Raw genomic sequence first — 72,089 nt, forward strand, 5'->3', positions numbered from 1 at the left:
TTGAATGTTGCATTTGTATCTATCAACGAAAGCGTTTGCTATGGACTCCCAGGTGGAGGTCTTTTCTTTCTCGAGAGAAAAGAACCATTGCTGGCAAACGGTCTCGAGAGATAGTGAGAACAGAGAGGGGAACACCTTCTTGTCGATACCCTTAATACTCATTATTGTCTCGAAGGCTCTTAAATGAAAATAAGGGTTATTGGTTGCTTTAAATTTCGGGATGTCGTTGGCATTGAACTTCTGCGGAAGAAGATCTTTGTCCACTAAGACCCCTTGTGAACTAATCCCTTGAAACTTGTAATCGCTAGATAGCTTGCTTAGACTCTCTTGCATGAGGTCCATCTGTTGTTTCACGGGATCATCAATCTTAAGTGTTAGGAGCTTCAATGCCTCAGTCACGGTAACCAGTGGGTTCCTAAGCTCATTGACTTCTTCTTGTATTGCCGTTACTGTCCTAGCTTTCCTCTTACGAGCAATGGGTTTGTCGAAAAGTTGGACTTGTACGAAAAGATTTTCTTTGATTAACCGTCCTTCCTTTCTTGACCACGCGCTGTAATTTAAACCATTTTGCGTTTTAATTACTTGACTCAAATCGATTTGACTTTACAGTTTTAAAGAGGAAAAATAAAAAATTGGTGCATACTTTTTGGAAAAAATAATGCATATATTTTTTAGGAACCAAGTATGGTGTTTAAATTGGAGGATTAATATCCGAATTACCCCCCTAAAAAAAATGACGGAAAAAACGCGCATACAAGACTCTCTTAGACATGGTCAAAGTGTGTATTGGTGTGTGCGTTGAGTGTAAGTGACATGCTTGGACTCTTGTGTAAGACCATGGGACTTAATGTCTAGACTCAATTAATGACTTAACAAAGTATTATTGACAGTAAAATTTAACCAAATTAATTAGTAAATTGGTTAATCAGACATAAGGTGATGACTCGATCGATAATCCGAACTGTCGTCAAAACGACAGGACTGGCGCCTCTCTTTGCAGTGTAGCGCCAGACGACAGAGCTTTCGCCAGGCGCCACACTCCACTGAGTGGCACTACAGTTCAGACTTTGGCGCCATTGCTGGAGCTTCGATCTGAAACTGTTTTCGGTGTTATTAATCAACATGGGTATGCCTAAAGTCGTACTAGGTCGATTCTGGTTAAAATATTAGACTTTATTTTAATCAGGCAAAGTTCTTTTAGTCATTAAGTTATTTAATCTCAGCACAAGTCAACAAACGGTTAAGAAAACATAGTATATGCACAACAAATAATGCACAATTAGTCAAGTAGGCACGATATGATGCAATGAGTTTGCAACCTAACCATGGCTCTAGTTCTCTAAAGTTCGGGATATGGGTTAGTCAAAAGAGGGTCCATGGTTAATTGTCCGGATGCACCGCGCGGAAGCCTAACCGTGAAGGGTTGGCGCGAGTGGATGGGACACTGCGAGTTTTAGGAAAAACTCGCTTCCATGGTTTGGTGAATTCAACAATCTCGGATGTACCCTTTGTTGCTTAGAGCGTTCAATCAGGTAGATGGAGCATGAATTCCCAGAGGGTTATGTCCATGTGTAGAACACATATGGGTTTCGGAAAAATGAGAAAAAATTCAATCAGGAAGTAGGATCGAGCAAACAATACGAAAAACAGGTCGAAATTAGAACGCATATTTCTGGCTCGGTATTGGGGGAGGTTGGCGCCAGCAATCAGAGACTAGCGCCAGTTTTTAACTGTAGCGTCAGACGAAAAAGGCGCTACAGTCAAAATTCTGGCGCTAATTTTCTGTTCACTGACGCTAATTCCAACATGCCTCAGCAGCTTTCTATGCTCGATAAAATTTTCCAATTTCGCGCAGTGTTATTTCGGTCCTAGTTGTGAAAGATATTCCTCAAATTTCCTACGTGTAAAATCCTATGTTTTAACTCATTACGGATGGTCTTTCCAATGAGATCTTTTTTATGCATATGACAATAATGTTAATCAAAATTACGCACATGAAATACTTAAAACGTTTTGAGTCTCATCCACTCATTCTAAATCATTGCCGAAATAAATTCTGGAATTAAAATAGAAATCGTCCCCAGTGGAGTCGCCAAAAACTCTAGGAAATATTTCAAGCATTAATCCCCTAGCTTGAACCCCACTGTGATCATACACTAAAGTACAGTGGCATCCAAAGGGAAAGAAAATAGAGCAAAAGAGTCGCCAACAAGTTTTAGGAACTTGTAAACCGTCCACGAGGTGAAGGTTACACCCCTTAACAATCCAAGAGATCGTCAACTCCAATAGGTCTTGAACCATGTTGACTTGAACGAACAATACAAGAGAGGGGGTGAATTGTATTGTGGGGAAACTAGGGTAATTTTTGCGGAATTTGTAAAGAAACTAAGCGAAAACTTAAAGTGCATAGAGAGATTTTACGTGGAAAACTTCTTGGCCCTAATCAAGAAGAAAAACCACGACCACAAGGGATTTTAAAACTCAACTCTTAATTATAATAGGGCAAACAACCTATTACAATCTAAGACTCTAACTCAAGTTCCTCAACAAACTTGAGTTCCCCTTCAACCGATCCCTCAATCAGTTGAACGCTCAAAACTCTCTCTATCTCCTTGCTTCACTCAAAGCAATAAACACTCTAGAGTTCACTCAAACTCTTACCCCAAATTACAACTCAATGAATTAAACTCTAATATAAATCACAAGGACACTTTTAGACTCAAGTGGAATAAGTAAGAATAAATATGCTAGAATGCTCAAGTGTGTTTTTGCAAACTGAGGAAAGCATTATTTATAGAGTTAGAAATGCATCCACTAAACAGTTAGTTAGTTCCACTAACTCCACGTTCCTCAACTTGAGGAGCACGTAGAAGTGAACTACTTGTGCTGCAAGTGAAAGCAACTAACCCATGATTTTTTCAAACTCCAAAACTGCTTCCTTAATTTTCTCAACCAATTTGACTGATTAAAACCCACGTTAAAATATTTTCTAAAAAAAATCTTTTTCTCAAAAATAAAAACCAAATCAGTTAAAAGATATTTTAGAAAGATATTTAATATTTTCCAAAAGATAATTATTTAAGTAAATAATATCTAATAGAAATATAGGAAAATATAATTAATTAAAATAAGATAACTATTCCACTTGACTCCTACTAATGTCAATATAATTTATACGTACAAGAAGCTAAAAAGATAACCTATTAACTTTTAAACTCCTTGCTTTCTCTAAGGATTCTTCGACTCAAAAGATTCCACACTTTAGTTCCCTCGGGGAACTAATGTTTTGCTTTCTTGATTTTATCTTCTCGCTTAGTCTTTAGTCTTCTTTGTCTTCCATTATGCTCGTTCCTCCTCAGGTACATCATCACATACTTCAGTTTCCTCCTTGAAACCTAAGACTTACAATACTTAAAGACACTTGTTAAAACGTGTAAGTTTGCTTGAGTCATCATCAAAACACATAAGGGTCAACAATATTCCCCCTTTTTGATGAATGACAAACCAAGCAAACTCACATAATATTAGAGAAGTAAAATATAGAAAGGATGCCTAAAAACTATTATCATGCTACTAATAATAATTTATTCATACTAACAAAATTATCATGCTACTCACAATAATTTACTAAACTGACAACAAAACAGAAGACAAGATAATAATAGCATACCATACCAATGCTTGAAACCCGACTTCTACACCTCAGTGAGTTGCTCTTCCTTTTCCCCCTTTTGGCTTTCATCAAAAATATGACAAAATATAGAAACTATGTTTCGATACACAGCACCATTGGATAATGGTTTGAAGTCCTGTGTATATTTTACCAACTATCTCCATCCAAGCAATCATATATTATGCAAAATACCAAAAGCAATCATACACTAAATATCATCAAGACACAAGCAATGTGTCCTCCAATTGTCAAAGCCAAAATTTAAAATACCCTGTTTTAATGTTTATAGACCAACAAGAAAAGCTAAGTGTGTAAACAAGCAAATTAAAATAGTTTAAAAGCAAATCAAAAGTCAAACTCCATTAAAAATAAGGTAAGCTAGGTATTTTGTGAAGGAGAAAGATGTTGTTCAGAGGTGTCTTCCTCGGGGATATCTTCCACCACTAGATCCTCAAGGCGGTCCATCAGTTCCTTCTGTTTGTCAGTAACTTCGAGATGATTTTTCTTCAATTCACTAACCAAATTTGTAGAGACATTAGTGAGATTTTCTAATTGATCTTCCACCTTCTCTAATCGTTGCATAATCATAAGCTGACTTATACTTAAGGACTTTACAGCTTCCTTCAGTTCCTTTAAATCATTGGTGGGACATGAGGAACTGAAAGAAGCAAAGCCCTTAGGAGAAACTGAACTGGGGACTGATTCATTGTTCTCCTTTATTTCCCCCTTAGTTCCTGCTTCCTCAGTTAAGTCAAGAAATACAGGAGATGTAATCACCTTATTCATACTTTTCATAGCAATTCTTACACTCTTTCTCTTATTAATATGTTCTCCCTCTTCTATTTTTAACTCTCCCTCAATTTTTTCATTTTCTTTACTCTTTTGTTCCCCCTCAGATTTTGCTTCTACCTTACTATCTTCCATCTCACTATCCACTCCTACTTTCTTCTTTTGATTTTCTATCATGAACCTTGATTTTCCACCAACAATACAGATGTTCATAGCTTTAAGGGTTGAGGGTTGAAGGTAGTGTTTAGGCTTATATTTGAGAGTTTCATATCCTTCAAATGTGATGCCGAAACTTTCAAATAGGGTAGTAAGGAGATTGGCATATCCCACTTTAAGGTTTTGTGATATAGTATGGTTTAGATGTTGAAGCATAAGAGATGGGAAATTAATGGGTATTTGGTTTTCTAGGAGGTATAAGAGTACGGCATCTCGATGGTTTGCAAGATCTCGATGTTGGGTACGAGGGATGATAGCTTGCCATACAAACACAAATAGGATTTTTTGGACGGGGGTAAAATTTTTGTGGTTTGTTCAACATTTAAGGGGATTTCCACCAATTGATTTTACCATGTCTTTGACAGAAACTCCTTCAAAGTTTCCATCATATTGGGTTCCTGTAAAGTAGTAGTCAAACCCCTTATTTGGAGTACCAAATATAGAACTCAAATACTCTGCATCAAAAGAAATTTCAATATTCTTCACTTTACTACTTGCAACTCCATTATTAAATGACCAATTATCACAAAATTCTTTCAATGCACCATGAACTAAGATATTATCATAGCATACACCAAATAATTTAACCCACTTTTGTGCTTCTAAAATTTCTAAAATTTCAGAGTACTTACATGCATTACACCACTCAAGATTGACACAGAACCCGGGTATAAAACGAGTCGATTTGAGCAAAATTGCGTTTCTAGACATTAACGCCATTCCCGTACATATTTCACCTAGCTCCGACCACTTCGCCTCCTCCACTACCGCTGACTCCGCCTCTTCGATTTTTCTTTTCTTCGAACCCCTTTTCGCCGCTGCCTCCTTTCGGTGTTCTGCAGGCTGTTTTGAGGTGGTTGATTGAGGTGGCTCTATCTCCATTGGTGAATTGTGGATTGATTTGAGTTTTTGGATCGGAGATATTTCCATAGGTGAAATTTGGGTATTAGAAAAAGCTTCAATATTTGTGAATAAGGTAGGAGTTGGTGGGATATTGATTTTGTTTTGTTCCATTGGTATAAGTGTCGGTGGGGGATTTAATACTTTGGCAGTAGAAAAAAAATTTGGAGTTTAGAAGCTTAACTTTTGCTTTCCTTTCAATACTACTTTAATTTATTAATTGAAAGTTCAAAGGGTATTTAACAACAACATAATAGTAAGATAGAATTTTGAAGATCATATTAAGAGTTGTTACTAGTAGCTAATTTTGAGTATAAGATAAAAATCCTCCGTAAGGATAGAATAAAAAATATATCAATTAACTGATTAGAGCTAATTTATATCTATTGATAAAGATCGAATAATTATCCTTTTGACAATTTTTGGAGGAACACAGAACAAAGAAACATAACTTGTATCTGAATCTAAATAATGTACTTCATGCCAAAAAATATATATGCACGTATATGTCATGCTCAAACAGAATATAACCGGGTTTTTTTTTAATTTTTATTTTAAGTGGACATATGTTTAACACATACAATATTTGTGCACGAAACATAGTACTATACAAGCATATATGACTTATTACCTTGGGAGTCAAATTTTGAGCGTTCAACTGAGTTGTATCATTCCGAGCTTCATCCGCAATTTTTCGTGCTTTTCCCTACTCAAAGGCTTAGTCATAATATCAGCAATTTGATTTTCGGTTTCACAAAAATCCAATTTAATCGTGCCTTTTTCAACATTGTCTTTTAAAAAGTGATGTCTAATATGAATATGCTTAACTCTAGAGTGATGAACTAGATCCTTTGAAATACAAATGGCACTTGTATTATCACAATAAATAGGAATGCAATTATACTTCATACCATAGTCTCTCAATTGTTGTTTGATCCAAAGTACTTGAGAACAACATGCAGCAGCAGCTACATATTCTGCTTCGGCAGTAGACAAAGCTCCTAAATTTTGTTTCTTAGAGCCCCAAGAAACTAGACATGGTCCAAGAAACTGGACCATTCCTGAAGTACTTTTTCTGTTCACCAGATCCCCTGCATAGTCAGCATCTGCAAAACCTTTTAAATCGAATGCATCACTTCTAGGATAAAATAATCCTAGATTGTCAGTTCCCTTAAGGTATCTTAGGATTCTTTTGACTGCAGTAAGGTGAGATTCTTTTGGATTTGATTGAAATCTAGCACATAATCCAACACTAAAAGAAATATCAGGTCGGCTTGCAGTTAAATATAAAAGAGATCCTATCGTACCTCTATATCTAGTTTGATCCACACTAGTTCCTTGTGAATCTTCATCCAGTCTAGTACCTGTTCCCATAGGAGTGTGGTTCGGTTTTACCTGATCAAGATTATACTTCTTCAGTAATTCATTGATGTATTTCTGTTGGTGAATCATGATTCCTTTCTCACTTTGTTTTATTTGCAATCCGAGAAAGAAGTTCAGTTCCCCCATCATGCTCATTTCGAACTCTCCACTCATGAGATTTGCGAAGTACTTGCATAGACTTTCGTTAGTTGCTCCAAAAATTATATCATCCACATATATTTGAACAACTAATAAATCAGTTCCTTCAGATTTTAAAAATAAAGTTTTGTCAATTTTTCCTCGTTGAAAATCATTTTTAAGAAGGAACTTAGAGAGCCTTTCATACCAGGCTCTTGGAGCTTGTTTTAGCCCATACAGAGCCTTATCAAGCTTGAAAACATGATTTGGAAATAGGGGGTTTTCAAAACCGGGAGGTTGCTCTACATAAACTTCCTCCTCTAAGAAACCATTTAAAAAAGCACATTTAACATCCATTTGATAAAGTTTGAAACCCATAAAAGAGGCAAAAGTGATTAAAATTTGTATGGCTTCTAACCTTGCAACTCGAGCGAAAGTTTCCTCGTAATTGATTCCTTCTTGTTGATTGTACCCCTTGACAACTAGCCTGGCCTTGTTTCTTACAATTGTTCCATATTCATCCAGCTTGTTCCTAAATACCCACTTGAGTCCGATTACTTTCTTGTTTGGCTTCGGCTCAAGGTTCCATACCTTGTTTCTTTCGAATTCATTAAGTTCATCTTGCATGGCAATAATCCAATCAGCATCTTTCAGAGCCTCTTCATGATTCCTTGGCTCAATTGTGGATAGGAAGGCTTGAAAGGCACAGAAGTTCCTCATTTGCGATCTTGTCTGAGTACCTCTGCCAATATCACTTATTATGAGATCTGTGGGATGAGACCCTTGATATTTGAATGGCTTTGGTTGAAATTCTCTTGCTGGAACTCTTATATGAGGATTTGCTGTTTCAGTAGCTTCAGTGGCTTCAGCATCTTCTATAGTTTCTTCATTTCCACCAGCTAGTTCCTCATTAACCTCCTCGTTCTCATTGTCAGGTATAATAACTTCTCTTTGCTCCTGTATAAAGTTTGTTGCAGTTTTTTTGCCTTGTCTCAGTTCCTCTTCATCCGGATCTTGGTTCCTTGTGAGACTTATTTCAAAATCATTATCTTCACTATTCTGCACATTCATAAACATGTTAGATTCATCAAATATCACATGAATTCTTTCTTCGACACACATAGTATTTTTATTGTAAACTCTGTAAGCCTTGCTATTTGATGCATAGCCAAGGAACACAGCTTCATCACTTCTTTCATCAAATTTACCAATGTTCCTTTTTCCATTATTATGGACAAAGCACCTGCATCCAAAAGCTCGAAAGTGAGAAATATTGGGTTTTCTGCCCTTAAACAGTTCATAAGGAGTTTTATTGAGGATTGGTCTCATCATAACTCTATTGATAATATAGCATGCAGTATTGATAGCTTCAGCCCAGAAGTTCCTTGGAATACCACTTGCAATCAGCATAGTTCTTGCCATATATTCTAGAGTCCTGTTCTTCCTTTCAACAACTCCATTTTGTTGAGGAGTTCTTGGGGCTGAAAAGTTATGATCCATGCCATTCTCTTTGCAGAAGTCGTCAAATCTTGTATTTTCAAACTCAGTTCCATGATCTGATCGAATGTGGATAATTTGATTTCCACTTGTCTTCTGTACTCTCTTGGCAAAGGACACAAATTCATCAAAGGTTTCATCCTTGCTAGACAGAAAAATCACCCAGGTAAATCTAGAAAAATCATCAATAATAACTAGAGCATATTTCTTTCCACTTCTACTTTGAACACGCATGGGGCCACACAAATCCATGTGAATAAGTTTCAATGGCTTTGTGGTGCTGACCATGTTTTTTCTTTTAAAAGAAGACTTGACTTGCTTGCCTCTCACACATGCATCACAGATATGTTGTATGAGGAACTTGACTGAGGGAAGCCCTATAACCAAGTTCCTCGCCCTAAGTTTATCCATGAGTGAGAAGCTTGCATGTCCAAAACGTCTATGCCATAATAAAGGATCATCATTAATGGCACTTAGGCATGTAAGGTTGTTCCTTGGAACAGAATTGAGATCCACAATATATGTGTTCCCTTTTCTAGTTCCTTCAAGAACAACCCTTCCTGTTTTGTCATTAATGATGTTGCATGAATCAGAAGTAAAACTTACAGAGTTTCCTTTATCACAAAATTGTGATATGCTCAGCAGATTGTGCATCAAACCCTTGACCAAAAGTACATTTTCTATTGAATGAGAATTGGACCTTCCTACTTTTCCTTTTGCAATTACTTCACCTTTCTTGTTGTCTCCAAAGGTCACAGTTCCTCCTGGATAGGCCTCTAGTGAAAGAAACTTTGATTTGTCTCCTGTCATATGCTTAGAACAACCACTGTCGAGGTACCATGTGTTGTTCCCCCTCACCGAGACCTGTAAAAGAACTATTGGTTAGTTTTAGGAACCCAGGTTTCCTTGGGTTCCTTTGGTGATGAAATAATATCAGATTTTTTCACCCATATTTGCCTCACATTCTTTTTAACAGCTTCTTCCTTCTTTTTGCAATTTATGTCTAAATGTCCTGTTCTACCACAGAAGGAACAACCCTTACTACTAGGCAGATCAACGTACTTCTTTTTCTTACCTTTATGTTCGATGTGAGAGAAACCTAAACCTTCAGTTCTTTTGCCTTGAGCATTCTCATCAATCCACTTAGGTATGCTAAGCTGATTTGTATCTCTTTCCTTACGGATGCTTAGTTCCTTCTCCAATTTAGCCTTTTCAAATCTTAGTTCCTCAAGATCTCTCTTGAGTTTTTCAAAATCTTTATTAAATTTTGGCGTTGGATTGGAGGAGGAACCAGCAGATTTGAGATTTTCATTAATCAGCTTAAATTCTGTTAATTCAACATTCAACATAATATTTTCATATTTTAATCTTTCAATAATGTCTTTTAACAGACGATTTTTGTCAAAGAGATCGAAAAATCTTCCTTGAACATCAGTACGTTGATTTTCAATCCATGTACTGTGTTCTTTGCAAATTTTTAGAGCCCTTTCACATTCACCTAAGCGAGTACATGCATATTTCCATTCATTCTCAGTTTCTAAGCATATATCAATAAGAGCAACTTTAGAGAGAGACTTTAAATAAGTGGGATTAAGGAATACCTCTGTTGCAAGCTTATCATTTTTGGCTTTGTCATCGGTTTTTGCCATCAAACATAAGTTTGCTATTTCATCTTCTGGTTGTTCCTCTTCATCTTCACTCTCAGAGTCTCCCCAAGCAGCTATCATTGCTTTTCTGATATCGGTTTTGTTGAATGGAGTCTTAATGCCCTTTCTTTGTTCCTTGGCCTTTCCTCTTCCTTTCTCAATATCCCAAAGTGGACACTCTCGAATAAATTGATCTTGAGATCCACATTTGTGACATCCAGAGTCAGCTTTTGAAGTAGAGGTCTTTTTGGTGAAGTTCCTTGTTCGATTGTTTCGGTTGAACATCTTCTTGAACCTTCTCACCAACATGGCAGCTTCTTCTTCATCTACCTCTGAATCCTCTTGTTCTCCAGCTTTGAGAGCCAAACCTTTTCCTCTATTCCCTTCACTGTTGCTAGTTCCCAAGTGTAACTCATGAGTCATGAGGGAACCAGCAAGTTGCTCAATGTTGAATTTTGTGAAGTCTTTAGTTTCCTGTAAAGTCGTCACCTTAGCTCTCCATCTCTCATCTTGAGGAAGGCTTCTCAGTACTTTCCTAACCTGCTCATCAATAGGGATCTTCTTTCCAAGAGAAACTAACTCGTTAATAATATTAGTAAATCTAGTTAACATTTCCTGGATAGTTTCTCTTGACTGCATCTCAAAGCGTTCATATTTAGACATAAGCAAATCAATTTTAGAACGCTTAACTTCATTAGTTCCTTCATGAGTTACTTGAAGCAAATCCCAAATTTCTTTAGCGTTCTTGCAACCCATAACACGATTGTGTTCATGGGGTCCAAGACCACAGTGAAGCAGTTTAATAGCAAGTGCATTAATTTCCATTTTATCAAAGTCTTCCTTATCAAATTCAGACATGGGTTTAGGAACTACCTCATTTTCTGCATTAGTTTTGGTGACTTTGAAATCACCAACCTCAATAACCCTCCAGACCTGGTAGTTCTCAGCTTTGATAAAAATCTCCATCCTGTTCTTCCAATATGTGTAGAATTTTCCATTGAACATTGGTGGTCGTTATGTAGAGTAACCTTCTTCCAGCTTCTCGTGATTGTTCATCTTGGTTCCAAGAACTTAACTCATCAGGGTTTCCTGATTTCTTCGAGGAACCGGCTCTGATACCAATTGTTGACTTGAACGAACAATACAAGAGGGGGGTGAATTGTATTGTGGGGAAACTAGGGTAATTTTTGCGGAATTTGTAAAGAAACTAAGCGAAAACTTAAAGTGCACAGAGAGATTTTACGTGGAAAACTTCTTGGCCCTAATCAAGAAGAAAAACCACGACCACAAGGGATTTTAAAACTCAACTCTTAATTATAATAGGGCAAACAACCTATTACAATCTAAGACTCTAACTCAAGTTCCTCAACAAACTTGAGTTCCCCTTCAACCGATCCCTCAATCAGTTGAACGCTCAAAACTCTCTCTATCTCCTTGCTTCACTCAAAGCAATAAACACTCTAGAGTTCACTCAATCTCTTACCCCAAATTACAACTCAATGAATTAAACTCTAATATAAATCACAAGGACACTTTTAGACTCAAGTGGAATAAGTAAGAATAAATATGCTAGAATGCTCAAGTGTGTTTTTGCAAACTGAGGAAAGCATTATTTATAGAGTTAGAAATGCATCCACTAAACAGTTAGTTAAACTTGAGGAGCACGTAGAAGTGAAATACTTGTGCTACAAGTGAAAGCAACTAACCCATGATTTTTTCAAACTCCAAAACTGCTTCCTTAATTTTCTCAACCAATTTGACTGATTAAAACCCACGTTAAAATATTTTCCAAAAAAAATCTTTTTCCCAAAATAAAAACCAAATCAGTTAAAAGATATTTTAGAAAGATATTTAATATTTTCCAAAAGATAACTATTTAAGTAAATAATATCTAATAGAAATATAGGAAAATATAATTAATTAAAATAAGATAACTATTCCACTTGACTCCTACTAATGTCAATATAATTTATACGTACAAGAAGCTAAAAAGATAACCTATTAACTTTTAAACTCCTTGCTTTCTCTAAGGATTATTCGACTCAAAAGATTCCACACTTTAGTTCCCTCGGGGAACTAATGTTTTGCTTTCTTGATTTTATCTTCTCGCTTAGTCTTTAGTCTTCTTTGTCTTCCAGTATGCTCGTTCCTCCTCAGGTACATCATCACATACTTCAGTTTCCTCCTCGAAACCTAAGACTTACAATACTTAAAGACACTTGTTAAAACGTGTAAGTTTTCTTGAGTCATCATCAAAACACATAAGGTCAACAAACCAAATAGGGTTCAGGGATGAAGGCACAAATCCAACCTAAAAGAGATTGAACCTGCCCTAATAATAGGCCTCTACTTTATTCTGATCGTACTCATATGTGCTTTCTGACTAACATGCAATCAATATGTTTAACCCTAAACCTGTTGTAGACATCCATTTGTGTCTCCCCAAAACCAAACCCAGTGATGAGTGCCTTTCACGTCGAATCATAATCGAATGAAACGAAAGTGTGGAAAGGTCTAGTGTTGCAGAGAGTTTTATTTCTTTTCTTTTCTCTTCTATCTGTTTTTGAAAACTTTATTTTAAGAAAACAGCCAATCCAGTTTGGTTGGTCCATGATATGGGTCCAATAGCAGTATAGTTAGATGGGGCTTGCAAAGACCTTTCCAACGATATATTATAAGCCCAATTCCGATGAATATTGAGGAATTTATGGCCAATTTACTAAACTGGGCCCGGTTTGAGTTTTAAGTACGGCCCAATGATCTAGGGGAGGGCCTAATATGATTTATCATTCCTAATGTAATTAGGAATGGTTTTGGTCTTCTAGAACATTCTAGAAGATTCTTATCATTCTTAATTCAATTAGGATTCTTTAGAGTTTTAATTAGATCAAATAGCATTTTCGACTGAAATTATATTATTTTATCTTCCAGTACGGTAAAATTATCAGATTTTCGAAAACGTGTTAAAAGCCGGTTTGGCGTCCAACCCCAGGCCTTGGCGCCTGGAACCAGGACTGGCGCCAGACGCCAGCCATTGGCGCCTGGCGCTAGCCACTGGTCCTGGCGCCAATGAGCCAGGGCTGGCGCCAAGTTGTTTTTGCGATCTTCAGACTCTGTTTTGATAAATTATCTTTTTTGGCTGATTTTCTCTATAAATATCGTATCAAAAACTCCGTTTTGATGGACGAATTATCATCTATCATTCACCACTTCTTTTATTCTTAAGTTTTAATAAATTCCGTTTTCATTCATCATCTACAATCTTCAATCGTCCACAAATTAGTTTATGAATCATTAATCTTTCATTCATTCTTTCTAAACTTTATTCTTTAACACAAAATTCCTCATTCACAAGATCTTGATACACCTAGCCATATTCGAAGTTGCCTTCGCCCTAGACGTGAAAGGTTTTAATTTCTGAGGGTTTGGTCCCAAATCTCTATTTCAATTATTTAATTTAATTGCTTTGTTTATTACTTTCCTTGAAGTTACTAACGTGTGTATTTTGTAATTAGAAAGAGGTACGAGACATCCAAGTAAGTACTTAATTGATTTTATGATGTAGACATCATGTTTATATTGTTATTAAGATATTCTTAGTATCATGTCTAGGGTGTTTTTAATATTAAGCGTGATTAAAAATATGATGCTTCCTATGTTCTTTCTAACATTTATGATTATGATTGATGATGATTATTTATTATGTTGCTTGATATATATTATATATTGTTATTGCTTGATCACCTTTTATTGCAGGTTAAAGGGAATTGGTTTTTGCCGTCACGCTTAATAAGATATTAATAATCTTGTTAGGTTAATTGTGATTTAAATTCAAGTGATCGCCAATAATAGATTTATTTGTGCATTAAATTCAACCAACATAGATTAAACAGGTTTAGGGTTAATCCTATTGATTGCATGTTAGTCAGAAAGCGCACATGAATACAAGCAGAATAAAGTAGAGGCCTATTATTAGGGCAGGTTCAATCTCTTTTAGGTTGGATTTGTACCTTCATCCCCGAACCCTTATTTGGTTCATGACCTTATGGAGTTGACGATCTCTTGGATCGTTAAGGAGTGTAACCTTCACCTCGTGAACGGTTTACAAGTTCCTTAAAAACTTGTTGGCGACTCTTTTGCTCTATCTTCTTCCCTTTTGGACGCCACCGTACTTTAGTGTATGATCACAGTGGGGTTCAAGCTAGTGGGATTTTTAAAGGCTTGAAATTATTCCCTACACCTATTTATCTATGTTGGTTGAATATTAATGCACAAATAAATCTATTATTGGCGATTACTTGAATTATAATCAAATTAACCCTAAACAAGATTATTAATTATCTTATTAAGCGTGATTACGAGTACCAATTCCCTTTAAACATGCAAAAAAGGTGTGATCAAGCAATAAAAATAAATATCAAGCAACATAATAATAATCATAATAATAATTATCATAATAATAATCATGAATCATAAAAATAATCATAATCATGTTAAAGCATAATATTAATAGCAAGATCCTAGGCATGATACTAACAAGATTAATAACAAACCCTAGCATGTCACTAAACATCAAAGATCAAATATTTAACCCTAACATGATACTAACATGATATTAGAAAAGAAAATAAAAGGCATCATAACAATCATACTCAATATTAAAGTTACCCTAGACATGATACTAGGAATATCATAATAACAACCTAAGCATGATATTTATATCATAATATCAATTAAACCATTAAAGTACTTACTTGGATGCCTCGTACCTCTTTCTAATAACAAAATACACACGTTAGTCACTTCAAGGAAAATAATAAACAAACAATTAAATTAAATAATTGAAAGAAATATTTGGGACCAAACCCTCAGAAATTAAACCTTTCACGTCTAGGGCGAAGACAACTTCGAATATGGCTAGGTGTATCTAAATCTAATGAATGCGGAATTTTTATATTTGAGAGAAGCTAGTTTAGAAAAAGAGAGAGAGTAATCAAGAAAATCTTGATGAGAGTTGGTGAATGAAAACGGAGTTTTTAGGAAGCTATTTATAGAGAAAATCAGCCAAAAAGATAAAACATCAAAACGGAGTTCTGACGCGCAAAACCAGGTTAGCGCCAAACGCTGACATTAGCGTCAGGCGCCAAGCGCAGCGTCAGGCGCTACAGCTGGCATTTGGCGCTGACTAAGAAATCGACGCGTTTTCTTAAAATCAGATAGAAATTGCCGTACAGAAGGATAAAATCGTATTTTCCTCAAAAACGTTCTTTTATTCTGATTAAAACTCTAAAAAGTCAACAAAAGTCAATTTATAAATGCTAATTGAATTAGGAATGAAAAGATCCTTCTAGAAGAATCTAGAAGACTAAAACCATTCCTAATTGCATTAGGAATGATAAATCCATATTAGGCCCTCCTCTAGATCATTGGGCCGCATATAAGGCTCAAACCAGACCCAGTTTAGTAATTTGGCCATAACTTCCTCAATATTCATCGAAATTGGGCTTATAATATATCGTTGGAAAGGTCTTTTCAAGCCCCATCCAACTACACTACTATTGGACACATATCATGGACCAACCAAACTGGATTGACTATTTTCTTAAAATAGGTTTTCAAAAACATAGAGAAGAGAAAAGAAATTAAAACTATCCGCAACACTAAACTTTCCACACTTTCACTTCATTCGATTATGATTCGACGTGAAAGGTACTCATCACTGGGTTTGGTTTTGGGGAGACACAAATGGGTGTCTACAGGGAATGACCTAGTCTGATACCATTTAGGAATATGTTCCTTGCCTCATTCTATTGCATAGTTGTGTTTATTAGGGTTGTACACAGTTTGGTCTGGACCGTAACCAAACCAGACCAAACCATATTTTAGCGGTTTGGTTTGGTTTACGGTTTATAAAATTACGGTTTGGTCTCGATTTTTTTGTAAATATGGTTTATGGTTTGGTTTGGTTTTGCAAAAATTATAAACCAAACCAAACCGTAAACCAAAAACCGTATTTTAATATTTATATAATTTTTCAATAAATTTTTTTTATATTATATAAAAAAAATTAAAGAATAAATAAAAAAAACCATGAAAAATAGATAAAAACTATACCGTCATTCCGTCAATACTCTATAATTAATGACTATAATGAAGTACTCATATGAATATCTTTTATTGTTATGTATTATTTTTATTATGTGTTTGCACTTGATATTTTTATTGTAACTTTGTAGTACAATTTAATCCGTTTGGGCTACTTATTTAAACATTATTATAAATTAGTGAAGTATTATTTGACAATTTTTGGAAAAAAAATATCATCTCATCATAAACGGCAAACCAAGCCGCACCAAACCGTATTATTACGGTTTGGTTTGGTTTGGTTTCAATACTAATATGGTTTGGTTTGGTTTGAAAAATTTACTAAACCGTATTTTGCGGTTTGGTTTGGTTTGGACTCAAACCGCACCAAACCAAACCATGTTCACCCCTAGTGTTTATGTACAAAGTACCTAGGGAAGTATACAAGACATCTAGGAAATGATTATTACAATTATAGTAAATGCATCATCACAATTACATAGGCTAATATCTTTCATCTAATTAAATTTACTTTAGATTGCTAATTGAATTAGCGGTTTAGTTTAATGAACCGCTAATTCAATTAGCGGTTTCCAATATTTATTAAAAAAATCTATTTTACACTTGCTTACGTGAACGGTACGTCCAAAATTTTAATAAGTTATTGCGTATTTAGGGAATTTTTTTCTCTTTTAACGTTATCTACGAAAATCTCTCTACTTTATGTTTTCACCTCCTTTATCAATGGTTTGGGACGTCTATAAATGAGGATATATATAGAGGTCTAAAACATTCTTCAAAAACAAAACAATTGTTAACTATAAGTGAGTTATATAGTTGAATGCTTTATTCAAAAAAAAGTTTAAAAGTTTGTGTTTTTTTTATAACAAAAGCTTAATAAAACAAAGAATGGTGCCACAAGATCCTTACCTAGAAACTTAGTTGCTTTTAAGTCCTTTCCGTAGTTTCCTTGTCAAATGTCATTTTAGTCATTCTTGCCAAGTTCATGCTCTACATAACCTTCATCATAGAACTTATCTTGTTTATGCTATGGAATCACATGTTCTATAGCCAAGTTCATACGCAACATTCCATATTATTGCAAAATGAGCTTGTATATTCATTTGAATTGTAATATATTCTATATGTATCTCTTTCATTCTCAATGATCATATTTCTTCAATAAGAAAAAAAAACATTTCCTCATACCTTTTCGAAGGAGAGAGAAATAATAAAAACTTGGAAAGAAACTAATAAACAAGAGCTAAACAAGTCATTCTTCAACCAAGTTTTAAAATACTATATTTCCTCGTCTATACTACTTCGTATATACTAAAAGTAATCACCGGAGGGGACACTTGATATAATTTTGTGAAAAATTTTGCCTCCAAAATGCTAATATTTTTTTTTATAAATTCTATTAAGAAAACTAAAATTCTTTTAATAAATTTTATTTATATATATATTTGTAACACATAAGAATTTTAAGGATAGATATTAATAAATTTAAATTTCAAAAAAAAAAGTGTTATATAAGTCATTTAATTTCAAATAACTCTATCTCAATTTATTATTATTATTATTATTAATAAATCATACTTTATAGATCTGTGCGTTGCACGGAGCCAAAACTAGTATAGGATAATCTTAGTGGGACGGAGGTAGTAATACAATCATTATCCTCTTAAATAGGGGTGTAAATGAGCTGATACATATGAATTAGATGATGTTTTTGGATTGTGTTTGTGAAATTGATGGGATCGTTTTGGTTGAAATATCGGCAAATATGGTGTTGTTTTTAGGTATTTCAGGTTTTACAAGCTAAGTAATTATTTTGGTGGGTAATATGGTATTGCTTTTACAAGTGTAGGTATAAATACATGTTGGAAAAATTGAAAATATAAAGTTTCATTAGTAGTTTCGTACAATATAAAACCGCTAATTGAATTAGCGGTTTCCTATAATATAAATCGGTAATTCATTTAGCAGTTTTGTATTTATATTATATGAAACCGGGCAAAAAATTAATTTTAATACTTCCTCCGTTAATTGTTAATTGCAACAAAGGGGTATTATTTGTGAGATATAAAATATTCCTTTGTTTCAATAAACCATTAACGGAGGAAGTATTAAAACCCCGTTCTTTAGAGCTGCTTTGCTCTGCTCTGCTGAGCCCTTCTCTGCTCTGCTCGGCTCTACTCTACTTAATTTTCAAATAATAATTAATAATAACAACAATAATAATTAATATTCAATAATAATAATTAATATTGTATTGATGATAATAATTTATTATTTTGAATAATAATAATTATTATTAATATTAAAAATAATTGTAATAATTAATAATAATAATTTTAATAATTAATAATACTAATACTAATACTAATAATAATAATAATATTAATATTTATTAATAATAATAATAATAATAATTTTACTAATTAATAATAATAATTTTAATAAATAATAATAATTTTAATAATAAATCATAATAATAATAATAATTTTAATAATTAATAATAATAATAACTTTAATAATTAATAATAATAATAATAATAATTCATTTTACTAATTATTAATGATAATAATAATAATAATAATAAATATTATTATTATTGTTTTTAATTAATAATAATAATAATTTTAATAATTAATAATAATAATAATAATAATTAATAATAATAATTTTAATAATTAATAATAATAATTTTAATAATTAATAATAATAATAATAATAATTTTAATAATTAATAATAATAATAATAATAATAATAATAATAATTTTAATAATTAATTATAATAATAAAAATTTTAATAATTAATAATAATAATTAATAATAATAATTAATAATAATAATAATAATAATAATAATAATTAATAATAATAATAATAATAATTTTAATAATAATAATTATTATTATTATTATTAATTATTATTATTATAATTAATAATTAATAATAATAATTATTATAATAATAACAACAACAAAAACAACAATAATAATAATAACATTAATAATAGTATTAAAAATAAAGTTGAAATCTGCTCTGCTCTGCTCGACTATGCTCTGCTCTGCTCTACTCTGCTGAAATTTAATCTGCTCTGCTCTGTTGACCCCTACTCTACTCTGCTCTGCTCTGCTCTGCCCAGAAGCTCAAAAGAACAGGGCCATGTATTTGCTGACGACCTGACGTGGACGGTATGTCCGGAATTTTAATATATTGTAGCTTATTTACGGAATTTTAATCTCTTCCAACATTATCTATGGAAATTGCTCCATAAAGTATGTAACATCTATCCAATATTTCCAAGCCTACTTTCAATGTATTCCCTTTACATCCCTAAGATTGCCCCAAGTTATATATTATGGTAATCCCATTAAATTTAGGAAAAACTGATAAAAATAATCCCAACTTTAAATTTGCCCGTTAACTTAAAATAATCCCAACTTTGGATTATTTTTAACTGATCCGAACTTTAGAGGTTATTCGCTCAAAATAGTCCCAAATGACCGATAACCTGTTAAAGAGGTAATTTTTTTTTTTTTTTTTGGATTTGAGTGGCACGTTGAAATTTCTAAAAAAAATAGAAAAAACTAAAAAAAAAAAAAACAATCAGAAATCCCCTCCCTAACCCACGACAAACCCACCACCACCCATGTCCGGCGTCCCTCCTCCCACCGGCCCAGCCCATGTCCCCGACCCCACCGTCGGCATTGCCCAGACCCCCTTTCTCACCGCTGGCACCATACCTTCCTTTCCCCCAAAACCACTAATCCCGCAACATTCAAACCCCTCGGCCCCGAAATCCCTAAATTTCCTTAATCACCGTATAAAAACCCCCAAACGCCCCTCCTCCACCATCGAAACTTTAAGGCGTTTGGGGCGTTTTTATATGGTGGTTAAGGAAATCGACGTTGAATTGATTGTTGCAGGTTTGCAAGGCTGTTGGGTTGCAATTGTTAGTGGTTGTCGCTGCTTTGGTTGTGCCATTGCAATGGATATTGGTTGTTGTTGGGGTTGCGTGGCTGCGCGATATGTCCATTTTATATAGTATTTTACCCCCGTCCCTTGGTCATAATTAGTAGTGTTTTTGGCTCTTTAGAGCCACTTTTATTACTAATTAGTGTTTTCTAGTATTTTCGTAGATTTGGTTGCTTTTGTAGGGATTTGCACTCTTGGAGCATTTTCCCGAGATATTATGGAGTATTTACGAGCATTGGAGAAGCACGACCCGTTTCTATAGCCCAGGGCCGGTTAGTGCCATCGAACCAGTGATTAAGGGCTCGGTATATGTGATACCGGGGCATTTGGACCGAGTATTCAAGACCCGAAGAGGAAATCCAGATTGGCCCGAAGAATTGGAGCCCAATCGAAGTCCAAACCCAAGAGTACCGCCCGGCCAAAGGAGCTCCCGCCCGAAGGCGCGCCCGACCGGGCGGGGGAAGCAAAGCTGGCGCCCGAACTTGCGCCCGGCCGGGCGCGAGAGACACACCTGGAAGTAAAAAGGCGGGCCCGATCGGGCGCGTGTCATTATTAGGAGGTTTTAATCGTCGTTTAAGTTTGTTTTAGTTTAGGATTCTTGCTTAATATAAATACTTTTCCGTTAAGCGAGTTTAGCATCTTCTTTTACTCTTTCTTAATTCTTCTCTTAGATTTTCTCTCTCTACTTAGCTTTTAGATTAGTTTCTCTCTCTACAACTTTGTTCTTTACTCAATCCTTAATTCAGATTATTTGGTAACGATTTCTTCTACTTTAATCTCAGTTATTTACTTTAATTCTTTCATCATGTCTTATTTTATTACTTTGATTAGTTTAGATTTAATTATGTGTGAGTAGTTTTATTTCTAGGGTTTGTGGGGATCCATAAATAATATGAAGGGGTAATTTATTCTTGTTGATTATCAATGCTAGATTAATTTCCTACTGATTGATTTAATGCTCTGTGACTAGATTAGGCCTGATCTTTTATGCATGAGTTTGACAATATTGATTCAAGATTCGAGAGATGAGAATTGATGTTTAAGTCTAGTTTCAATAGGCAGGTTAATTTATAAATGGTTAAGTCGAGATTCGAGAGATGAGATTTAATACCGGTAGATTAATTCTATGATTGTAATACGTAGCGAAAGCCCTTTATGATCTGATTAATTGATGCATTGATGTTTGATTATTATGCTTTACCGTGGAATGTTATTTATTGGTGAACCTATGCCCTAGGTCTTTTATTCATTGATTTTCTCTATTCTTACTCTTCCCTACTTTTACTCTTAGTAGTTTAGTTATCCTTCGATTACAATATTTTGGTTACTTAATAATTTAGATTATAATAACTAATTAGGAATAGAAAGATTTGTTTCCCTGTGGATTCGACCCTACTTCCCTATCTGCATTAGCTAGAGGATTTAGGAATTACTTTTGATTGGGTGATACAACTTTAGTCTGTCACTACGCATGATGTTGCGGTATGAAAAGGTGGCTGATGGTGGTTGTTTGGTGAAGTTGTGGGCTGCGAAGATGCGGGATGCAGCCATGGGGTTTTGGTGGTTCATGAGGTAGGAGAAGGCGTTACCAGCACCGATGTGGGGGACGTGTTTCTGGGCGCCGACAGGGTGGAGGGTTCTGGGACGACCCGTGGCTGGTGGTGGGGAGGTTGGTCAAGGGTTGTTGGGTTTGATTTTCTTAAAGTTTTTTTTTTCAACAACCAATTATGTGGTGACACGTGTCACCTTTACCTACTAGGTTGGGTGATCGGTTGAGATTATTTTGAGCAAACGGGCAAAAGTTGGGATTATTTTATCAATTTTTCCCTTAAATTTACCTCATACCTTTTCGAAGGAGTGAGAAAGATAAAAACTTGGAAAGAAACTAAACAAGAGCTAAACAAGCTATTCTTCAACCAAGTTTTAAAGCACTTTGTTTCCTCATCTATACTATATAATAAAGTAATTACAGAACACTTGGCATAATTTTGTGAAAACTTTTTGCCTCCAAAATATTAATAATTTTTTTTTTTAATTCTATTAAAAAAAACTAAAATTCTTTTAATAAATTTTACTTATATATATTTGTAACACATAAGAATTTAAAGGATAGACATTAATAAAATTAAATTTCAAAAAAAAAAAATGTCACATAAGTCATTTAATTTCAATTAACTAGTATGGGATAATCTTAGTGGGACAGAGGTAGTAATACAATTATTTTCTTAAGTCGCAACTTTTAAAGCAAGTTGCTTGAAGTAATAAATTAAAAAGATTTAAATAAAAAGAAAAATTTGCATACCCAAGTTACTAAAGGAAAAATAAAAATACTTAACTGGAACACTATTACAAACATTCACTAAATCATTTAGTAATCGAGAATTTGTAACACTATACTACATAATAGAGTTCGAGAGAACTCCTTTTACACAAATTTGTAGCATACAAAGAGATTTTTATATAGGTAAGGCAACAAAAGGGAATGGATGGTGCACCAACGAATCATCAAATGATTGTGCTACAAGATAAATTACCCTTCGCTTCTCAATTGAAGATGTTTGAATCACATTTGGTACTTGCACCATCACTTCTCTGAAGATTTCAAAAAGCTCTTGTTTTATCCTACGCCGCCTACAAGTCAGTGCATCAATACCTCGTAAACTTCATTTCCATTCTCTATAGCGTACATAAAAGCAAGGTTATCAGCACACTGCTGAAACTGGTCCATCTCGGATGAAGGAACTTGGATTCCAACCAACACATTTGCACCAGCTTCACCCTAAACCATATAATAAAGTAATTTGAGAAATATAAATAACAAGACAATATAAGATAGATTTTAAGAAAACAAAAATGCAAAAACTTACCTGTGCACGGTAATGAAATAAACTAATATTCCATCGTGGGCTGAATGCATCCAGAAATTTCATCAAAGCTCCTGGTCTTTCTGGGAAAATAAATCTACAAAGTAGTTCATTTTGGACATCTGACCGGCCTCCCATCTACAAAAAAAGGTAGTCAGGGTTGAATTTTAATGAAATCTACCTTAAGAGACACAGTAATCAAACAATGAACGTGCATCTTGATAAAGTCAAGCCCTTCTTCAGGCGTAGTGAATGCAACAGTGAATGTGATAATATATTTCCGTTTTAAGAGACATTTAAAAAGAACATCTAATAAATCATTCTTCTAGAATAAACTGCTCTTTTTCATTCTTTCTTTCAAAATCAAAAACTGCTCAATGAAACCTTCCATAGTTCCATGCAAAGCATTTTTATTATATAATTTTTTTTTTAATCGTTGATAAATTTTTAAACACTGGAATTTTTTTTCATTTCCGCTTTGATAAAGGCCAAATAATTTCGTCTCATTGCTCTCTGTGATTCCACCAAAACCTTCCCCACCAGTATGGCTCTCTTAGGAAGTTCCTGGAGACAACTTTGGATCCAAAGTACTCGTAATCATTTGTTAATGGAAAGTTTGACTTCAAAATAAGGAAGATGCATACCAGATGCCGTAAATGATCTTTAACCAAATCATTATCCGTTAAGTTGATAGTTCGAAGCTTAGAAGATTCCATTCGCTCCTTCATTGCTTCAAGTTCAGAAACAGTATGATGACCAACACTGCAAAATAAACATAAACCAGCAAAAAAAAAATCACAACTTGTTCTAAAATAAGATTGTTAGGCATATATAGACGTTATAGCCTTATACGTACTCCTGGATGACAAACATTGTCAAAGGACTACTACAAAAGGAAAGAAGACTTAAAGCTTATAAAGAATGACATCAGATACAAGCTTCAATTTAGAGTTATATACATTCTTATGGTGCATTAGGGTTTATATAATTGTATAACCCTTGCCCCATCATTGTGCACTGTGTAAAAGTTGTGACCATGTAGGAGGAATCAAAACAAAGGAACACACTGTATAGAATTTAGATACTTCACTAGTTCAGGCGTATGCCTGTTGTTTGAGTCCAACTGCAAACTGCGAGCTGGTTAAGCCAAAGACTATATAACAGCATTTGACAATCAAATCACTGGAAGTTCAGTTCAGACAAGATAACATATCCCTCAGGTCAAGGAAAGGCTAGGGAATTCCGGAATATATATGCAGCATATTAGAATTATTTCAGGATGAGCAGCTTGCATAATCATAGCTATGCTGGCAGCCAGCACACTCCAAACTATTTTCCATTCATAAACTCAAACTGTATAACTAAGATCAAGTTTGGACGGTTGCCAACAAATTTTAGCAGTTTAAGCGATGGCTTCACTAGAAATGAAAACTTGAACTGCTTCTTGAATTACAAACAGAGCAGCTAAAACCTCAGACAAAAGAACTGACTGCTGCTTCTATAAATTTTTATCAGAATATACAAGCTGTGAGAGAACAAGCAAAAAGAATGGAATCAACATACCCAATTTAAGTAAAGCAAACCACACTCCCAAACAGCCAACAGAAAGCTTAGAAGATGTTGCAAGATTCTCGATTTCTGATCTCAACTCTAAGAACATTTCAATAAATTGGAAAAGATGTGCAAAGACCTTATAAATCAAATAAAGTCTTCAGAAGCTCCCTTAGTAAGCCTTCTTATTTCGTATGCAAGACCAGTGGGCATTCTATAATGCATTCCTGAAAGAACCAGTGGGCATTCTATAATGCATTCCTGAAAGGACCAGTGATGCATATATTGCCTAACCAATTCAATGTATAAAAAAGGCTGAAGGTGCACTATGGTGAGAGGGATCCTTTTGTGCCTAGGGTGCTCTTCAGTCACAATGAGGCGCACTGGAAAAATTATGAACTTAAGAAATTGATTGATGTGAGCCTTGTACAAGGAGGGAGACATACATTTCTGGTACAGCTCAGATTTATTTTGTTGAATGTGCAACAATCTACCTAAAGTCCTCAATTACCCAGCTCCTCAATGCATATGCAAGGAATTTCATATACTGATCTTATTCCCAACTAATGTAATGAAGTATGGCTTATGAACAGTAGGTTTCAATAAATACAGTAATACATCACGACTGAAAATTGGAAGCAAACATTAATGTAACCACGTGAAACCTTTTGCTCTCAACCTAACACTTTCACAACCAAATTAAAAAAGAGTGATCCACACGCCCACACGGGTAGCCACACCCTTTCTAAATTATATTTAATATTTTCTTGTTGTACTCTAATCATATCCGGGTTTATGCATGTGAAACCATCCAATTGTAAGACTGTAACGCATTATCTTATAACACAAGACCACCCAAGGGCTGTAACAATTCACTTGAAAATATAGTAATCTTCTAGAAGACATGGATGGTATGTTACAATTTATAATTTTACCACTTCTCATAATCTTGACTCTATGAGAATCATGGTTGCAGTTTTGTCCCATACCCTATTACCTTACCCGAAACCCCAACTATACTTGATATCACTTGACTCGAACTTTATCCAACCCAAACTAAACTAAACAATCAATGTGTCTACTAATGAATATAAATATAATAAGCCAAATGGAAATAGAATTGAATTTAACTTGACCCAAACATGACCTAACCAGAATTGATCCGACTTAAACCTAAACTAAACAACCCAATAGCCAACTCTAACAATCAATCAATTCCAACATATTTCTAAAATACTCGAGGAACATTCTTAATGAATTTGCCTTCCTTGGATATTATTCATACTTCAACTGGCACCACAAAGGGTGAATGCCAAAGACTCAAAATGGACCTCTAGGACTTATTATAAATGATTGGAGCAATAGATATGATTACATCACCAGCAATTTTCAAAAAGGCAGATATCCAGACTAACAAATATCCTTTCAAGGCTCCCTCAAGTTTCATGTCATCCCTTTATTTCAATGGAATTGGGAGACGAACTAAAACAATAGAAGGATACTTGCAGTTGAGGTTGTAATAGTGAGTGGAATATTGTATAAAAACAGACTAACAAAAGGAAGAAAAAAAATTCTAGAAAAGCAGAGTAACTTCTTGGCTTAAGTTATAAAATCGAATGTAAGTCAGAGTTAATCACTTCAACAATTTCCTACTTTTGCCAATTGGGAGTTTTCCTAGTCATGGTCCATCAATAAATTCTGTACTAGAACAGAATGCTAGCTAATTGGAAATTTAGAGCAATCAACAAGATAAAACGCAAAACAAGTGAAATGATATTATTAAATGAAGCCGACATCAGGCGTCAAGATTGAGGCTTTAAAGATGACTTCAGAAGTTCTTACCTGTAGAGAACTAAAGCTTCTTGCTTTGCAGAGTTATATCTGTATTTAAATTCTGTAATATTCATTGGCCCCACCTGTAAAGCCAAAATTCTTTGAACATAAATAAGAGCTAGTTAAAGTGCAGAAGGTTGACTTTCAAATGAGTGGCCTACCATCTCAGCAAATATTTTGAAGCTACCAGGTTCTTCAGGCATAAAGGTTGCAAGTACTGCTTCCCGCTGCCGACCAACGTCTGCAAGTTCAGTGACTAATCTCAATCTATCAAAGTTCATATTAGCCCCACTGGTGATTGCAACAACATTTTCATTCTTTATGCCATAATATTTGCAATAGGCTTCTGCACCAGCGAGAGCAAGAGCACCTGCTGGTTCCAGTATACTCCTTTTCTCCTCGAACATGTTCTACATTAACAAAACAGAATATTAGTTCTAGCAACTACTGATTCCTTGAACCAATACAATATTTGGCAATTCAGCATAAAATATGATATATTAGCTGAAAGTAGTCATTAAATTCAAAAAATGTTAAAGCCATTTTTTTGTTTTGATAGAATGACATTTGTGGTCAAGGTTAAGAAAAATTAATTCACAACAGAATTTAGACATAGAAGAGTAGAGATTTCAGCAATAAACAATAATTGATGGGCATAATGTCGACAATGAGAATCTTATAAGCCTCAAGAGTTTGATGATGATGTGCATCCTTCTTGAAATCAAGGTCACTAATCTAGCTTAGGAGTGATTCTTAATAACTAAAAACCTAAATTTGAACATTCAAGTGATGAACTGAGGCTTCTAATAATTCTAATTCATATTCAATAATGCTGCATCAACAAAAAGTCAGTGAGCCCTGCAATGAGTAAACAGTTACTTCCGTGGCTTCGTAACAAATAACTAGGTTCCATATTCAGAGAAAGATAAATTTTTCATAAATACATGAATCTACAAAAGAGGGAAACAGAAATCAAAGTGTGTCACAAGTACTGAACAGAATGCGATATAGAATTACAATTACAATCCATGAAATATAGATAGCATGGATCTACATTGCAGGTCTTGGGTTAAATTTTGGTGCTAACCTTTATAGAGGCACAAATGGCATCACGATTAACAAGAACTACACCATCAATCAATTCCTTGCATATGCGAAAAGGTTCTTCCCCAACAACTTTAACAGCAACACCATCCGCGAACCCTCCAACTTTATCTAGCATAATTCTTTGTCCATGATGTAATGAAAGAGCCATTGCATTGGCATCAGCTGGTTCCACCCCTATAATTTTGACCTGATAAGAGATATATCACATATAGCATCATGATAAGAATAAATTGACATTACTACAAGGGAATCTGAAGATTAAGAAATCAGTTAAAGCAAAGTGGAAAGGACATGCATTGCAAACATAGTAGCAAAGAAAGCATACAGACATAAGTGCACCACAGCTCTCCAAAGCATAAGAAAAATAATAACACGAACTACAAAGTAATGTTTTTCGCTGAATATCACTATGGACAGTAAATTTTTTTAAAAAAAATGCACAGCCAAAAACCAACCTCTGGTTGAATTCTCTTTACATAAGCAGCAATACCAGCTATGAGTCCACCACCACCTACAGGAACAAAGATCGCATGTAGAGGACGGCCTTTTGACTGGTTCACAATCTCCATGCCTACTGTCCCTTGTCCCATTATGATATCTGGATGGTCAAATGGGGGGATAAATGTCCGCCCCTCCTCTTCCGCCCTATTTTTAGCATATGCTTGTGCCTCGTCATATGAATCACCCACAAGAACAACTGTGGCACCCAGCCTCTTTACAGATTTCCACTGAATAAAACATGGAAATCATCAGTTTTAAGACAACTCAGAAATAAAGTCATAATATATCACGCAAAGGCATAAGAAATTGTCACAAATATTCAAACCTTGATTTCTGGTGTAGTCACAGGCATAACAATTACAGCATTACAATCCAATTTCTTAGCAGACAAAGCCACCCCCTGGGCATGATTTCCAGCCGATGAGCATATAACTCCTCTTTCCAATTGCTCTTTTGGAAGCTTTACCATCATATTGTAAGCACCCCTTAGCTTGAATGAGAAGACCTGCAAAAGGAGAATTATAGAACCCTCAAAAACTGCATGGCATGAAGAAAGATAAATTAGAAGCTTTCAAGGAGAAAAAACTCAAGTTTTTTATCACCTCAAAAATGTAGAATTTACTTTGTAGAAAAGGAAACAAAATTCTAGATGAACAGATATGAGAGTACAAAGGACGGCACTTTCATGAAATTGTCACCGTAATTTCGTACAAGAATTTATAACTCCATCTTCACGAGTACTACTCATTACCGTAGCAACAAAAAAAGTAGAACTCAAAAGAGGGGTCGCCTATGTGAGTATGTTTATTCTTAGGATAAAAGTGACAAAGAGTAAGAGATGTATTACCTAAAATAGGGTCCCCCAAGGTGGAGTTGGAGATGACAAAATATATACTACATATACTTCTTATATATAGGAAAAAATGGAGGTAGAAGTATGGAACAAAAACTATAACACTGTAAAGACGAAGGTGGTATTAAGGGACAAAGGCTATTATGTTTACTTTCAATAGTCCTAAAAATCGTAAAGCTATCCTTCTTTTTCTCTCAATATTTATAGTATATTTGCTAATGGTAACTAAAAATTTATGACAGGAGTAGAGTACAATACACCAATTCTTTAAGAGTTATACTTAACATCTTGTAGTGGTTTCATCTACTTTGCAATATTTCATAATCTACAATTCAAATCTCTGCAAACAATTTTTTTTTTCTGAATTTTTTGCAGTTATACAAATTTTTTTTTTAATGTCTGTAATTTAGTTTTCAACGTTTTCAGCAGACCAAATCAAAGAAAAAGGTTTAAATCTAATTGCGAAACTGTTATTGTCAGCCATTCATTTGCTAAAACGACAGTAACACTAGAATTGCTACACTCCAAATTTCCTGTCAGAACGATATTGCAAGTTTACATCAGTAGATTACTACCTTGCATATCTTTGAGACACTGCCATCCACTGACTATGCTACTTGCTAGTTCATCAAAACAACCATAATTAACGAAAAAAAAAAACTACTCTGATTTATTAAAACAAGTAAATTTACAGAGAAAAATTAATCTTGATCATCAAAACAAGCCAAAAACAAAATGCAAAACGAACCATCTAAAGAACCAAACTTTTACCATCAGCAAATTCAACTAAATATTTGTCTTTCAGAGAATAACTTCTATAATTCCCTAAATTAAATTAAATCATCCATTTTTTTTTTTAAATCTGACCTAAATTAAGCTTCCAAACATCAATCATCATAATCACCAGATATGTATAATGTAATACAAGTAATAAAAAATAAAATAAAAAATCAGCAACCACTTATGAGAACTAAGAGTACAGTCAAAGTACTTGTTGTCAACTACTTTAGTTGGTTAAAGTCTCACAGCTTTTCAATCGAATTCGCCAACAATCATTAAATAAAAAAATAAAAAATAAAAAAAACAAAAACAAAACAAAACAAAAATTCAAATGCAAATAAATAAAACTGAAAAAATCACAACGCACCGGCTGTAAATCCTCCCTCTTAAGCCAAACATTATTCCCTAACCTCTCAGACAGCTTTTCAGCAAGCTGCAATGGCGATTGAACGGCGATATCATAAACCTTAGACGACAATATATTAGTCAAACACTCCATAGCAACAGCGGAGTCATTATTCTCCGATGATTGAAACTCCGGAACAGCGCCGAGGTAACCGCTTGCGTACTTCAAAGACTCGGTCGATACGAGTTTAAGAGGAACGGACGAGAACGGAGACGACGGCGGAGGGGTGTTAGTGATTGTTTCTTCCGGGGAGAAGACGGTGGCTTTGACGGCGAGGGAATGGCGGCGGTAGAGTTTGGGGAGGTGGAGGAGAGATGAGGTTGGGTGGATGGTGGGGCGGTTGAGGGAGGAGAGAGAGTCGAAGGTGGCGGCGGCGCCGCCGGAGGAGGGGAGGAATGAGAGGGACATTATTATGTTTGAGGGGAAATTGAGAGGTGGCGGAGGAAAAAAAAGTTGTAAAAGTGATGAATAATTTGTTGTTGCTGTTTGTGTTTTTTTTATTAGGGGAGTTTGTGACAGAGGGGTTGGGAAAAAAATCTAATGTTTTCTCACGTTTTTATTCCTTTTACTCCGTATTTTGTTAGACGACAAGGAATGTAGGACTGGTCGAGCATCTTGTAACAGTAACACTTTAATTATTGTACGGTAAAAAAATTGTTGTTGCATTTCACAAACCCTTCAATTCAACCCTCTAGTAAGTGGAATTTTGGTAGAATTCTTTCCATTATGGATGGAATCTAAGGGTTTAAAACGTGTTTTAAATTTTAATTAGTGTTTTAATAATTGGTTTGTTTGTTTTGTTTGTTTTGTTTGTTGTCTCCATCTGTGAGAGTTTGTCTATGATTGAGAATTTTATTTTTTAGGGTTTTTATAATAATTGGGAAGGTAATGTGGATTCCTATGGGTTTGGGATTTGTCATCAACCGGTCGATCAAAACAGCAGCACAAATTACAGATATTTCAACTTGAAAAGATGCAAAGAGATCGAAAATCATTTTTCGCGTCAAGTTTGAAGCGATGGAGTATGAGCTATGCCAAATATGCAAATTAGTTATGATTTTGATGGTAAAAGTTATGATATTTTATCTAAATATGTGGTTTACATATTTTTATTATTGTAGATATCGTATGACTATTATTTAATGATATTATTAAATCTCATTAAAAAAAATAGATAGATAAAAAGGGAAGGAAAAGAGGGGAAGGGGTGGGAGGGGAGAGAAAAAAGATGAGTTTTTCTTTTTAAATTTCTCCATTGTTGGAGGTATTAATTTATTACTGTTTAATCCTTTTATTTATCTTCAATTCAATTTCCTTCCTTCCTCATTTGTTTTTCAAATGAAAATACTCCATCACTAAGACTCTAAGCGTAAGGAATTGCTCATGTGGTTATAACTTCCTCCCGACTCTAAGAGATTTTGGAATCAATTCTCATCATCCGCCCTTGTGACTCTCTAAAAAAAAACACACACACACACACAAAAATATAGGTAATTGTTGATTTATTTAATTTACAAAAATGCAATTAGATAAACGATCTTTTTTTTACTATGAAGATTTACTACTTGTAATTATTGTATATTAAACTATTTTTATTCCCTCCATTTCCTCAAACAAAGTGTAGGTAATTGTTGATTTATTTAATTTACAAAAATGCAATTAGATAAACGATCTTTTTTTAATATTAAGATTTACTACTTGTATTTATTGTATATTAAACTATTTTAATTACCTTTGTTCTGATAAATCTTTCTATATTTAAGATTAATAATGTAGGTCGACCACCTTCAATTATTTATTTTTTTCTAAACACATAAGCACAAGTCAAATTATTTCTATCACATGTTAAATCATGCTCAATTTCACATTAACCTTCACATAAACCAATATTTCACCAAATAAATATAAATCCCTCACAAGTTACAAGTTGGTATCATCTTATTATCACTCATTCACACATGTAAATATCACTCATATAAAGAAAGCATATCTTCCAAATATGCAAACGTATGTGTCTAATTTTATTGATTAACTAGATTAGGTCCCGTGTCATGCACGATTAATTTCAGTATTATTGTCAACAAAAAGTATGAACTAAATTATCGAAATATTTATTAAAATGAAACATATTCATGAAAAAATCGATTAGCTAAATATGTATTTTAAAGTTAAACAGTTGAGCATATGATTATTTTTTGTATTTTTATACATGTGGTAATGTAATAGTGTTATTTTTCTTATTAACTAAATGAAAATTTTTTAAGCTATGTACTAACCCTGTGAATAAATTTTCTTTTTGCACACAAGTAAGATCACCCTATTATTTCATTCAAAATCATCCAACCTAAAATAATATTATTCAAATCATTATTCCAATTAATAACATCTTATTTCTTATTCAACTTTTCTCCTACTATCAACTCTAATTCAAATATCAATGTATTTGAAATTATATTTTGGTACTATATATAAATTATATAATAATTAATAGTTATCAATCAATAAGTTATACATTTATTTATTGATATTTTTACATAGATATTGGTTATCAAGATAAGTTTCTTAACAAAAATAAGTAATAAAAATCTTATGTTGATAATCTATATGATATTTTTTTTTCCTAAAAAAATTATTGTTTATTTGTTCTTTCTATAATTAAAAATCTAGATGATAATTAATTTTCTACCACGTTTTTGATAATTTTTATTCCTCATTTAAACTTTATTTAAAAGAAGATCCAAAGAAATAAATAAAAATATACGTAATATATTTTTTAGGACACACCAGGCGATGACACGTGTCATTGGTGGTGTGTCTTTTAGTATATATTATTGATGATTATTGATTGATGATTATTGATTATTGATTGATTGATGATGGTAGATTGAAATTGTGGTTAAGTTCTTACCTTTCGTATCAAAGTCAAATGTTATAAATGGCGATGGAAACAAAGCCTTTGCTTGATTAGAGGAGGGTGTCACATGACACACACACACACACACACACACACATATATATATATATATATATATATATATATATATATATATATATATATATATATATATATAATAGGCATTTTTTTAGAGCTTTCGGAGCGCCACATAAGAAATATAATTATTTGGACCAATAAGAAAAAAATTGTATTTTGTTTTTGAATTAAAAAACTATATCGCTTCCTTGATAAAAGTAACGAATTAGATTTGATAAATCTAAAATTATTTTAATCCACGAATTAAATTATTTTAATCCACGAATTAAATTATTTTAATGAAAAAAAAGTAAAAATGTAGGAAAAGATAAGTTTATTAAATCAATACTACGATTATAAGAAATTCAAAAAAAATTAGGAAAAGAAAAATCTCCAAAAAAATATTTAAATTATAGTTGTCAATGAATTTGGTGAATCTATCGAAATAAAAAATTTTGGTATACAAAAAAAAAATGAATAACGATTTAGAATTTAAGTTATTTTAAAATTTATCTTTTCACATCAAAGAATTTATGTAATGGATGAAATATCATACGAAGTATTTACAATTTGTTTATACTTAATAAATTCAATTATAATGAGTAAAACAACTAAAATTAAACTTTTGTAATTTTGCCTGAAATTATTTAATACAATAAATAAAATAATTAAAATCTTAGATGAAAAAACCGTGCATCGCACGGGCTTTCTTCTAGTAAAGCTTATGACAGGGTAGAATGGGGTTTTTTGCGAAAACTTCTCCTCACGATGGGTTTTGATGGTAGGTGGGTCAACTTGGTGATGCATTGTACGTGTAACCTCAGTAACTTACTCTTTCATTATTAATGGAAGAGTTTGTGAGTCAGTGACTCCCTCTCGGGGGTTAAGGCAAGGAGACCCTCTATCTCCTTATTTGTTTATATTGGTGGCTGATGTTTTTTCTCGCATGTTGCACAATAAAATTCAGAACTCATAGCTACATGGGGCAAAAGCTAGTAGGAGTGATCTTGCTATTTCTCACCTTCTTTTTGCAGATGATAGCTTGCTTTATGCTAGAGCGACACGACAGGAATGCGAAATGATAATTGATATTCTCAACCGCTATGAAGTAGCTTCCAGGCAACAAATTAATTATGAGAAGTCGGAAGTGTCATTTAGTAGAGGGGTGAGCGAAGAGAAGCAAGAGGATTTGATGGTAACGTAATATCTTATTAATATGAAACGTGTTGATAGACATGGTAAATATTTGGGTATTCCTACTTTAGCTGGGAGATTAAAAAAGGCTATTTTTGGTGCTCTATTAGACAGAATTTGGAAGAAGTTGCAGGGTTGGAAAGAAAAACTTCTTTCGAGAGTATGGAAAGAGGTGCTTCTATAAGTTGTGATACAGAAAATCCCAACGTACTTTATGGGTGTGTATAGATTCCCTTGTTCGGTTATTAATTATATTCGGTCGGCCGCGGCAAGGTTCTTTTGGGGTAGTTAGGGCTCAAAACGGAAAATTCACTGGAAATCTTGGGAAGTGATGTACATGCTGAAATGCTTAGGAGGGATGGGATTTAAGGATTTGGAGATATTCAATATTTCTCTTCTTAGAAAGCAAGCTTGGAGGTTGGTGCATAGGGAAGACTCTCTCCTCGGCAAGGTTATGAAGGAAATGTATTACCCAAATAGTACTTTTCTTGACTCTTATCTTGGTGTTTCGGGTAGTTACTCGTGGCAAAGTATTTGGAGTGCGAAAGCACTTCTTAAGGAAGGACTTATTTAGAGGATTGGCAATGGCGCTAGTGTCAACATCTGGAAAGACCCTTGGGTGGCCGATGAGGAAGGGCGCTTTGTTACATCTCCGGAAGTGGAGGATTTGAGCCATGTGAGTGATCTGGTGGATTTTACAATGATGGAGTGGAATGAAGATCTTATTGCTGCACATTTTAACGAGAGAGATAAGAGATGTATACTTTCTATCCCTCTTAATTTAAGGGCTCCGAAGGATGAAATCACATGAGCACTCTCCACGGACAGACTTTATTCAACAAAGACCTTGTACATGTTGGGTAAGGGCTGCGATTTTGATTCTTTTCGCCAGATTTGGGGAATGATTTGGGGGTTTAGGTGAGACATTTCTTGTGGAGGATGTGCACTAAAACTCTTCCTACAAAGTTGTTTTTGTTTACTCGTCATATTCTCGATTCATCTTTGTGCCCATGGTGTGGTATTGGTGAGGAATTGGCTCTTCATGCGATTTTCTTCTATGGCTGAGTGTGTGAGTTGTGGGATGCTTGTGGTTGTGCTGCTGCAAGGCCGAGGGATGGTGAAGAGGTGTGTGATATGTTGGTCAGATGGAGTCAGCTAGGGGAAAGGGTGAAGCAAAGGGCAGCCTATCTTGCTTGGATAATCTGGACCCCCATTCCTCTAGCTATAGCGAACTCAATCCTACTGAAGATGTGAGTAGCTGCACGAGCACTGATATCCTGAGTCTTAGGAGTATTATTATTATTATTATTATTATTATTATTATTATTATTATTATTATTATTATTATTATTACTACTACTACTGTGGAGTAGAGTTGAGGAAGAGTTGTATATATATATAAGAAGTGACAAATAAATATTTGTGTGTGTTTTATTAAGGGGGTTGGAAATTAGGAGATATTTATATATATATAAAAAAAATCAAGTGTTTTAGGTCACGTTTAATATCTTTTTAATGATAGTATTAATAAAGTTATTTTTTACAGTCTTTTAGTGAAATTGCATACAATATTAATGTTATAAATAACATTGTCAATCCATTACAATGACACATTGACACTCAAATGCTTTTTACGATTATAATTAAAACACAAAGTTTCGAGCACAAAAATATTAAAAAATTTGTATTGGAAAAAAGTTATGAAAATATTAAAAGCAGTTGAATAACAATAAATTATCATTAGGCTATATTTTTTCAATTCTAACAATTTGATGAAAACTAATGGTCAATGTTTGTAAATTTTTGGTTCACAAAAAACTTGTGCCACTTATTTTAAGACAATAATATAAGTATATTTTAATCCGTTTGCATTTTTAATGGTTATTGGTGTTTTTTTTTTATTCCAAAATCTCTGAAATCAATCGAGAAAGATGCCTAACCAATTGAACTATCTCACATACTCTTATTGGCGGATCTATTTAGGTGCATACTGAGTCACAACAGTAACAAGAAAAAAAATGATTTTTTTAAAAAAAAATTATCAAAGAGAACGCTTATTGTAGAGAGGCGGTCTCTTTGATGCTGTTATTGTCACAAGAACTTTGAACTGCGTCAGTGGTTTACTTTTAAAAAAAAAAAAATCAAAAAGACCAGTTATTTAGGTAACAAGTCTCTTTGATGGTACTATTGCAATTCACAATTTTAGCGCTGCTTTTTTGTTTCATTAAAGAAACCGGTTATACTTAATAACCGGTCTCTTAAGTTATCTCATTTTTAATTATTAAATTATTATAATTTTTGCTTCTATTTATATCCTATATTTGTGCAACCAATTTTAATATTTTCCCACAATTTTTTTTAACTTAAATAAAAAATCATAAGGTTAATGTAATAGTTATATAGTACTATTTGTTGCTATTCAAAAAAAATATATATAGTTCTATTTGTTTGTAACATGTTATTTGTAGTACTTTCAACATGTAAGATTGAATTTTTAAGTACTACGGAGTATTTGGTTGTAGTATGAATTTTTGTGCCCGATTTTAGATTGAAATCAATTTGGTGAAATTTGGTTTTTTTTTTAATATAATTTTTGGATTGAAGTTAATTGTGAGCAAGATTAGGAAAAAAATTTGTGTTTTCACAAGTGATCAATAATTGACGGTGACTCACCATGTCGGAAATCCTAGATCCGTCACTGCATACTCTCTATTGCCATTATTCCTGAGTAGGCATGGTGTGGTACTAGTCAACTAGTGACAATTAAAGTGCACATGCAGATCAATTCAACTTACTTCCTCTATCTATAAATAATCTTTCTATATTTTTATAAGATGTCTTACAAAGATCTTTATTACTCAAAAAAAATCACTAATATTTGGTAATTAAAGAGGATTATATGTTTAGTCCTCGTCCATCACTTGTAATATTCTAACAAAAACTTTTGCATGCCCCCGGTTTACAATAATTTTATTGTACATCGAACATTTTCGAAAAGTGACTCTTTTTACTTACAAAAGTGACCCTTTTTTTTTTACAAAAGTGACCCATATTTTCACAAAAGTGACCCTTTTTCCATAAAAGTGACCCTTTTTTTTATACAAAAGTGACTTATATTTTTACAAAAGTGATTTTTTTTTCACAAAAATGTCCCTTTTTTTTTCACAAAAGTGACTTTTTTTCCCAAAAACAGAGTATCAAAATCAATAAAAATAAACACAAACGCATGCAAAAGTATACTTGATTGATGTCGTATGCTTAACGAAATAATGACAATTAACTTAGCTTGTTTCTGAAATTGGGGCTTGAATTGAGAGCTTCTCCTTCTTTAGCTTGTTTCTGAAACAGAGTACCGACGCGAAATTGGGCAGAACAATTCCTTATTGAATTCTTTTACAGTTTATTCCTGCTTCAATAGGACATGAGGGGATTTTAAAATCAAGAGTTTATAATTTCTTTGGATGGATAACTAATGTCCTTTCTAGGCAAAAATTTGAGATGACGATCTACAAGGAACAATAGATCGGAGTTCGGCCGGATTATTGGGAGATGCTAAGGGAGTTCGACGGTGGCGCGGCAGCTGGGAGTGGCGACAGGGTTGGTGGTTTGGCGGTGGGTGTTTTTCTCGGCGGTGGTCCGGCTGACTTCGGCGGTGACTCCATGACTTAGAGTTGATGAAGTTACATGCCCAGCCCGATTTACACTAATTTAGTGTAAACCCGATGTTATTAAATATTTGTGATATTCTAATGTGCCAATTGGTTTCAAGTGATATTCCTAATTTTTTACCAATGAATCATAAATAAATCTTAGTATTAAATCCTCATTCCCCACAAAACCACATTAAAATTATGGTGTATTATTGGCTACAACTTCATATAGTAAAGTTAAAGCTAAAAAGTAAAGACAAATGACTAGCATAAGAAAGATTGATTATTTTTGGTGGTGATAAAATTAGTCTTGTTTATTATTTGTTACAGTTATATAAAGCCAACTCTTAGTTGTTTGAAAAGGCATCTTCAATTCAATTTGCATGTTAATCAAGTCAAGTTGGATCATTTGGAGCTAAGTTACATGTTGACAAGTGTTCAACCTTCATAAGTCCTGATTTTAAGGTGCGCATCAAATCAATAAAAGACTTGTAAGGACATTTTTTTTAAAAGGAAAATTATGTTTTATTTCTAATTTGATGATATATACTTCGTATATTTGTAAGAAAATTAAAAACCTACCGTATTTCATTGAACTTTAATTTATTAATTGCGTTGATATGATGTACAAATTATTGCCTATGTATTTTACAAACATTACTTTATCTATACAAATATTTTCAATAATAGGAAATACATATTTATCATGTGTTAGTGTCACATCTTTATCATTTAACTTTATAATTGTTTTATTCTTGTTTTTCCGAGAATGAGGGATAACTCAAATGATTAGAGGCTTAGAGCTTTCCTTTCGGTTTCAGGATATCTTGGAATCGCCCCCATCCTTTGTGGCTCTCTAAACACCAAAAAAAAAACTTCTTGCTTTTCCATTCAATATGATTAATGTTATGATCAAATAATTAATTTAGCTTTTATTTAGCTTTGATTCCCTTAATCACTAAGTATAAAAAAATAATTACTAGTCCATTCAATTAATAATTAGTGGTTTCATTTGAGAGGAATCAAGGAAATTGAGCACAAGAAAATTAATCAATAAGATCGAATGTAACCATTTTACGGGGTATTAATCTTCTAACTCTTTTCAAGGGAAAAAAAATATTAACCTAAACCTTTGATTTGTTTTCAAGGAAAGTAATAGAAGCCTGCTGAGATTAATGCATTTCGATAATGCACGTTGCACAATCAATCATGCAAAAGCGTATGTTCAAATATAAATAATTTTTTTAAAAAACTCCATAAATATGTTTTTAATATTTTTTTTAAACAAATCAATTCATTAATAAAAAGACATTCGGCATTTACAAATATGTTTTCAATATGAATAGTAAAATGAGGGGCAAAGTAGGGATGTCATTAATGTAATGAAGATAGTATGGTAAAAAATGATAAAATTTTAAAACTAGTTCAAACAAGCATCTATAAATATAACTAAAGTAACAACCGTGGATATTATCCCCTATTTATATTGTACTGATGTCAAGTTGTGGTAAAAAAATTTCCCGTCTAAATCAATTGTTGACATCATATTCTAATTTTTATTTTTACTTTTTTTACAACATTCTAATTTTTTTACCTTAAATTATTAAAATATATACAGAGTATATTTTTTTGAAGACAATTATTATATTACGAAGTATGTTATTTTCTATATTTTTTTTTACATTATTATGGATTTGTAAAAAAAATTATCTGGATTCAAATATAATTACTCCCTATTTAAGAGTACTCTGTATTGCATAATTTGGTTAAATGTTTACTATCTTCAAAATTATTTAGATCTAAATACCATTGCAATTAATGGTTTGAAAATTTTTATGTTGTGCATCGAATGGGGCTAATTTAATTTATAACTATAGATCACCGTGCATGGCACGGGATCTAACCTAGTTGTATAGTATTAGAGAATGAGAGAGCATTTGTCATATCTATTGATTATTACTAAAACAAAACATGCTAACATCATTAAAGGACACATGTCAACTTTCTATGAAATTTTTTCCCGTCTAAACTATTTTTTACATCATCCCTTTTTTTTTCCTTTCAAATTTTCATGATTAAATATATACAATACTTCTTCCAAAATAAATTAATGAAATTATGATTACACTATTTTTCAAATAAAGAATATTAACAACTATTTTAAACAAATAATAGCTATTTAATTTGTGCAAAGAACGAGACTAAACTAGTATATTGATATTGCAAATACTTAATGAATAAAATGGCCTTACTTTCAACCCTCGCCATTTCAATCACAAAAGAAGAAAGAAAAAAAAACATCTAACTTAGCACATTTCACCACTATCATTCTCACATTGCGCTGAAAGAGTGAGGGATAGCTCAAGTGGTTAGAGCTTTCCTCTCGATTTCAAGAGATTTTGGGATCGATTCTCACCCCCGCCCTTGTGGCTCTCTAAACACCAAAAAAAAAAATTCTCACATTGCGCTATAAAATATACTACGTATAATGAAAGAAATCTTACTCCCTTTTGTATCTTGATTACTTCATATTTTATTAATTTTCTCATTTAAAATCTTTATTCATTGATTTAAGTAACTAAAAATTTGTATTATTCATATATATATATATATATAAGCCTAGAAAGTTAGGTACAATTAATAAATGAGTTGTGCCCAGTTAATTCCCTTGATAAACAAAGGGGTATAATCGTCTTTTCAAGTACTAGTGAAGGGGTACATACGTTTTTCAGGTACTAGTTGAGGGGTACATGTGTAATTTCCTACATACAAGTTGCAAACAGTAATTGAACAACTCACCAAAAGTACTGAATAAATGACCACGCTTTTTTTAATAGGAAATTTTGTCAGAAAAAACCATTTATAACAACCTTTTTGTTGGAAAAAACGTTATAAAAAAATTTTGGCACAAAGAAACCAGATTGTAAATTTTTTTTGTTGAAGACAATATGAGATCTCTAATCACTCAATTAACCTCTAATCTCCCCTCAATACTTCAAATTATTCATAATTCTCACTAATTAATTTAATTTATAAATAAAAAAAAAAAGAAAAAACAAAACCCACTCCTCACCACCACCATCAGCCGAGCCACCCTCTCCTTCTCCCCCTCCTATATCAACAACCCCCTCTCCCATCCCCAACCTCCGCGTAGAACCCCCACCCCCGCCAACCAACCTCCACCGCCGAACCGACCCCCCTTTCCCATTTACCCTCGGCGCGACTACCCTCCTAAACACTAACCCAAAAATTCTACCTAATAGAGTAGCCACCATCACCCCCGCAATCAACAGCGACGACCCATTTCAAGAATGGGGATTCGTCATCTAGGATTTTGGGCATTTATTAGAATTGCATAAATCTCTTCCGAAATTGAGATTCAAAGGGTTCGAAATTTGTGCGATTTGTTTTGATAACTTGCCGGCGAAATTTGCGATGATTTCTTTTGGAAGGTGAAACGTCCTGGTGAACCGGGGTAGGGGCGGCATCGGTGCCAGCGCGGGGTAAGGGAAGGAGGAGGTAGACGACAAGTGGTAGGGGCAGCTGATAAGTCTATTATATATATATATATATATATATATATATATATATATATATATATATATATATATATTATTCCCCATCCCACGGTCATATTTGTGTTAATTTGAACTCTGTGGAGCTATTTTTATTTCTAATATACGTTTTCTAGTGGTTTTTGTAGAGTTGGTATTATTTTGTAGAAATCTGCAGATTTATGACGATTTCCGAGCTTATTAAACCACTATGAAGATATTGGAGAGGGATCGTATTTTTATGACCGTATATTTAAAGCTCAAGACCGTGCTAAATAAATTTAGTTCGGTGAATAAGGGCTCGATTTTAGTGATTGAGGTCCAATGTTCCCCAATAAATTACGAACCAAGGTCATTGAGAAATTGGGCTTAAGTTAACAAGATCCAACTCAAAGCCCAAGTCCAACAAGAGAAGTCCAGCTCGCTGCTATGATTGACGGGCCCGTTCGGGCAGTAGCTGGCCCGATCGTATACGCTGATATTTTGGTGAATCATAGTGGGCTATGTTATTAAAGCCCACTTGATGGTTGTTATGTCGGTGGGTATTTTTTTTGACAAAGATGTCGGTGGGTATTGTTATAAAAGGGTGGAGTACATAGGATTAGAGGAGGTTAGATGAATTTCCTTTAGACTTTTAGTTTTTAATTTTCCGCAGCTTTTTGGATTCATTGTTTTTCCCTAGATTCGATTTTAGTGGATGTTTTCCATTAGAGTACTTTTTTGAAAATTTTAAGGTACAAGCGACTGTATCATGCTTGGTATAGACAAAAACGTGGAATGAACATGTGTATGTTTTATAAATAACATACAACTATTTTATAAAAAACATATAGCTGTTTTGTAAAGAACATCCAACTTTATGTTTTTTTTTTTTTATAATCTAAAGAACATATGTAATATTAATAAAGAACATGATAATATTATATAATGAATATTATTTATATATACCCACTATAATTTGGAGACAAAATTCAAAGAACATTTAACAATAAGCAATGAGCATTATGTCACAAATAAAAGCACATTATATAGATAATCAAAGAACATGAATATATGTTATTTTCACTTTTTTTTGGTGTAAATATATTTTTTTTACTGAAGGGTATATGTTCATTACATTTTAATAGTATGTTATTTTCATTATAGTTATATGTTCTTCACTTTTCTATATTATGTTCTTTCATGCAAAACGGCTGTGCAATGCACGTACCGGCGCATGCAGGAACCACTGATTGTACTCTTTTGAGTTTTAGTTTGCTGCAACTTTTAATTAGCTTTTATTCAATATCTTAGAACTTATGTCCACTAGTTTTTTTCATTATTACTCTGTATTACAGTTTTGTTCCACTCTCGTTTAATTATTACTACTTGCTCTAATTTTGATATTTTAGCTGTAATATTAGTTTTCAATATTCTTGTTCTTATTATGCTTAATTTAATCGCTTTGATTAGTTTAGTTTTAATTATGCACGAGTAGTTTTATTCTAGGGTTGTGGGGATCCATGAATAATATGAAGGGGTAATTTATTATTGTTAATTGTCGATGGTTGATTAATTTCCTATTGATTTATTTAATACTATGCAATTAGATTAGTGTTGGTTTAATTGTATGAGTTACGCAATATTGATTAGAGATTCGAGAGATGAGAATTAATATTAAGGCCTAGTTTTAATAGGCAATTTAATTTATAAATGGTTAAGTCGAGATTCGAGAGATGAGAATACCGATAAATTAACTCTGTGACTGTAATACGTAGCGAAAGCCCTTTATGATCTGATTAATTGATACATTCATGATTGATTATTATGTTTTACCCTGAAATATTATTTATTGGTGAACCTATGCCTAGGTCTTTTATTTATTGATTTCATCCTACTTTTATTTCTCCCTACTTTTATTCTTCGTAGTATAGTTACTTTAAATAACAACAATTTTGGTTACTTGATAATCTAGATTTATATTAATTAATTAGGAATAGAAAGACCAGTTTTCTTGTGGATTCGACCCTACTTCCCTATCCACTTTAGTTAGAGGACTTAGGTAATACTTTTGATTAGGTGATACGACTTTAGCCTATCAAAATTTGGCGCCGTTGCCGGGGAAACGGTTTTATTTTTATTTCTGATTATTTTTGTAGTCTAGATTATTATTATTATTTTTATTTTTTTTATTTTTTATTTTTTTTTCTCGTCTCAGAGAACGCAAGTTCTTTGAGATAGTTTCTCATATTTGTTTGTTTAGTACAGATTAGGAATCAAGCATGAATCCACCGCCACCACCTCCACTTTGCAAGCTTAGCGATTATTCGCAGTCGTCCCTGACGGATTTTCCACATCTTTCTCCTACACCAAATCTCGATGGAGTACAATTCGAGATCAAACCCCAGTTTATTACTATGATTGAAAGAAAGCAATTTAGCGGAGCTAAGAGTGAAGACCCAAATCTTCATATTGCAGATTTCTATCAATATTGCAACACCATTAGGCAAGCTGGGATCACACAAGACCAAATCAGGGAGATTCTTTTTCATTTTTCTTTGTGTGGTAAAGCTAAATTATGGTATAATGGATTGAATAGAACTGCACTTGGTATTACTGACTAGGATACTCTTGTTTTGAATTTCTATAATAAATATTACCCTGCAGAGAGGACAACTTTGTTAAGGAGTTCAATCCTAAATTTTTCCTAAGAAGCGGATGAATCTTTATATGAAGCTTGGGAAAGATTTAAGGATTTGCAGAGAGAATGTCCTCATCATAAACTAGAACAGTGGAAGATAATCCAAGCTTTCTACAATGGGCTTGGATATAATTCAAGAATGATTTTGGACTCTGCAGCTAACGGAAGATTTATGAATTTGGATGTGAATATATCGAGCAATGTTGTCGAAGAGATGGCTATTCATAATTCCCAATATGGGAATCCCAGAGGATTTGCAAATAAGGGAAAACATCAAGTCGATTCTATATATTTTTTGCAAGCACAATTGACTTCTTGATGGACCTGAGACACATTTCCTCTAGCCCCCGAAAAAGCGTAACAGGCAGCAGGTGCCTCATTTCTTCAGCTGCAGGAGAGTCCCAGTGTGGCTGATCATCTGAAAAGACCCTCGATCCGTCATTATACCTCTAGAGGTAGAAAGAATTGCAGTTCACCACTTTCCCAAAGAACCGGGTGAAGACAGCAGAAGTAGAAGCTAGCAAAGCAAGTCAGGGAAGCTAATTGCGACAGTTAAGCTATTTCAAAGCGACTCGCTTCTATTCTCGTTGGGATTGGATATAGATGGAACTGGAATCTGAACTACGATTCAGATCAAGTCTTACCTGCCCTAAAAGCTTGGAAAACTGATGAGCCATGTGTGGACCAAAATGGGCCCGCAAAGCCGGTTACCGGTAGGTCTAAGTCCTTCTAGGGTTCCCTAATCTTGGATCCTGGGGATTAGCCAGGAATTAGACAATATTAATAATTCTAATTCATCTTCCGTTGCTAATGTTTTTGCTATTGGTACTAACCCTGTAATATTTTGTGAAAATTGTGGTCTTGTAGGTCATTGGGCGCAGAATGGTAGGAGTTCACTTGAAATGGTTAATGCTTTTCAGGCATATAAGCAAATTAGTCCATACTCTAACACCTACAATGCAGGGTTGAAAATTAACCAAAATATGTCGTACAATAGTACGAATGTGCCTAACCCCCCACCACAGGTACAACAACCACAACAGAGGTACTACCAACCTCCACATCAGAGACCACAACAGGTTGTTACTCCTCCATTTGATTCTGACCTATCAGAAATCAAAACGATGTTAGCTACTATGCAGAAGCAGATGCAGAGTAGAGATGCGCAAATTGACTCATTGATAGCACATAATAAAATGATAGATACTCAGATTGCGCAACTTTCCTCAACTATGCAAACTTGCCAACAGGGAGCCCTATCATCACAGCCAGTACAACCTACAGAATATGCGAATGCAATTACCCTAAGGAGTGGTTCACACTATGATGGGCCTCCTATGCCCAAAGATGATGAACCTGTTATAACAAAAATTGCTAATCCTAATTCTGTTATACCAAATGATGTTGTTACTAGCCCTGTAGAGCTACAGGAAGTACTAATAATTCTGATAATTCTTTGCAGGGTAAACCCCAGGATAAGAGTGGAGATGTGCAAGGTCCAGCTATTAAACTTCCATTCCCTAATAGACATTTAAAGAGTAAGTTGGATACGCAATTTGGTAAGTTTCTGGAGGTTGTGAAGAATTTGCAGGTAATGGTTCCTTTCACAGATTTAGTTATTCAAGTTCCTGCATATTCTAAATTTATGAAAGAAATTTTGACTAGAAAAAGATCTATTAGTGAGGTAGAGACAGTTGCTTTTACCACAGAATGTAGTGCTATATTACAGAATAAATCTCCACCTAAACTAAAAGATCCGGGTAGTTTGTCTATTCCATGTCTTATTGGTAATCTGATGATTGATAAAGCTTTATGTGATTTGGGTGCTAGTGTAAGTGTTATGCCATTATTTGTGAGCTCTAAATTAAATATGGGTAAATTAAAAACTACTAATATTACTCTGCAAATGGCCGACCGTTATGTTAAATACCCTTTAGGTATATATTTTAGAGGATGTTCCTGTTAGAGTAGGTAAATTTTATATACCTGTTGATTTTGTTGTTCTTGATATGAAGGAAGATTTGCAAATTCCGATTATTTTGGGTAGACCATTTCTTCATACTGCAGGGGCAATAATAGATGTGAAAAGTGGTAAACTTACATTATGTGTAGGGGATGATAATATCACTTTTAATTTAAATAATGTCCCCTAAAAGCCTCATGTTAGAGGAAAAAGGTTATAGTATTGGTGTGGTTGATGTAAATAATTTTTTTAATAAGCCCTAAGCTCTCGTTAGAGATCCCTTGGAGGCGGTATCTTGTGTTGCATCTTCCGCGGGAGAAACTAATACATGGAAAGATGAAGTCGATGCTTAAGAGCTCTAAATTGTGTAGGGCTTGGGTTTGAAGATGAGCGAGTGGAGGAAGAGAACCAAAATGTAATTGAGCCCGTAGTTAAAGTCCAACTCGATCGAGTGATATTTGCTCAATCAAGGAAAAATCGAAGAAAATCGAGTGCAAAAAGAAATTTCGTACAGCAAGTCGTAAAGAGCCACCTGACCGTACCTTGGAGGCGGGCCTGGTCGGGCCACGCTCGCCCGATCGGGCGCGAGACCGCGGCAACAAAACTGGGCAACTTCAAACAGCCATAACTTTTGCGTTTCTTAACTAAATTTTGCGTGTGACTTATCATTAGAAATAGCAGCGCATCGAGGCATTTTGCCCGCATCTTCGCTATGGGACGTTGTCTGGGCCAAGAGCCATAGTTAGTTGCTGTTTCTATTTTGTTTTTTTTTCGTTGTTGATACCGGCAAGACCCAGCCAGATGATGTCTGCTGGTTGGTAGTGAGAGGATTCTTAGTATCTGCATACTCAAAAGAGAGCGCTGGTTAAAAAACAATCATTTGATTTTGTTTCTTGCTCTCTCTTAGCAGCGGGAAAGGAGTCTATCTATCTGCCTAGCTTTGGTAGATTTCCCTCAACGCAATCTAAAGAAATTCTAAAAATCCCTTTTTGGATAAGTCCGACGACTCAGCAGCAGTGCGGAATTGAGTTTCTCGTCCGGTGGATCTGATCTATAGTTAGGGGACAATACATACCAAAAGGTTCGAAGAAAGGAAGATAAGAAAGCAGAAAAAAAAGGATGGATTTGAACCTGTAGCCAAGCCAAGGTGAAAGGTGGGTCTAGGCTTCGGAAGCATAACAGAATCTTCAAGTCTACTTTCCAATGCAATTAGAATCACTTCATTATCATTTGTATAAAAAAAGTTATGAGCAAAATAGTGAACCTGACTCGTTTTGCCTCTTCTCTTACTAACACTTTGTTTCTATTTTGTCCAAAATTGTACCAAGGTGATGCATTGCAATGTTTGGGATGGTGGTGGATACGAGTTTGATGATGACTTGGATTACTAGCTTCCCTTTGAGCCAATGAGGACATTGTCCGATTTAGCTTGGGGGGGATTTCTTGTATATATAGGTACTCTTTCTTTCCCTTTATTTTTATTTTCTTTGGTGTGAGATTTTAATGCTTTCTTAGTATATATTTATTGCTTTCTAGTATAGTTTTACTGCTTTCTTATATGAGAAAAATACAAAAAAATTAAAAATAAAAAAATCCAAAAATACGTTCCAATGAATAATGAATCATGCTTCTCTGTGCCCCTTGATGAAATTTTCGAAATTATTTTGATTCTTGATTATTGATGATAAATATTGAGGATTAGTTGATCATGATTTGATATTTGATTGCCTTGGAACCATAACATGCGTCAATTTTGTCCAACTACTTGTGAATATAGTGCTTGACTAGTTGATTTGGTTAGGAATGTGTGTTAGTCCCTGGTATGTCAATGAATTTGAGTATTGGTTTGCAACTATAAGTAGTGTTTCATGGCTCATTATTATGCACATGTGGAGGACGAAGGCGTTCATTATTTTAGGTAGCCTTCAGATGATATTAGATACATTTGTTCCCTTCTTGCTACCCATGTTGTTGCTTGTGCCATTTTTGTTGTTTATAGCCACATTACAAGCCATATTTGCTCCATTGGTTACTAGTCCCAAGCTTGGCTTGGGGGAGCTAATAGTGAGTGTAGACACCCATTTGTGTCTCCCCAAAACCAAACCCAGTGATGAGAACCTTTCGCGTCGAATCATAATCGAATGAAGTGAAAGTGTGGAAAGGCTAGTGTTGCGGATAGTTTTAATTTCTTTTCTCTTCTCTCTGTTTTTGAAAAATTATTTTAAGAAAACAGCCAATCCAGTTTGGTTGGTCCATTATATGGGTCCAATAGTAGTGTAGTTGGATGAGGCTTGCAAAGAGCTTTCCAACGATATATTATAAGCCCAATTCCGATGAATATTGAGGAAGTTATGACCAATTTACTAAACTGGGCCCGGTTTGAGCCTTATGTACGGCCCAATGATCTAGGGGAGGGCCTAATATGATTTATCATTCCTAATGCAATTAGGAATGGTTTTGGTCTTCTAGTTCTTCTAGAAGGTTCTTTTCATTCCTAATTCAATTAGCATTGATAAATTGACTTTTGTTGACTTTTCAGAGTTTTAATTAAAATCAAAGAGCATTTTCGAGGAAAAGATATGATTTTATTCTCCAGTACGGCAAACTTATCTGATTTTTGAAAACGCGTCAAAAACAGGCCTGGCGCCTGACTCCAGGCCTGGCGCCAATAAGCTGGTGCTGGCGCCAGCTCTGTTTTGCGTGCGTCAATCTCGTTTTGCGTGCGCCAAGTGCTCTGTTTTGATATTTTATCTTTTTGGCTGATTTCTCTATAAATAACTTATTAAAAACTCCGTTTTCATTCACCTACAATCAGTTTTCATTCGCAATCATTAATTTTCTAATTCTCTCTTAATCATTCACCAATTCTCATCAACATTCATCTATATTCACCTACAATCAGTTTTCAATTCTCATTCTCTTCTAATCATTAATTCATTCATTCATCTTTCTCTTTCTTTCTCTAAATTTGTTTTTCACATACAAAATTTCGCATTCATTAGATCTAGAAACACCTAACCATATTCGAAGTTGCCTTTGCCCTAGACGTGAAAGGTTTAATTTCTGAGGGTTTGGTCCCAAATCTCTATTTGAATTATTTAATTTAATTGTTTTGTTTATTATTTTCCTTGAAGTTACTAACGCGTGTATTTTGTTATTAGAAAGAGGTACGAGGCATCAAAGTAAGTGCTTTAATGGTTTTTATTGATGTTATGATGTAGAAATCATGTTTATATTGTTATTATGATATTCCTAGTATTATGTTTTGGGAAAGAGTTATAATATCAAATATGCTTATTATGATTCCTGCGGTGCTTCCTATGTTCTTCCTAATACTTATGATTGTTAGTATCATGTTAGGGTTAAAGATTTGATCTTTATTGTTTAGTGACATGCTAGGGTTTGTTATTAATCTTGTTAGTATCATGCCTAGGATCTTGCTATTATTATGCTTTAACATTATTATGTTATATTTATGATTATAATTATTATTATGATGATTATTATTTTTTATTATGATTATGTTGCTTGATATATTTATTGTTATTGCTTGATCACCTTTTTATGCATGTTTAAAGGGAATTGGTACTTGTAATCACGCTTAATAAGATAATTAATAATCTTGTTTAGGGTTGATATGATTATAATTTCAAGTGATCGCCAATAATAGTTTTATTTGTGCATTAAAATTCAACCAACATAGATAAACAGGTTTAGGGTTAATCCTATTGATTGCATGTTAATTAAAAAGCGCACATGAATACGATCAGAATAAAGTAGAGGCCTATTATTAGGGCAGGTTCAATCTCTTTTAGGTTGGATTTGTACCTTCATCCTCGAACCCTTATTTGGTTCTAGACCTTATGGAGTTGACGATCTCTTGGATCGTTAAGGGGTGTAACCTTCACCCTGTGAACGGTTTACAAGTTCCTAAAACTTGTTGGCGACTCTTTTGCTCTATGTTCTTCTCTTTTTGACGCCACTAACTTTAGTGTATGATCACAGTGGGGTTCAAGTTAGGGGATTAACGCTTGAATTTATTCCCTACAGTGAGTGAGGTGAGGGAGTTTGTAGTGTGCACATTATTTGCACAATTTGGGTGGGTTTTGAGAAGTAATTTGTTCTTGATCATATTTTTGTTTTGATGACTTTAAAAGTTGAATATTCTTGAAAAATAAAAGTGTGATGAAAAAAAAAGAAAAGAAGAAGATGAAGAAAAAAAAAAAAGAAAGTGAACTTCAAAAGAAAAAAATGAGCAAAAAGAAAAAAAATGTTTAATGTTCAAGTGTTCTAATTGAAGGTTGATCAAAAGAAAGAAATAAAAAAATAGAGTCTCCATGAAATAAAATCAAGTTTGAAGAGTTAAAGTTTGTTATTCGCTCAAGTGTTACATTATTATATCTTTATGAGTGAAATTTATAAGTGTTGGGATTGTTTGATTTGTTTGGAGTTATTTTTGGTGGATTTTTGTTGGAGTTGAGTATGTTGGAGATAATTGGTCATTATTTATTTTGATCATGGGTTTTATTAGGATTTGGCTCCCTTTAAGCATAGCTTTTCTCTCACATATTCCCAAATATATCCTACCCTTTACCCTAGCCTTACATTACAAGCTTTAAAGACCTTCCGACCTTGTGCATAGAGTTATGTAAATGTGAAAGTGTTGCTTATCAATGCAAGTTATGACTTGACATATTCCGAGTTGACTATTAGGTTGAGTGTATGTCTTTTTAAACACACGAGTGCGTGAGTTGGGAGGGCATTGTTCACATAAAAGGGGTTGGTTGGAGAGCGATCGAGTACATCTTTTACTCGCCACATAAATGAGATCGAGTCGAGTGTGTAAGCACTAGTCTTGAATTCTATATGCTCTTGTGGTTTGCTCTATTTGACAATTGTTAGGGAAGATTGGTAGTTAGATGGATTTGATTGGTTGACTTTGATCCATGTTTGTCAGATTTACCTTGAATCGTATTTATTGATTTAAATTATTTTGGGGGTGAAGTATTGATTTATTTATTCATTGCTTTGCTTAGGGACAAGCAAAGGTTTGGCTTGGGGGAATTTGATAAGTCTATTTTATATATATATTTATTCCTCGTCCGACGGTCATATTTGTGTTAATTTGAGCTCTGCAGAGCTATTTTTATTACTAATATACGTTTTCTAGTGTTTTTGTAGAGTTGGTATTATTTTGTAGAAATCTGCAGATTTATGACGATTCCCGAGCTTATTAAACCACTATGAAGATATTGGAGAGGGATCGTATTTTTATGACCGTATATTTAAAGCTCAAGGCCGTGGTAAATAAATTTAGTTCGGTGAATAAGGGCTCAATTTTAGTGATTGAGGTCCAACGTTCCCCAAGAAATTACGATCCAAGGTCATTGAGAAATTGGGCTCAAGTTAACAAGATCCAACTCAAAGCCCAAGTCCCACAAGAGAAGTCCAGCTCGCTGCTATGATTGACGGGCCCGGTCGGGCAGTAGCTGGCCCGATCGTATACGCTGATATTTTGGTGAATCATAGTGGGCTATGTTATTAAAGCCCACTTGATGGTTGTTATGTCGGTGGGTATTGTTATAAAAGGGTGGAGTACATAGGATTAGAGGAGGTTAGATGAATTTCCTATAGACTTTTATTTTTTAATTTTCCGCAGCTTTTTGTATTCATTGTTTTTCCCTAGATTTGATTTTAGTGGATGTTTCCCATTAGAGCACCCACAATGGTGGGGTGGCTCGCTACTTTCTCTTCCCTACTTTTCTACCTCCACATCATATTTCACTATCTTGAGTCACTCTCTTAAGTCACTCTCTTATTTTTCCTACAATGGTGAGTAACTCCACTACTTTCTCTCATACTTTTATCAATACCCCACCATGATTTATTAGTACTGTTTTAATTCACAATATGGCAAAAAAAAAAATTGAAAAGATGAGCTGAGCTTCACGTGGGCCGAGGCGTCAGGTGACCTGCCAGAAAGAGCATCCCAACCTATGGGTTACTCATGAGTCACCTCCTACAATGGTGAGGTAGCTGAGAGAGAGTTGTGGGGAGGGTGCTCCCCACCATTGTGGGTGCTCTTAGAGTACTTTTTTGAGTTTTAGTTTGCTGCAACTTTGAATTAGCTTTTATTCAATATCTTAGAACTTATGTCCGCTAGGTTTTTTCATTATTACTCTGTATTACAGTTTTGTTCCACTCTCGTTTAATTATTACTACTTGCTCTAATTTTGATATTTTAGCTGTAATATTAGTTTTCAATATTCTTGTTCTTATTATGTTTAATTTAATCGCTTTGATTAGTTTAGTTTTAATTATGCACGACTAGTTTTATTCTAGGGTTGTGGGGATCCATGAATAATATGAAGGGGTAATTTATTATTGTTAATTGTCGATGGTTGATTAATTTCCTATTGATTTATTTAATACTATGCAATTAGATTAGTGCTAGTTTAATTGTATGAGTTACGCAATATTGATTAGAGATTCGAGAGATGAGAATTAATATTAAGGCCTAGTTTCAATAGACAATTTAATTTATAAATGGTTAAGTCGAGATTCGAGAGATGAGATTTAATACCGATAAATTAACTTTGTGACTGTAATACGTAGCGAAAGCCCTTTATGATCTGATTAATTGATACATTCATGATTGATTATTATGTTTTACCCTGAAATATTATTTATTGGTGAACCTATGCCTAGGTCTTTTATTTATTGATTTCATCCTACTTTTATTTCTCCCTACTTTTATTCTTCGTAGTATAGTTCCTTTAAATAACAAAAATTTTGGTTACTTGATAATCTAGATTTATATTAATTAATTAGGAATAGAAAGGTCAGTTTCCCTGTGGATTCGACCCTACTTCCCTATCTACTTTAGTTAGAGGATTTAGGTAATACTTTTGATTAGGTGATACGACTTTAGCCTGTCAGCAGCGCCGATTCTGACCGCCGCGACTGCTGCAGGAGGAGGGTGGCTGAGGTGGGGTAGGTTGTTTTATGTTTTTTTAATTAATATAATTAATTAATTGAGAGTTAAAGGTTAATCAGGGAAAATTAGAGGATAATTAGGGTAATTAGAGTTTTTGGTTGTCTTCAACAAAAAAATCTTACAATCTGGTTTCTTTGTGCCAAAAATTTTTTGTTACGATTTTTCCAACAAAAAGGTTGTTATAAATGGTTTTTTCTGACAAAATTTCCTTTCTAACATATTTGCAGAAATGCCACCAGATTAATAAAAACTCGTTTATCTGGTAGATAAACTTGTATTTACCGTAAATAAATTCATATCAATTTTATTACAGTATAATTTTTAACACTACTTACGTATTCATATACGAAATAATAAAAATTAAAGATCAAATTGATGATGATTGGTGACAAACTGACAACCCATCACCTTAACAAATCCCACCTGCATATAATTTTAAGTTTTGACACATCTAACTCAACCTCCTACAACTTTGTACCGTTATGATAAACAACGGCGGATCTTGGGCCAAAAAGTTTGGGGGGTCAAGGTTCGATCCTCCAACCTTTTGTTAAAAAATAACAATATTTAACCACTATGTCATAACTTTTTAATTGTAATTATTAAACATTATATTACTTTTTACCAATAACATAGAAAAATTAAGGGGGGCCGGGCCCCGACCCGCGTCAATGAAGATCCGCCCCTGGTGATAGAGTAACTAGTGTATAGCCCGGGCAATGCCCCAGGTCTATACGTTAAATATTCTCTGCTTTGTATTATAGTTTTCATGTATTATACTAATCTTAAATACTTTTTTTTTGAAAAATATAATCTTAAATACTTTTATTATAGATTTAGTTGAAGAAAATAATTTACACAAAAAAAAAAAAAAAAAAAACTCGTGCCATACATTAAGTATATTTAAGAAAAATAAATAAACAAAAGTGTTAGATAGCAAAGATGGTATGCCTTCTTATTTATTTTCTAATGACCCGAGTTCTACCCATGATATAAACATTTTTTAATTGACATGTATCAATTCTCCTTAGTGATATGGCATCTGCTTAGTGGAAAAGAGGGGTGACACGTGGCGTGTATCCTTGATTAGGAACGCCTTTTAATATATAGTATAGATATAGATTATATTGATGCAAGTCGATGATGAGATGATGAAAACTTTATACAATAACTAGTTTTGTGCCCTTACAATGTCCAGATTGTTTATTGAATTCTAAGAATTTTTTAATTTATATGTCAAATTTTAAAATATATCATTGATATAAAATTAGTTAGAAATTGATGTGCTTTTATAACGATTTAAACTATGTGGTAGGTATGTAATGACTAATAATATTGGTGAAAATGTTTGATTAAACACATATAAAAAACAAAATATATAAGCATGAAATATATGATTTTTTTTTTAAAAATTAGCCAAAAATATATTAAATAAAAAATTATTCTAAACCCGTTGGGTTGACCGAATCCAAAACTTTGGGTTGAACATATCTTGATTTGTCACCTGAAATGACCCGAACCGAAATGACTTGTGACCCGACCCAACCGACAGGTCTAATTGTGAAGTATATTGTTATAATCAATTAGAATATATTATAAATGGATGTTATACATTTTGAACTATTCCCTTCGCTATAAAAAAAATATTCTATATAAAAATTGAATGTATATGATTATTATTGAGAGTTAAAATCTAATATATATTTTTTAATAAAATTATAATTCAATTTATACGTATAAATTATTGGTATTTTATCGAAAATTAAACTCTAAACTAAAAATTTTATCCTAAAATTCTATTCAAATTTAATTGAAAAGGAATTTTAAACCAACTTTATTATCATAATCTATCTAAATTTATCCAACGTGGCGTGACACTTAGCGAAAAATTAAAACGTCAAATGTCGTTGTCTCATGATCTAGCTAAAAGTTTAGATTTATATATTAGTTATATGATTAGACAAATTTATTTTTATTGCATCAATCGTTTTAATTCCCACATGGAGAGTGCTTGTATTGATTATGGTTTTCATTTGTCAAACCCTCTTCAATACTAACTGTAGGCTCTCTTCATTCAATCAGTCTCCACATTAATGCAAGAGTCTTAATCAAGACTACATCGATCACTTGAGGCTCGACTAAGTCTTGGCGTCTTGCCCTGGCTATAAACTTGCCCTAAAGTAGGTGTTAATTAAAATTTGAAAGGGAATAAATGGGTGTGCAGGCCAGAAAGGAGGACTAATGGTGCGAGGCAAGCTTGCTTGGACATCCCTCAAACTCTAAGTACGATTGATATTGACTTGATAATAATCAGCTGATGTCATACTAACTTGCTAATAATACTTTGTAATATATACGACCTTTTTATTTCCAAAAGTTTAACTCACTTATTATAAAGATGTAGTAACATGTCTTAAAAAAAAAAAAGAAAAAAAAAAAAACATACCATCCTTACGAGTTTTACTAGCTAGTCATGGTAAATTCAAATTCAATTATTTAGCTTGTCTCCATGACTTATGCTTGGAAAGAGATCATAATAAACATATATGGGAGATTTATTACTTCCTCTGTTTAAAATGAAATATCTCCTCAACAACCAAGCCGGCTGGTTGACCTTCTAGAGAATTTTTAACATTACATTACTTGTTTTTAGAAGTATCACAAATATTGCACCATTTTCATTTTAGGAAAAGACATATACCCTTACTTTAACACTTGATTTTTTGGTTTATGTATACCATCACAACGGTAATCTTGTATTTTTACATTTCTCTCTCATTCTTTTTTCCACCACCAAAAATCTTGTGCCCAACTCCTATGATGCAATAAAAAAAGAATGGAAGAAGTATTAGTTTTTATTTTTATGATGCTTGGGAGATTATTTTAAGTTTAGATGGTCCACGTACGTACATCTTTGGGGTCTAATGCACTAAGGGCATGTTCTGATTGCTGAACTGAATTGAACTTATTAAAGCTAAACTGTAAACTGTATAATTATGAGAGAAGGAAATTAAGAATTGAATTGAACTTATTGAAACTAAACTGAACTGAAAATAAGCTGAAGAGAACAGGCCCTAATATGCTTAATTCTCATGAACTGTTATATAAAAAAGGATATAACTTAGTAATTGGATTTTGTTACTTAGAAGCTTCTTAATATATATGTATTTTCAACATATTAGAGTATAATTTTACAAAGTACCATTTTTAATATACGCAAAATACTAGATAATCATGATCAATGAAAACCGTACAAAAAGGTAAATGATCGATGTAATGAGATTTAGTAACGGAGGAAATACATAATAGCACAAATTGCACAACTTTCTCATCATTCTTGACCTTTCACGTAGAATTCAATCTTGTAGAACAAATAATGAATGATATGATAATCTACTAAATTAGCACCTAATAAAACTCAAATTAATAATAATAATAAAAATTTTTTAAAAAAATTATTTATTTTTTTTAAATTTTTTTTAAGAAATTAGTACAAAAAGTTTGTTACACTTACCGATTGTACATCCTCTCTTTTGAACCAAACGTAAGTGCCTAGCTTCTGAGAAAGTTGCTCGGCTAATTGCAATGGCGACTCCACCACGACGTCGTACACCCTAGACGTCAATATGCTCGCCAAATTCTCTATGGCCGACGATGCCAAAGAGTCCGATGTCGACCGTCTATGAGGAACTGCGCCTAGGAACCCGCTCTCGTATTTCAGCGAATCCGCTGAAACGAGCTTAAGAACGTCATCCGGTGGCGAGGATGGAGATACATGTGGCTGTTTATAAGACGAAATGGAAGCCACCTTTAACACGAAACCGGAGCAGCGGCATCCATGATGGAGCGGGAGCTTGTTAGGGGAGGTGAAGAAGGATAAAGACATATATAGTGAGAGTCAAAATTATTGTATGTTTTGGTAGTTTAGTGTGGGACTCGTTGCATAGAAAACGTATGTTTACTACTAATATATAGGAAATTTTGAAAAAATATATTTCTTATATAAGCACTTTTTTTTTCTTTCTAAAATCACCTTATAATTATTTTACACATGTAAAAAGAAAAAAAAAAAATCTTAAAGTAATTATTTTTTTATTTTTATTTTTATTTTTATTTTTTTGTGAGAACACATCTTATGCCAGATTCCAACCCTTAACCTTGTAATCCAGTATTGACTTGGTCACATGAGTGGCATGCAATTTGTTATATCCACCTTCCTATATTTGGTGATAATAAAAATAATCATAGTGAGTGGAATCTTGTTAGATACCTCTCAATTTGGTTTTTCAAAGTATTTCAAAAGTAGTCACTTTTCCCATTTAAGACTATGTTCACTTCACCTTTACAAAAATAATATTAAGTAAAATTAATTACAGTTCAACAAAAATAAGTTTATTTCAGTAAAATTTAGTAACTTCAAAGATAAAATATAATAGAAAACCAGTAAAACTAATTTCACTTCAGCAAAAATAGTTTCAATTTAGCAAAAATCAATTTAAATTTTTTCCAGTGAAAATAATCTAAGTTTAGCAACAATAATTTCAGTTCAGTAAAAATAATTTCAATTTAGTATAATTAAGGTGAAATGAACGAGGCCTAAATTATGTAAAAATATTCACAAACTCTACTTTGATAACGCCTTAGCTTTAGTTCACTTTAACTGTTTATGTACGCTAGCTAATCTATAAGGAAATATGTTTACATTATTAATATAGTGTTATTGGGGCCTTGTAAGATTTGTAATAATGTGTATATTATTAATAATGTTCATAATATTTTTTATTACAAAATTAAAATTATTTACTTTAAATAAATTTTTTAAAATAATATATAGAGATTAATTAAAACACATAAGATGATAAAGTATGATTAGAACTTGTTTTATCTGATCGAACTGAACACATTTTTTCCGAAATGATCTAAAATGAGTAAAAATAAGATGAATTAAACATGACCAAATTTTTAAGATTACAAATAAGGTGAAATATAATCCGTGGAATTTTTTATAAATAAATTATTTACAACTTGTGTAATGCTCGTAAAAAAAAATAAAAAAAAATAAAAAATCGTGTAATGACGACAAAAATGATAAAAGAAATGTATCAATTAATATGGAAAGGAGAAAATATATTAATTCATAATGTTTTACTACCTCCGTTAACCTAAGTTCTACTCGCTTTTTGTTATCATCGGTTTTCCTAGCTAAGCTCTACTACCTTTTTTTTAATATATATATATATATATATATATATATATATATATATATATATATATACATACATATATATACATATACATATACATATACATATATATATATATATTATATATATATATATATATATATATATATATATATATTCATGTTTTATCATCTACTATCCCACTTTGTTGGACTCAATTTATATTTAATAAATCCCTTAATATCCATTGCTCTCATTTTTAAATTAAGTAAAAGTACTCATATGCATGCATTTACTTTTTCTTGGTTTTTGTAGCTACTGTAGTACTCCGTAGTAACTAAGTAGAACTAAGAAAAATGAAGGGATTACAAATTTACTATAATGTGATTGTAAATTGTTAGGGCCTATTATTGTGTATAGTGTATAGTTATCGGGCCTATCTCATGTGCCCTATGCTATGTTTGCTAGGTTGTATATATACACTTGACATACTCTAATGAAAACTGCGAAATTATTTTGGTGACATGGTATTGGAGCCAAAATCATTCTACTCCCTAAATTAATTTCTATCATAATCTCTACAATCAAATTTCTGAATTTTTTTTCTAATCAAACACTTTCTACACATTTTCTTGCTGTTCTAATTCGACTTTTGGGTTTTTCCCCAATTCTACTGGTTCTAATTCGACTTTTGGGTTTTTTCCCCAATTCTACTGGTTTCCTTCTTCGACTGTGGTTCGGATTTTTGCGCTGCTTCTCATACTACTACTCTACTTCTTCTTCTTGATCTACAATGGTGATTGACAATACTTTGATGTCTTCTTCTATTTCCGCATCCGCTGATAAGTTCCTACCTAAGCACCGACGCAAATCACACTTATATTGCACCAATTGTAATCGATCGGGTCATGATTACGATGATTGCTTTCTCGTTCATGGCCTCCCTGACTGGTGGCTGGCCAAATTTGGCCACCACGGCTGCTCAGTAGCCGATTCTCCTTCTGCTCATGCTCTGCCTTATGATGTTAAGCTGCCTTCCTCTGTTTCAGCGTTGCACCGTCTGCCAGGCCGCGGGGATAACCTGCGACCCTGTCCCGCGGCTGCTGCCTCTTCCTCGCAGCTTCTGCCAGGCCGCGGGGATAACCCGCGACCCCACCCCGCGGCCGCTGCTACCTCTACTGTTGCTGCCCTTCCTCGGCTTCCTAGTACTACTACTACTGCCTCTTCTATCTTGGGTGTGTTTGACCCTTCTATGGATTCTATGGCTAGTGATTCTCTATCATTCTCATGGATAATTGACACCGGTGCATCCCATCATGTTACCGGCAATGACAATTTTTTGCACGATGCTCACCTATTATCCCGTGTCCTGTTGGTCTTCCCGATGGTGCTAAGGCCATGGCTACTAAGGAGGGTCATGTTGTCTTGGCGGATGGCATTACTCTTCAAAATGTTCTATTTGTTCCGCAATTGAATTGCAATTTAATTTCGGTGTCTAAGTTGATTGATGATTCTAATTGCTTTGTCCGATTCACTAATTCTCTTTGTGCTATATAGGATCAATCCTTGGGGAGCTTAATTGGAGGTGGTGAACGGATAGATGGACTATATTATTTCCGGCATATTCCAAAAGTATGTGCTCTTACGGGTCCGGAGATTTCTACATTTGAGTTGTGGCATCGTCGTTTGGGGCATCCGTCGGAGAAAATTGTCAAATTGCTTCCTGCTATTCGAGGTAGTACCGGTACTAAGTGTTTACATAAAGCTTGTGAAATTTGTCCTCTTGCTAAACAAACCCGAGACAGTTTTCCTGATAGTGATAGTCGTGCTAGTCGTATTCTTGAAATGATACATTGTGATTTGTGGGGACCGTATAACACGGCTTCTACTTGTGGTGCTCATTATTTTTTGACGATTGTTGATGATTTTTCCCGTGGTGTTTGGGTTTACTTATTGAATGACAAAACTGAAGTTTATTCTTCTTTTTGCTCTTTCTTTGCTTTGGTTAAATGTCAATTTGATGTCACTGTTAAATGTGTGCGGAGCGATAATGGAACTGAATTTAAACCCATGCTTCCGTATTTTGCTGAAAATGGTATTCTCTTTTAAACCTCTTGTGTCGGTACCCCTCAACAAAATGGTCGGGTAGAGCGTAAACACCAACATATATTGAATGTGAGTCGTGCTTTGATGTTTCAAGGCAATTTGCCGATTTTTTTTGGGGTGAGTGTGTCCTTGGGGCGGTGTATCTCATTAATCGTACTCCTTCCTCTTTGTTAGCCAATAAAAATCCATATGAAATACTCTTTGCTAAACCACCAATCTTTGCTGAGTTGCGTGTTTTTGGGTGTTTATGTTTTGCTCATAATCAAAAGGCAAAGGGTGACAAATTTGCCCCGCGAAGTCGAAAATGTGTGTTTGTCGGATACCCTCATGGGAAGAAAGGTTGGAAATGCTATGACTTAGAATCTGGTGACATTTTTGTATCTCGTGATGTGAAATTTCATGAGAACGAGTTTCCGTTCATTTCTCATGAGGAATCGGGTTTGGGTGTTGAGGGGGGGTCACCCGAGGTTGTTGGGGTTGATAGTGATTTCTTGGATGACTTGGAGTATGTTTTAGAGGTTGAAGAAGAGGCCATTTTGCACGACACTCCTACTAGCCCCAACCACGGCCAGACCGTGTCCTCTACTGCCCACAACCCTCCAGTGTTGTCCCCTGCCACATACACTGCCAATAACAGCTCTGCTACACCTTCTACTGATTCTTCTTCTTCTCTTGTGTTGGACCGTAGTCAACGTCCAAGGCAAGCACCAGGGCGGCACCGGGATTATGTGGCACACACTATCTCTCTTCCCAGTCCATCTATCTCTCAATGTTCATCGCCTACTCCATGCTCCTCAGGTACTCCCTATCCTTTAGCACATTTTGTGAATTGTGATAATTTTTCTATGCGACACCGTGTATTTATTGCAGCTATTGATACGGTGGTTGAGCCTCGTAATTTCAAGGAGGCAATGCAAGATGAGGGGTGGAAAGCAGCAATGCAACAAGAAATTAATGCTTTGGAAAACAATGGAACATGGGTAATGGAAAAATTACCTCCGGGCAAGAAAGCTCTTGGGTGCAGATGGGTTTACAAGGTCAAGCTTAATTCTGATGGCACACTCGAGAGATTGAAGGCTCGTCTTGTTATCTTTGGTAATCATCAGGTTGAGGGTATTGATTACAATGAGACTTTTGCTCCCGTTGCTAAAATGGTCACTGTTCGGGCTTTTCTTGCTGTCGCTGCTGCAAAGAATTGGGAATTGCATTAGATGGATGTCCACAATGCATTTCTTCATGGTGATCTTGATGAGGAAGTTTATATGAAGCTTCCCCCTGGATTTTATGGCTCTCAATCTGGTTTGGTGTGTCGTCTTCTTAAGTCCTTGTATGGTCTTGGACAGGCTCCTCGTTGTTGGTATTCTAAATTGGCCGCTTCTCTGAAAAGGTACGGATTTGTGCAATCGTAGTCTGACTATTCTCTTTTTACTCTGCAATCTGGGTCTATTCAACTTAGTGTTCTGGTATATGTTGATGATTTGATAATATCTGATAATGATTCTTCTGCGATTTCATCATTCAAGTCATACTTGAGTGACTGTTTTCATATGAAAGATTTAGGTGTTTTGAAGTATTTTCTTGGTGTTGAGGTTGCTCGTAGTCCGGAAGGCATATTTTTATGTCAACGGAAATATACACTTGACATTATTGCAGAGTCTGGTTTGCTAGGTGCTCGTCCGGCAGGTACTCCTATTGAGCAGAATCATAATCTGGCGAAATCAGAGTCCTCTTTCTTTTCTGATCCAGAGCAGTATCGACGGCTTGTGGGTCGTCTGATTTATTTATCTTTTACTAGACCGGATTTGGCATACGCGGTGCATATTTTATCTCAATTTATGCAACACCCGCGGCAGGACCATTGGGAAGCGGCTCTTCGTACGGTGCGATACTTGAAGGGAAGTCCGGGTCAGGGTATTCTACTGAGTTTAGATTGTGATTTACATATTACAGGTTGGTGTGATTCCGATTGGGCAGGTTGTCCCTTGTTGCGCCGTTCTATTTCTGGCTGGTTGGTGTTTCTTGGTGCTTCTCCTATATCTTGGAAGACTAAGAAACAACACACTGTGGCCAAATCTTCTTCAGAGGCCGAATTCCGCTCAATGTCTAAAACTACTGATGAGTTGAAATGGTTGAAGGCCCTTCTTCTGAGTTTGGGTGTCTCGCATCCCCGTGCTATGAGTTTGTTTTGTGATAATCAATCTGCGTTGTATATTGCGAAGAATCCGGTTTTCCATGAGCGTACCAAGCACATTGAGGTGGATTGTTATTATCTTCGTGATGCGATTCAGGATGGTGTTATTAGTCCATCGTATAGAAGACAACGGATCAATTAGCGGATATGTTCACTAAGGCTTTGAGTAAAAGTCAATTCATGTATTTACTTGGCAAGTTGGGCATTTGTGATTTGCATGCTCCAACTTGAGGGGGGGTGTTAGGGCCTATTATTGTGTATAGTGTATAGTTATCGGGCCTATCTCATGTGCCCTATGCTATGTTTGCTAGGTTGTATATATACACTTGACATACTCTAATGAAAACTGCGGAATTATTTTCGTGACATAAATGATAATATAGGGAGAAAATTGTAGATAATTTTTCTTAATTAGAGTGGATTTAGGCCATGTACACTTTACCTTAAATAAATAATATTAAGTAAAGATAATTTCAGTTTAGTAAAATTAAGTTCAATTTTGTAAAAATAATTTCAGTTGTAAAAATCAGTAAATTTAAAGAAGATATTTAACATAGAATTAGTAAAATTAATTTTAGTTTAGTAAAAATAATCTAAATTCAAAAAAAATAATTTTACTTTAGAAAAATCAATTTCACTTCAGCATATATATGGTGAAGTGAATAGGCCTGAGTTGTAATTGACAATATAAATTAGTTTACCAAATTTTAATGTATGATTGATGGGGTTTCAAAGGTTACAGTTGAAAAGGGTAGGATTGAATTTGTGTATAAATTGTGGAATGCCTAAAATACCTTTCAATCTTTCATTCACTTTATTTCTATATTTAGGAAATAAACCAAGCGAAAAATACTTTCTGGGTAGTTATTCTTCCATGCATGCTGGAAAATCAATGATTAGTAGACTTTGACAAAAAAAAAAAATAATAACAATGGACATATGATTGATTGACTTGAGAACAAATTAAGCAATAAAAGGCATAAATGAGAGGGCTACCTCAAAAAGCACCTCGGTGCATAATCTTGTCTAGTCCAAAAATATTACCGAAGTCAAATTTCAAGGTTATAATAAATGAATCGAACCAATCTTGGAGATTTCGATAGCTGATGTCGAAAACTCAAGACTAATAGTCTGTTGCATAAAGGAGAAGTTGTTTCAAAAAAAAAAAATTAAGCAATAAAAATTAAAAAAAAAAAATCATACCTGAAAATTAGGAAGACAACCAAATATAAATGTATAGTTTAATACTAAGGTCCTATTCACTTCACTTAAAAAAAAGAAATTCAATAACAATAATTTTAGTTCAGTAAAATTAATTTCAGTTTTGTAAAAATAAGTTTAGTTCGGCAAAAATAATTTCAGTTCAATAAAAATAATTTCAGTTTAGTAAAAAAATAAGTAAACTGAAAGAAGAAATATAATAAAAAAATAAGTAAAAAAATTAATTTCAATTTAGCAAAAATAATTTCAGTTCAGTTAGTTTCAGTAAAAATAATTTCAATTCAGCAAAAATAAGGAGAAGTGAACGGGGCCTAACAACCATTTAATTATCTGTGTTAAGTTGTATTAACCAACTTCTCAAACCAACATCAAAGAATTTTTTTAAGGTAAACAATTTTTTATAATCTTTAATTAAAGTCTATATCTAATTTGCTCTATATATTTTGATTAATCAATGTGTATGTCTATTATATATGGGAATGAAATGTAAAATTGGGTTTAACAATCTCCCTAGGAAGAAAGGGCTTCCTCTCTCAAAAAACAGGGCAACCCCTATCTGTGGATAGCTCCCTATCGGACTCTGGTGACTCTTTGACTGTATAGTCGATTCTCTTTCATTGGCAATGGCGGACGAAATTGCAGATATGTGTTCTAACCTTCGAATTCAAGAAGAGGAGAACAGAATGCTCGACCTTGGAGAAATTGAACCGATTGACGATGAGAAAAACCTGTCACTCATGTTAATTGGTAAAAACTGACTCGTAGAACCTATAATGTTGATGCCTTTAAGAAAACTATCACGTTAGGGTTCTTAGCCCTAATTTATATGCTTTCTAATTCTTCCATTGGAAAGATATGGAGAAAGTGTTGAATAAAAGGCCATGGTGCTTTGACAATATATTAGTGATCTTGAAAGAAATCGATGGTAATGAACAACCTGATGAAGTGGTTCTTACCAAGTCGTCGTTTTGGGTACAAATAAAAAAATCTACCCTTCAATTGCAGGACATATGCTCATGTGAAGAAGATTGTTGAAGGGATGGGTGTAATCATGGAAATTGAAGAAGATGTTCTTGGAATTGGGCGATTTCACAGAGTTAAAATCATGATTGATACAACTCTGCCTTTGCGAAGATTCCATACAATTAAGGATCGAAGGGGAATGGACCTCCAAGTAGACTTTGCATATGAACGTTTACCATTCTTTTGATTTTCTTGTGGAGTGATGGAGCATTCAGAACGAGATTGCCTCACTGTTTTTTATGAAGACACTAGGTGAAAAAAGGCAATTGGCAGCGGTTCAAACCCGGTCTAAGGCACCGGTTTGAACCGCTGCCTATGTGAGGGGTGCCAAAAACTTGGTTTTTGGCACCGGTTCAAAACCGATGCCATAGGGTGTAATAGGCACCGGTTAACCGGTGCCATAGGGTGAAATAGGCACCGGTTAACCGGTGCCTAAAACTGCTCTCCCGCCATTTTTTTTTTGGTGGTAGATAGTTTAGGCATCGGTTGCTGCCTAACCGGTGCCTATTAACCAATTTTTTTTTTTTTCGTTTTTTTTCCATCGTGCAATAATATTTTAAAAAAAAACCTGCAATAATAATAACCTGTAATTCCAGCAATTATATTAAATATAATAATTAATAATTTTATTATTATAATAACTAATAATAATAATATTATTAATTATTACAATAAGATACAAAAATAATATTAAAAACAAAAATATTCCCAAACGCAATACAAAAAAAAAAAAGTTGCTTACATATACAAATAATAGTAAGTACATATATAATGAATAATAAGTTATATAGTTCAAAAGTTAACATAAATAATTTACAATTACAATGCCATTTACATGTTGAAGGTGATAAAAGACGCCAACATGTCACGAACTTCATTAAGCTCCTTGATTTTCAACGGACCATCCTTTTGGACCTTGCAAAACTTGAAATACAAAAACATTATTTTAAAAATAATTAATTAGGCAAACAATATGTATTTTATCAAATATTGCTTATATGACTTCTATGTAGCCCATTTACTACATTACTTATCAAATGAACTATTTCTTTCTCATAACATGTCAATATTGGATAGTTGTATGTGTGTAAGCCCTAAAATTGTATAGGAGAGCATTTTATTAAGGTTTATGACACTTTTTACTTAAAATGACCCGAATATGGCCTATATGACCTTACTTTGCCCATTTCCTACATTTCTTATTAAATGAACTTTATTTATCTCATAACATGTCAATATTATCTAGTTATAGGTGTATAAGGAAAGAAATCACATCAAAAGAGCATATTAACACAAAATGGCCCTAATATGGCCCATATGACTTCTATTCAGCCCATTTTCTACCTTTCTTATGAAATAGCCTTTTTGTTTCTCATAACATGTCATTGTTGGATAATATTAGGTGTCTAAGGCTAGAAATCACATCAATATAGCATTTCAAGAAGTTTAACAACGCATTTTACTCAAAATGGCCCAAATAGGGCTTATATGACTTCTATGTAGCCCATTTTCTACATTACTTATCAAATGAACTATTTCTTTCTCATAACATGTCAATGTTGGGTATTTGTATGTGTGTAAGCCCTAAAATTGTATAGGAGAGCATTTTTTTAAGGTTTATGACGCTTTTTACTCAAAATGGCCCGAATATGGCCTATAAGACCTTACTTTGCCCATTTCCTACATTTCTTATTAAATGAACTTTATTTATCTCATAACATGTTAATATTATCTAGTTATATTTGTATAAGGAAAGAAATCACATCAAAAGAGCATATTAACACAAAATGGCCCTAACATGGCCCATATGACTTCTATTCAGCCCATTTTCTACCTTTCTTGTGAAATAGATTTTTTGTTTCTCATAACATGCCATTTTTTGGTAATATTAGGTGTCTAAGGCGTGAAATCACATCAATATAGCATTTCAATAAGTTTTAGGACTTACCTCATCAAGCTGTTGAGTGTCCGTACAATGAGTCACAATGTCAAGCATGAATCTCATCACATACAAAGCACAATCAAGTCCATTCTCTTGTTGTGCGCACTAGCATATGACAAAAAAATCACATCAGTTAAACATGCAAAGGAAATGAGAAAATATTTACTACCATAGATTTTCAAGATAATCACAATATCATGTAAATTACCAACGGGCCATGTTGGACCCTTTGGAGCACGACAATGTAGCTTCTTCATAACACTGTAGTATAAAAAAGTACATTCAAATTTGATTAGTAGTATGATTACTAAATTAGTTATTATTAGCAATAATCATCACTAGGTTTCTATATATATTTACTTTTGCAATATAGACTTCACGAGCCACTTCTCCGATGATCGAGCTGAATCAAGGTGATAAATTGTGTTAGTGGAATTACAAATCACCATGAGGCTCCAATGCTCCCTACATAAGTTCACAATAGACAAGGTAATTAATATTTAGGATTCAACATATAATGAAGCCAAATCGATTGAATTTGACATGGTTAGACTTACTCTCTATAACATGGGGCGAATATGAACTTGTCTCCCGACCGCGCTGATTCCCTTATACTCTGTTCAACATAGTACAACACGTCATGGGGGTTGCAAATCACCATGAGGCTCCAATGCTCCCTACATAAGTTCACAATAGACAAGGTAATTAATATTTAGGAGTCAACATATAATGAGGCCAAATCGATTGAATTTGACATGGTTAGACTTACTCTCTATAACATGGGGCAAATATGAACTTGTCTCCCGACCGCGCTGATTCCCTTATACTCTGTTCAACATAGTACAACACGTCATGGGGGTTGCCTATGATTTTAGTAGTGGATAACTGCTCGGGGCATAACCACCCAACTTTACAAGGAGAATCAGTGTCAGTTAAGTGCTCCTGTAGTGCTCTGCGTGCATGAACATTGAATAATTTATCAGATGTAGGATAATCACCATCAATTTGAATAACTTGAAAAAATTATAGATTATGTGGGCATTGAAGTACCTCATGAATTTTTGAATGAGGGAAATGTTAAGCTTTGCACCACGTAGAAATTCCTTCACATCTTCTTTGCTGATCCATGCAATTGCATCCTCATCATAGTGGAACATTGCCTTAGGAAGTGCAACTTCCATGGGATCGACCAAATGACAAGCACGGTTGTAAAGAAAGGTCATGTCAGTAGAGAGCGATTAAAGAACAATGTCTTCAACAAGTGGATTAGGTGGCATGGCTGAACCTTTCGAAGAGTGCAACTTCGACGCTTGTTCACTCTTGGACCGTTGGTCACTTAGTTTCTTCTTAGGTTGATCAATTCTTTTAGGCTTCTTCACCCTCTTTCTCTTTGAAGTTTTGCTTCCATTGGAAATCTGAAATAGTTTGAGAAATAATAAGTTTCAACTCACAATCACTTATACATATGTAATTATGATATGGTTTGAGAATGTATAAGTTTAGTAGTTGAGAAATGAATAAAATAGGCAAGTGAATAGCCATTTCGGCTCAAAATGGCTTTATTTTGATGAATTGGACCCAAAAACTTAGAACTTGGCGATTTTTATGTAATTTCAAATGACAAACACTTATAAATATGTGATTATGAGTTTTTTTGAGATGCAAGGAGTTTATAAGTTGAGAAATGAATAAAATAGGCAAGTGAATAGCCATTTCGGCTCAAAATGGCTTTATTTTGATGAATTGGACCCAAAAACTTAGAACTTGGCGATTTTCATGTAATTTCAAAGGACAAACACTTATAAATATGTGATTATGAGTTGTTTTGAGATGCAAGGAGTTTATAAGTTGAGAAATGAAGAAAATAGTTAAGTAAGTAGTCATTTCGGCTCAAAATAACTTTATTTTGATGAATTGGACCCAAAAACTTAGAACTTGGCAATTTTTATGTAATTTCAAATGAAAAACATTTATAAATACGTGATTATGAGTTGTTTTGAGATGCAAGGAGTTTATAAGTTGAGAAATAAAGAAAATAGTTAAGTGAGTAGCCATTTCGGCTCAAAATGGCTTTATTTTGATGAATTGGACCCAAAAACTTAGAACTTGGCAATTTTTATGTAATTTACAATGAAAAACACTTATAAATATGTGATTATGAGTTGTTTTGAGATGCAAGGAGTTTATAAGTTGAGAAATGAATAAAATAGGCAAGTGAGTAGCCATTTCGGCTCAAAATGGCTTTATTTTGATGAATTGGACCCAAAAACTTAGAACTTGGCAATTTTTATGTAATTTCAAATGAAAAACACTTATAAATATGTGATTATGAGTTTTTTTGATATGCAAGGAGTTTATAAGTTGAGAAATGAATAAAATAGGCAAGTCAGTAGCCATTTCGGCTCAAAATGGCTTTATTTTGATGAATTGGACCCAAAAACTTAGAACTTGGTGATTTTTATGTAATTTCATTGACAAACACTTATAAATATGTGATTATGAGTTTTTTTGAGATGCAAGGAGTTTATAAGTTGAGAAATAAATAAAATAGGCAAGTGAGTAGCCATTTCGGCTCAAAATGGCTTTATTTTGATGAATTGGACCCAAAAACTTAGAACTTGGCGATTTTTATGTAACTTCATTGAAAAAAACTTATAAATATGTGATTATGAGTTGTTTTGAGATGTAAGGAGTTTATAAGTTGAGAAATAAAGAAAATAGTCAAGTGAGTAGCCATTTCGGCTCAAAATGGCTTTATTTTGATGAATTGGACCCAAAAACATAGAACTTGGCAAATTTTATGTAATTTCATTAACAAACACTTATAAATATGTGATTATGAGTTGTTGTGAGATGCAAGGAGTTTATAAGTTGAGAAATAAAGAAAATAGTCAAGTGAGTAGCCATTTCGGCTCAAAATGGCTTTATTTTGATGAATTGGACCCAAAAACTTAGAACTTGGCGATTTTTATGTAATTTCATTGAAAAACACTTATAAATATGTGATTATGAGTTGTTTTGAGATGCAAGGAGTTTATAAGTTGAGAAATAAATAAAATAGTCAAGTGAGTAGCCATTTCGGCTCAAAATGGCTTTATTTTGATGAATTGGACCCAAAAACTTAGAACTTGGCGATTTTTATGTAATTTCAAATGACAAACACTTATAAATATGTGATTATGAGTTGTTTTGAGATGCAATGAGTTTATAAGTTGAGAAATGAAGAAAATAGGCAAGTAAGTAGCCATTTCGGCTCGAATTGGCTTTATTTTGATGAAATGCGCCAAAAAAATTAGAACTTTGCTTCTTTTATGCAATTTCAACTCACAATCACTGATACATATGTAATTATGATATGGTTTGAGAATGTATAAGTTTATGAGTTGAGAAATGAATAAAATAGGCAAGTGAGTAGCCATTTCGGCTCAAAATGGCTTTATTTTGATAAAATGATGAAAATTGCTTAATTTTTTTTTAAAAAAATATGCAACGGCAGCCGCATCGGGACACCCAAGGGAGCCGCCCCCGCTGCCGGTACAGCGAAGGCAGCCCGTGCCGAGGCCACACCAGCCCCGACAGGTGGCTGCCAAGGCTGTAGCAGCCACGACAGGTGGCTGCCAGTCTGCTGCAGCCTTGGCAGTAGCCTGCCTGGGCTGCAGCAGCCATGGCAGCCGCCTGTCGAGGCTGCAGCAGTCTAGCAGCCACCTTCCATGGCTGCTACAGCCTTGGCAGCCAACTGTCGGGGCTGCTGTGGCCTCGACGCGGGCTTCCTTCGCTGTTCCGGCAGCGGGGGCGGCTCCCTCAGGTGTCCCGGTGCGGCGGACGTTGCTTATTTTAAAAAAAAAAATTTACAACTTGGCGATTTTTATGTAATTTCAAATGACAAACACTTATAAATATGTGATTATGAGTTGTTTTGAGATACAGGTTTATAAGTTGAGAAATGAAGAAAATAGGCAAGTAAGTAGCCATTTCGGCTCGAATTGGCTTTATTTTGACGAAATGCGCCAAAAACATTAGAAGTTTGCTTCTTTTATGCAATTTCATATCACAATCACTTATACATATGTAATTATGATATGGTTTGAGAATGTATAAGTTTATTAGTTGAGAAATGAAGAAAATAGGCAAGTGAGTAGCCATTTCGACTCAAAGTGGCTTTATTTTGATGAATTGGACCCAAAACCTTAGAACTTAGCGATTTTAATGTAATTTCAAGTGACAAACACTTATAAATATGTGATTATGAGTTGTTTTGAGATGCAAAGAGTTTATAAGTTGAGAAATGAAGAAAATAGGCAAGTAAATAATTTACCTCCTTATTAATCAACTTCACCCATGCACGTGGCTAATCAACAAAGCTACCTACAGCTTGCCAAAGCGTTGTTATCTCAACCTCCTCTATCGGTACGGGTAGTGGGATGTCTTCGAACCCCGCAACCACTGAATCGATCCCAACCGAGTAATGATGTGGCCCCGCCGTAGCACCCGTCGTCGGTTGGGCACTACCATACGCCACCAAACTCAACGCGGTACTATTTGCATGCCCCGGGGCTAGAAGTGCACACCGGGTGTCTTCCTACACAAGTATATATATAAAAAGAAGATAGTTAAATAGGACTTTTACAACAGCATAGATATAACAAAATTCATTAAGGTAGAGGGTTACAAATCACCTGTAACTATGAAAATTCATGCGGTGTTGGATTTTCAAGCTCCCTCGAGTCCGCATGTGTAGGAGTAGGAACCTGCAACAGTACATCAATCATTGCACCTCAAATCTCAATTAACTCAGTATTTTAAAACTTTTAATAACCCAATTGATTTTACCTCAGGTGGCACATCTTCACCACGTATCTCATCTCCTCCATGTCTATCACCTTCTCCTTGTCCTTTTGGTTCAGAACATGAGTCGACCGGGGTACTAGTGAGGAACGGCAAAGTCGGTAAGTTCATCAGCTTCGCCCAAGCATTCAATTCACCAACTAACTCGTTGCGTACTTGTTCCTTAATTGATGCCACCTTGGCATCCAACTCCCCCGGTCAGTTAACACTGGCTCGAGATCTACCCGATTTTGTGTATTCGGGACCCATCACCTTATTCCATCCAAGCAATGACCCTCCCGAACCTACTACTCGTCCTGGATGGTATGGCCTTCCCAAAGCCATGGTGAAAGGGTCATTCTCCACACTTGGTTCAAATTTGCCCTCCACCATCTCTTGAG

General features: G+C 34.1%; 1 protein-coding gene across 2 annotated transcripts; it reads right to left on the reverse strand.

The window, feature by feature from the left end:
- Positions 1-22,569: 22,569 nt before the first annotated feature.
- Positions 22,570-57,188, reverse strand: LOC110709274 (threonine dehydratase biosynthetic, chloroplastic-like). 2 transcript variants are annotated; one of them, XM_021887490.1, is made up of 9 exons: positions 56,713-57,188; positions 28,476-28,655; positions 28,105-28,377; positions 27,630-27,836; positions 26,704-26,952; positions 26,552-26,625; positions 23,803-23,920; positions 23,162-23,296; positions 22,570-23,073 (listed from the first exon to the last, which is right to left on the reverse strand). In XM_021887490.1, exons 1-9 carry the CDS (start codon positions 57,082-57,084, stop codon positions 22,933-22,935), a joined length of 1,749 nt encoding a protein of 582 aa, XP_021743182.1. In that variant the 5' UTR covers positions 57,085-57,188; the 3' UTR covers positions 22,570-22,932. The 2 variants fall into 2 exon arrangements, with proteins under 2 accessions (XP_021743182.1, XP_021743181.1); XM_021887489.1 differs by lacking the exon at positions 56,713-57,188 and adding an exon at positions 30,151-30,852.
- Positions 57,189-72,089: the final 14,901 nt, after the last annotated feature.

The sequence above is a fragment of the Chenopodium quinoa genome, unplaced genomic scaffold (genome assembly GCF_001683475.1).
Source record: "Chenopodium quinoa cultivar QQ74 unplaced genomic scaffold, ASM168347v1, whole genome shotgun sequence".
In the NCBI taxonomy this organism is placed as follows: Eukaryota; Viridiplantae; Streptophyta; class Magnoliopsida; order Caryophyllales; family Amaranthaceae; genus Chenopodium; species Chenopodium quinoa.

Coding starts and splice junctions, on each gene's coding strand:
- LOC110709274 (XM_021887489.1), bottom strand. CDS start 30,597: ATGTCCCTCTCATTCCTCCCCTCCTCCGGCGGCGCCGCCGCCACCTTC. Junction 26,953..27,629: donor CCATTTGTGCCTCTATAAAG/GTTAGCACCAAA, acceptor TTGTTAATGTAG/AACATGTTCGAGGAGAAAAG. Junction 26,626..26,703: donor TCAAAATATTTGCTGAGATG/GTAGGCCACTCA, acceptor TTGGCTTTACAG/GTGGGGCCAATGAATATTAC.